At 46.6% G+C, this 72,089-nt stretch overlaps 2 protein-coding genes across 2 annotated transcripts; both read left to right on the forward strand.

The window, feature by feature from the left end:
- The first annotated feature begins 479 nt into the window (after positions 1 to 479).
- On the forward strand, positions 480 to 36,043 carry LOC129828723 (exportin-5-like). The gene is made up of 33 exons (XM_055889885.1): positions 480 to 710; positions 1,361 to 1,482; positions 1,794 to 1,866; positions 2,101 to 2,238; positions 2,456 to 2,638; positions 2,746 to 2,772; positions 2,957 to 3,142; positions 5,187 to 5,263; positions 5,357 to 5,401; positions 5,579 to 5,663; positions 5,982 to 6,065; positions 7,033 to 7,158; positions 7,401 to 7,491; positions 7,643 to 7,771; positions 8,308 to 8,423; positions 8,714 to 8,869; positions 8,955 to 8,996; positions 9,321 to 9,410; positions 9,600 to 9,799; positions 10,302 to 10,398; positions 10,607 to 10,788; positions 18,511 to 18,611; positions 18,885 to 18,981; positions 19,463 to 19,598; positions 20,237 to 20,335; positions 20,646 to 20,692; positions 22,400 to 22,506; positions 27,811 to 27,870; positions 27,977 to 28,077; positions 28,388 to 28,495; positions 32,949 to 33,086; positions 33,173 to 33,340; positions 33,622 to 36,043. The coding sequence occupies exons 1-33, from the start codon at positions 609 to 611 to the stop codon at positions 33,772 to 33,774; spliced, it is 3,666 nt and encodes a 1,221-aa protein (XP_055745860.1). The 5' UTR covers positions 480 to 608; the 3' UTR covers positions 33,775 to 36,043.
- A 98-nt stretch (positions 36,044 to 36,141) lies between these two features.
- LOC129828724 (E3 ubiquitin-protein ligase TRIM35-like) lies at positions 36,142 to 39,888 on the forward strand. Its single transcript, XM_055889886.1, has 7 exons — positions 36,142 to 36,422; positions 36,542 to 36,981; positions 37,525 to 37,620; positions 37,741 to 37,971; positions 38,067 to 38,089; positions 38,175 to 38,293; positions 38,430 to 39,888. The coding sequence occupies exons 2-7, from the start codon at positions 36,568 to 36,570 to the stop codon at positions 38,978 to 38,980; spliced, it is 1,434 nt and encodes a 477-aa protein (XP_055745861.1). The 5' UTR covers positions 36,142 to 36,422; positions 36,542 to 36,567; the 3' UTR covers positions 38,981 to 39,888.
- The last annotated feature ends 32,201 nt before the right edge of the window (positions 39,889 to 72,089 follow it).

Below are 72,089 nucleotides of genomic sequence, written 5' to 3' on the forward strand. Positions count from 1 at the left end.
GCGCACACACCTAATCTCCTGTTTTAGCTGAACATTTAGTAACAAATAACTTTTGCTGCAAGACTCAGAAGGATGACGCCCAGCTCATCAGGACCAATCTGAGAAGACAACAACCTGATCAGGACCAACCAGAAAACCAGATCTACCAGACTCAACCTACTTTCTGTGCTGTATAAAATGTCTATGTTTTTCTGTTATCTGGGCTCTGTCTGCAGGTTCCTTACGAGCTGAATGAACGAGTCCATGCATGCTTGTATCAGATATCTTTACCTCTGAATAAAACTGCTTTTTATTATACGAATATCCACCCTGTCCAGAGTCTCTACTTCGTCTCAGTTCTCCAGTAAACTTGTGACATCAACACATGTGTATTTTTTATCACAGACCGTGACAGTTGTCACTTTGCTCTGGAATCCCACCTTCAGCCAAGAAAACTACAAGTCCCAAAGTTCCACACCTATTTTGTGGAACGTTCATGCGCAGCACGTTGTGCATGTGTACATGCTGTGAATTATCGAAGCGCGTGCAGTTTACCCATTCTGCAGGTGTTTTGCAAAGTGAAGTACCGTTAGCATTCATCTCATTTTCTGAAGACGCTACTCAAAGTCATGGGTGAACCAGTGTCTGAAATGTGTGATCACCTCATCAAAGCTGTTAACGTGATGATGGACGCGGAATCTAGTCAAATATATCGTCTGGAGGCCCTAAAGGTACCTTGATGGCTAGATGCTAGTTAGCTAACGTTAGCTGGTAAGGCGCCAGCTAGCTATCTAGCTTTCCCAGTTGCGATGTGGTTACTTGACTGAGAATGGGCTGTGTTATACAAATGCATAGCTAGCTAGTTATAACTTAGCATTATAGACGCCGATCGTGGCATTTTACTATGTCTATTGCATGGATTAATCAATGGGCGTAGCTTGCTAGCCATTTAGCTAACTAGCTAGCTAACGTCAGATGGCTAACATGCCATTCCCGTCACGTTGCCAGCTGCAGATTTCATTCATTGCACACCGGTAGCAACCTAGATATCTGTGCAAAACCATTACCGATGCCTGATGCACTCAAACTGAATGCAAGATCACTTATGCCAAGAATTTATCCTAGACATATTGATTGCGTTGAATAAACTTGAGTTATTCAGTGTTTTGAGAGCGTCTTGCTAGATTGCCAGCAGCTACTTACTAGTTACAGTAGCAATCTTTGACTTCTCCTAAGTCACTTCTTTGTAAATCTAAATTATATTGGTAACTATGACTGATATCATTGCAAGTTCCCTGTTTTTGATGTTTCAAACGTCAAGGTAGCTAATTGAGTGAGTGCATATTATTAACTTGTCCATCGTGTCTCTTTTTCTCTTCAGTTTTGTGAAGAATTCAAAGAGAAGTGTCCATTCTGTGTTCCATGTGGGCTACAGTTAGCAGATAAAGCCCAAACACCAGTGGTGAGGCACTTTGGTCTACAGATACTGGAGCACGTCATCAAGTGAGTTCATGAGTATATTTGGCTTTATGATTCAGTTCTGTACATTTACATTTGAGTCATTTAGCAGACACTCTTGTCCAGAGCGACTTGCTTAAGTTAAGTGCCTTGCTCAAGGGCACATAAACATATTTTTTTCCTAGTTGACTCAGGCATTCAAACCAGTGCCCTTTCGGTTACTGGCCCAATGCCCTTAACCGCTAGATTACCTGCCGCTCCATCATTGTAATCAAGATATTTCCCTACACATGTGGACTGGACGCGTGCTGCCAATGTGTTCCCCAAAACCTTGTTTTTCTTCATGTTGAGAATAGGTTCAGATGGAACAACATGCCACAGCAGGAGAAAGTCCAGCTGAAGAACTGTGCCATGGGGCTGTTGTCAACTGTAAGTCTGTCTGGGTGAAAAACACCCTGTTTCTCTATTTTTCTAGAAAAGGTATGTGGCAGACAAGATGATGAAGGGAATTAATGGTGGTCTGTCCACCGAATAGCAAATATAGTAAAAAAAAAAAAAAAGTTGAAATAAACCAACAAATTCCGCATTGTTGCGTGATCTGTGTACATGAATTAATATGTTGACACTAGTCCGTTCCCTGACTGGCACACTTCCTCTCTGCAGGGCACCTATCCGATCCTGGAGGAGGAGAGTCACATCAAGGACGTTCTCGCACGGATCATAGTGGAGATGATCAAGAGAGAATGGCCTCAGCACTGGCCTGACATGCTCAAGGAGATGGAGGCACTCACCAGCATAGGGGTGAGTCAGCACTTTCCATTTCAGTGTTTCCCCTAGGTTGTTATGTTGGCGGGTGTCAGCTGCCAATGCCCCCCCCCCCCCCCCCCCCGGAGCAACTTTCAGGGCTCAAAACATCAATTGATTCAATTGGAGAGTACATTACAGTATACAAATAAAGTTGTTGCGATCAGATTGTCAACTCCCTCCTCCCTCCCCCTCACTCATTTCCCCCCCCCAGGAGGCCCAGACAGAGCTGGTGATGATGATCCTGCTGCGGCTGGCGGAGGACGTGATCACCTTCCAGACCCTGCCCGCCCAGCGCCGCAGGGACATCCAGCAGACCCTCACCCAGAACATGGATAGCATCTTTAGCTTCCTGCTCACCATCCTGCAGCTCCACGTCGACGAGTACCGCAAACTGGTAAACAGACAATGGTTACACTTGTCTGTCTCATGGTGTATATTTTTTTGCGGCAATATTTTTCACCTCTTTTATTGATATGCTTTACCTTTTTGTATCTCTTCCAGAAAAAAATACCAGGCCAAGAATTGCAGGTAGGAAGGAGTGTTTTAGATGTACTACAATATATATTCTAATGTATTATATTTACATTTAGACACCCAGCTAAAGAGACTTCTCTGTTCTGCCCCTACCCCCTTTCTCCCATCTCTCCCCTCCCTACTCCTTCCTTCCTCCTCTTCCCTCTCTCTGTTTCCTGCCCCCTCTCCCCCCGGTTAGGCCAAGGCCCACTGTCGTGTAGGCGTGGCTGCTCTGAACACCCTGGCAGGTTACATAGACTGGGTGGCCCTGGCCCACCTCACCAATGACAACTGTCGCCTGCTGGAGATGCTGTGTCTGCTGCTCAGTGAGACAGAGCTGCAGCTGGAGGCTGCCGAGTGCCTGCTCATCGCCATCAGCCGCAAGGTTAGTGCACAGTACTAGACACTCCCCTTACTGCAGACAGGCTCTGTAGGACCTGACAGGTCCCTTTATGTCCAGACACTCCCCTTACTGCAGACAGGCTCTGTAGGACCTGACAGGCCCCTTTATGTCCAGACACTCCCCTTACTGGAGACAGGCTCTGTAGGACCTGACAGGCCCCTTTATGTCCAGTCACTCCCCTTACTGCAGGCTCACCCCTTTCTAGGACAGGACAAGATATTTGTTTACGGCTCCCGAGTCTAAGACACTGCATCTCAATGCTAGAGGCATCACTACAGTCCCTGGTTCAATTCCAGGCTGTATCACATCCGGCTGTGATTGGGAGTCCCATAGGGCGGCGCACAATTGGCCCAGCGTCGTCCGGGTTTAGCTGTGGTAGGCCGTCATTGTAAATAAGAATTTGTTCTTTAAATGACTTGCCTAGTTAAATAAAGAAAAAATATATTTGTTTAAATGTGAAATGGAGGTCTACAGCTACTGAATGGCCAGTACTAGTCAGGTACGTCACAGGGCTGTGAAAACAGCTGTGTCACCTTAACGTCTTAAAGACAGTACTGTGCAGCTTTCTTCATCGACCTGGCCAAGGCTTTTGACTCTGTCAATCACCGCATTCTTATCGGCAGACTCAACAGCCTTGGTTTCTCAAATGACTGCCTCGCTTGGTTCACCAACTACTTTTCAGACAGACTTTAGTGTGTCAAATCGTAGGGCCTATTGTCCGGACCTGTGGCAGTCTCTATGGGGTTACCACAGGGTTCAATTCTTGGGCCAACTCTTTTCTCTGTATATATTAATGATGTCGCTCTAGCTGCGGGTGATTCCCTGATCCACCTCTACGCAGACGACACCATTCTGTATACATCTGGCCCTTCTTTGGACACTGTGTTAACTAATCTCCAAACAAGCTTCAATGGCATACAACACTCCTTCCGTGGCCTCCAACTGCTAGTAAATGCTAGTAAAACCAAATGCATGCTTTTCAACCGTTTGCTTCCCGCCCGACCAGCATCACTACTCTGGACGGTTCTGACTTAGAATATGTGGACAACTACAAATACCTAGGTGTCTGGCTAGAATGTAAACTCTCCTTCCAAATTCATATTAAACAAAATTAAATCTAGAATCGGCTTTCTATTTCACAACAAAGCCTCCTTCACTCACGCCGCCAAACATACCCTCGTAAAACTGACTATCCTACCGATCCTCGACTTCGGCGATGTCATTTACAAAATAGCTTCCAACACTACTCAGAAAATTGGATGCAGTCTATCACAGTGCCATCCGTTATGTCACCAAAGCCCCATACACCACCCGCCACTGCGACCTGTATGCTCTCGTTGGCCCTCGCTTCATACTCATCGCCAGACCCACTGGCTCCAGGTCATCTATAAGTCTATGCTAGGTAAAGCTCCGCCTTATCTCAGCTCACTGGTCACGATAACAACACCCACCCGTAGCACGCGCTCCAGCAGGTGTATCTCACTGGTCATCCCCAAAGCCAACACTTCCTTTGGCCGCCTTTCCTTCCAGTTCTCTGCTGCCAATGACTGGAACGAATTACAAAAATCACTGAAGCTGGAGACTTATATTTCCCTCACTAACTTTAAACATCAGCTATCAGAGCAGCTAACCGATCGCTGCAGCTGTACATAGCCCATCTAATCTACCTACCTCATCTACATATTGTTTTTATTTACTTTTCTGCTCTTTTGCACACCAGTATTTATACTCGCACATCATCATCTGCTCATCTATCACTCCAGTGTTAATCTGCTAAATTGTAATTACTTCGCTACTATGGCCTATGGCCTTACCTCCTCACGCCATTTGCACACACTGTATATACTCTTTTTTTCCTATTGTGTTATTGACTGTACACTTGTTTATTCCATGTGTTACTCTGTGTTGTTTGTATCGCACTGCCTTGCTTTATCTTGTAAATTAGAATTTGTTCTCAACTGGCCTACCTGGTAAAATAAATGTGAAATATCTATATATTTTTAAAATGTGCCTGGTGTCTCCACAGGGGAAGCTGGAGGACAGGAAACCGCTGATGGTGCTGTTTGATGACGTCGCCATGCACTACATCTTGTCCGCAGCACAGTGAGTACCATTCCCCTCGTCACCCATAAGGCTTTACACAGAAGCATTTCTAGCTCGTTCTGGCTTCTCATTCTCATTGGTTTGTGGCTACAGGTCTGCAGATGGAGCAGCAACATGCAACAAATCCTCTCCGACACAGTGAGTAGCCTACACATGTTGGTGTTCAACGTCAGTGCCTGCCTAGCAGTCTTATGTTGTTTTGCTCCAGAACAGGGTTAATATTCAGCATTAGCATTGGAGCTCATATGGCCTGTTCTTTTTCTTTCTTTCTGTGAAGTGTGCTGTGTTTAAATCAAGTTTGATTTGACCCCCCAGGCCAGTGGTGGAGAGACACTACATCTTCCTGAAGAGGCTTTGTCAGGTCCTGTGTTCCCTTGGCAGCCAACTCTGCTTCTTAGTGGTGAGTCTGTCTGCACTGTCTTTGATTACGATCATCTATTTACTGTTAACTCGAAATGACACAACGACAAAGTTCCAGTTTAACAAAGTTTACTATACAATATGAACACACTACAAGTAGCCATCACACTCGAGGCTAGGTCCAACAACGACCAAGACCTCCTGCGCATGCGCACTCTTGACTGAGTGATAGCCCCGTAATAACAGAAATATAGGGATACTTAAAACATGAACTTAACATTTACTATATTGTTTTATGTATGTATTTATTTATAGTACTTGATGATTATTTCCTTTGTCTTATGTGTTTCTAATGCAGGGTTCAGATGTGGAGGTAGATGTACCTGCAAACCTCAGCAAGTACACAGAAGCATTCCTGGCCTTCACCACTCACCCAAGCCAGGTGAGTTACCAACTGTTACAGTAACGTACCAGCCAGGTGAGTTACCAACTGTTACAGTAACGTACCAGCCAGGTGAGTTACCAACTGTTACAGTAACGTACCGGCCAGGTGAGTTACCAACTGTTACAGTAACGTACCGGCCAGGTGAGTTACCAACTGTTACAGTAACGTACCGGCCAGGTGAGTTACCAACTGTTACAGTAACGTACCGGCCAGGTGAGTTACCAACTGTTACAGTAACGTACCGGCCAGGTGAGTTACCAACTGTTACAGTAACGTACCGGCCAGGTGAGTTACCAACTGTTACAGTAACGTACCGGCCAGGTGAGTTACCAACTGTTACAGTAACGTACCGGCCAGGTGAGTTACCAACTGTTACAGTAACGTACCGGCCAGGTGAGTTACCAACTGTTACAGTAACGTACCGGCCAGGTGAGTTACCAACTGTTACAGTAACGTACCGGCCAGGTGAGTTACCAACTGTTACAGTAACGTACCGGCCAGGTGAGTTACCAACTGTTACAGTAACGTACCGGCCAGGTGAGTTACCAACTGTTACAGTAACGTACCGGCCAGGTGAGTTACCAACTGTTACAGTAACGTACCGGCCAGGTGAGTTACCAACTGTTACAGTAACGTACCGGCCAGGTGAGTTACCAACTGTTACAGTAACGTACCGGCCAGGTGAGTTACCAACTGTTACAGTAACGTACCGGCCAGGTGAGTTACCAACTGTTACAGTAACGTACCGGCCAGGTGAGTTACCAACTGTTACAGTAAAGTACCAGCCACAGGCTCATGATTCAAATCCCATACAGCGATCTAACACTACTGTTTCTCCATATCTCCCTTTGTCAATTCTGGGTTTCGAGCACTGAACGTTGACAGGTTTATTCTTTCATTTTTTGATCTGTTCTGATCATCTATTCTACTCTGAACTGAAGTATTTATTTTCTTTCCCCACCAGTTCCTAAGATCTTCCACCCAGATCACATGGGGAACCCTATTCAGACATGAGATTCTCTCCAAGGATCCTGTCATCATCCAGATGATGATCAAGTACTTCAGAGCCACCATGACCAACCTAGTCAAGGTGAGACGGGCTACAACGTACGTGCATCCAAGACTTTGTGCAGGTGCACATTAAAGTATCAAAATGTTCATTAGAAAAATGAGCACGTAAAGGACTCATTGAGTTACACACAAACTATGATAAATAATGACAAGTACACCAAAAGGTTGAGCTTCTCCACTATTTATATTGTTTCTCTACATGCTTTGGGAAGGTGGGTTCTTTAATTCTATGACTTTGTGTTCTCGTGCTCCTCCTGTTAGACTGGTTTCCCTTCCAGGAACGACAGTCCCAGCTGTGAGTACTCCCGTCATGACTTCGACAGTGATGAAGACTTCAACTCCTTCTTCAACTGTAAGCAATGTGACTCCTATTTTATTTGAATAACTTGGATTTATGCAATCTTAATATGTAATATTATTTATTTATTTGCTATCAAAGAATGTTCTCTCCAGTTTGTTCCTACTGATCACGACCCTGATGCTCGTGTTCCGGTGTGTTCCAGCGTTCCGAGCGCAGCAGGGGGAGGCGGTCCGGAACGCGTGTCGTGTCGTCCCCTTGGAGGGCTTCCAGATTGCAGCAGAGTGGCTGCAGTATCAGATCAGTACACCCATTGACATCGGGACCACTGGGTGTACGTCCTACTTCTTGACTGTGGCTCACTGAAGATCTGGGAAGGGGGGGTCTTGTGTGTGATGAGAAATGTGTCAGTATGAAACAGTGTCTTGGAGTCCCTGTGGGATTAACACGCTGTCAGCCACAGCAGTCAGACTACCACAAAGAGTAGGTGGAGGGTTCATTACTGGAGAGGCTGTGGACTAGAGCCATTAGTATGTTTCTAGGTCATCTGAGCTGACTGCTCAAATCAAGAGTTAACCCGTATCAAGAGGAAGTAGAGAGTTGAGGTTCTTATAAAGGAAATGCTTCTTTATATGGATGATATGAATTCTCACTCTAGGTCACCCGTAACACAAATTTAGATGAATTCTCGTAACAACTCTCTGAAAGGGATTGATACTGGTGCCTGTTAACTAATTAGATAATTAGCATTATTAACTATAGACTTTGTCTCTGTCTTCTCACCTTTTTCCCTCGCTCTGTCTTCTCTCTCTCTTCCTCCTCCCTCCCTTCCTCCTCCTCCCTCCTGTCTTCTCTCTTCCTCGTTTCCAGCTAAGATGGCTGAGGGGCTGTGCTCTATCCTGTCTCCGTCAGCGGTCCAGTGGGATGCTATGACCTTCTTCACAGAGAGTGTTGTGGGACAGATCTTCAAGAACGTAGAGGTTGAGGTATGAGGAAGCAAAACAGAATGCTTTTGGATACACACAGCCGAGAGTTAGAGGGGTAGAGAGGGTGATACGCTATCCAAAGAAGGTCAAAGTGTGAAAGCCACCAGTCGGGTTCCCTAGATGGCAACAATGCAACAGCTACTACTTGTAGGTATTGTTGAAAGACAAAACCATTGATTTACACTGTCTTCCCCATGGCTCAAGAACATAAACAAGTGTTATGAATGTAATGAAAGGAAATGATGATGACGAACCCCTAACTCTGTGGTGTTTCTCTGCCCTTTCTGTAGAAGTTGCCAGTAGATCAGGGCATTGAGCTGCTACAGGCAGTGTTGAACTACAACACCCAAGACCCTCTCATCCTGTCCTGTGTCCTCACCAACCTCTCCTCCCTCTTCCCCTTCGTCACACACCGACCTCACTTCCTGCCTCAGGTCCTCTACAAGGTGAACACCCAAACGTGTACACACCAATCTATAATCTCTCCGTCTTCATGTGGATGGTGTTAAACTGTTGATTTTTCTTTCCCAGCTGTTTGCCTCCATCACATTTGAGGTGGTAGAGGAGAGCAAGGTGAGCCGTCTTAAATATTCTTAGGAGGGATGACAGATGTGTGTTCTTTGGGATTGTATAAAAATAATAGGTATCCGAGGCCAAGTATTCGGTCCAATCTGTTATGTTCATGTTTTAAGTATCCCAATATTTCTGTTATTACGGGGCTATCACTCTGTCAAGAGTGCGTCTGCGCGGGAAGTCTTGTTGTTGATGAACCTAGCCTTGAGTGGAATGGCTACCTTGTAGTGTGTTCATACAGTAAACTTTGTTAAACTGTATCCTTGTCGTTGTGTCATCTCGAGTTAACACAATCATCAATCTGATCTGTGATGTCATTTTCAGGCGCCACGGACGCGTGCGGTGAAGAACGTCAGAAGACACGCCTGCTCCTCCATCATCAAGATGTCTCGAGATTACCCATGGTTCATTCTGGTATGTGTCCGCGGTCACGTTTCTCCCAGTCCTAGAGGACTGCTCATCCAGCACTGTGCAGCAGAAAGGAACCAATGCTTTAAATAGTCAACTGTGTTTCATCACTATCACTTCAATCTATTGCTTCTTACAAGTGTGTATGGGGGCGATGTCTGTGTGTTTTCATCATGTACATCTCTCTCTCTGCAGCCATGTTTTGACATACTGTATAATCAGGTGAAGAAGCTGTTCTCCAACGAGGCCCTGTTGACTCAGATGGAGAAGTGTGCTCTGATAGAGGCTCTGGTCCTCATTAGTAACCAGTTCAAAGACTACACCAAGCAGAAGGCCTTCCTGGAGGAGCTCATGGCCACCGTGGCCGCTCGCTGGACCTCCGACGAGATGAGGCAGTATGTACACACACTATACACACTGAACTGTGTATACACACACTCACTGCAGGCACACTTTTATTTATTTTTATTTAACCATTGTTTAACTAGGGAAGTCAGTTAAGAACAAATTCTTATTTACAACAGCCTAGGAACAGAGGCAGAACGACAGATTTTTACCTTGTCAGCTCGGGGATTCGATCTAACAACCTTTCGGTGACTGGCCCAACGCTCTAACCACTAGGCTACCTACCTCCCACATGCGTGTGTACTAGAGTTAAGAACGTAAGCTCACTCCAAAGCTGGCTTGAAATGTCACGGATGGAGCCATCCAATTGGTAACCTTTGGAACGTTGTCAAGGAGTGCGGTCACGTGTGTTAGGAAGTGGTTTTCAATAAGCAAGCAACTTGATTTTCGTAACGCGCAAACAACATGCGCACATACACACTCTATACACACACACACACACACGCACACACAATGTATAATATAAATGGTTGTCCTCTCTGTGTGTATCAGGGTACTGTTGGAACCTGCTCTGTTCCTGGCTTTCGTTGGTGCTGATCAGCTGATGGCTGAAGGCACAGACCACACAACAGGCATCAACAGGTCACGGGTAGGTAGGTGTGTGTGTGTGTGTGTGTGTGTGTGTGTGTGTGTGTGTGTGTTCGCGTGCGTGTGTTCGCGTGCGTGTGTTCATGGCTAAGTGCTAAAACGTTCTATGTGATGTCAGGCTTGCCAGTCCTGCCAAAACATCAACTACTGTATATTGAAAGTGTCCTATTCCCTGTTTCTCTCCCCCACCCTGCCCTCCTTCCCTCCAGTTGAGTTTCTGTGTATACACCATCCTGGGGGTGGTGAAGAGGGCCCGCTGGCCGGCTGACCTGGAGGAGGCTAAGGCGGGGGGCTTCGTGGCGGGCTACACCCCTTCTGGAGCCCCAATCTACAGAAACCCCTGCACCCCCCAGGTCCTGGCCCTGCTGCCCAACCTGCTCGCCCTCATCAGGTAAGGGGATGTGTAGAGGGGGTGGGGGTGTTGGAGATGAAGACAGCGTGTGCATGTGTATGGAATGATGATTATGTTTGATGATGATAGTTTTTGTGATGGTAATCAATCAACTGGAATTATAAAGCCCCTTTTACATTAGCAGATGTCACAATGTGCTTATACAGAAACCCAGCCTAAAACACCAAATAGCAAGCAATGTAGATGTAGAAGCACAGTGGCTAGGAAAAACTCCCCAGAAACGCACAAACTTAGGAAGAAACCTATAGAGCAGGGGTGTCAAACTCATTCCACGGAGGGCCTAGTGTCTGCAGGTTTTTTAGTTTTTCCTTTCAATAAAGCCCTAGACAACCAGGTGTGGGGAGTTCCTAACTAATTAGTGATGTTAATTCATCAATCAAGTATAAGGGAGGAGCGAAAACCCGCAGACACTCGGCCCCCCGTGGAATGAGTTTGACACCTGTGCTATAGAGGAATCAGGCTCTGAGGGGAGGCCAGTCCTTTTCTGGCTGTGTCGGGTGGCGATTTAAGGCCAGATTGTTCAAGATGTTCAAACGTTCATAGATGACCAGCAGGGTCAAACAATAATCAGTGGTTGTAGAGGGTACAGCAGGTCAGCACCTCAAGAGTAAATGTCAGTTAGCTTTTTATAGCAGAGCATTGAGGTTGAGACAGCAAGTGGGATGGAGGGAGCGCGAGAGGATGGAAAACAGTAAGTCTGGGACAAGGTAGCATGTCCGGTGAACAGGTCAGGGTTCCGCAGGAAACTGGAGCATCAGCACTGCCAGGTGGGACGGGGGCAGCCAGAAGTCATCAGACCAGGTGTCCTGAGGCATGGTCCTTGGGCTCAGGGCCTCCGGGAGGGAAGAGCGAAAGAGAAAAGCATAAATAGAGATAAGAATAATCACTAACCTTTGATCTTCATCAATGACACTCATAGGACTTCATGTTATACAATACATGTATGTTTTGTTCGATAAAGTTCATATTTATATCCAAAAATCTCAGTTTACATTGGCGCGTTACGTTCAGTAATGTTTTGCTTCCAAAACATCTGGTGATTTTGCAGAGAGCCACATCAATTTACAGAAATACTCATTATAAATGTTGATGAAAAATACATGTGTTATGCATGGAACTTTAGATAAAATTCTCCTTAATGCAACCGCTGTGTCAGATTTCAAAAAAGCTTTACCGAGAAATCACAATAATCTACACAATAATCTGAGTACAACGCTCAGAGCCCAGCAAGCCAAAGAGATATCCGCCATGTTGTGGAGTCAACAAAGTCAGAAATAGCATTATAAATATTCACTTACCTTTGATGATCTTCATCAGAATACACTCCCAGGTATCCCAGTTCCACAATAAATGTTTGATTTGTTCGATAAAGTCCATCATTTATGTCCAAACACCTCCTTTTCTTCGTGTGTCCAAACTGACGACGCGCTGGCAGGTCAGAAAAGTCATATTACCGTTCGTAGAAACATGTCAAACTAAGTATAGAATCAATCTTTAGGATGTTTTTATCATAAATCTTCAATAATGTTCCAACCGGAGAATTCCTTTGTCTTCAGAAATGCAATGGAACACATTCTACCTCATGTAAATGCGCGTGACCAGCCCTTGGCACTCTGCCAGACCTCAAACCTGACTCAATCCCCTCTTATTCCCCCCTCCTTTATAGTAGAAGCATCAAACACGGTTCTAAAGACTGTTGACATCTAGTGGAAGCCTTTTGAAGTGCAATATGACCCCATTTCCACTGTATCTTGGATAGGCAAAGAGTTGAAACACTACAAACCTCAGATTTCCCACTTCCGGGTTGGATTTTTTCTCGGGTTTTGGCCTGCCATATGAGTTCTGTTATACTCACAGACATCATTCAAACAGTTTTAGAAACTTCAGAGTGTTTTCTATCCAAATATACTAATTACATGGATATTCTAGCTTTTAGGACTGAGTAGCAGGCAGTTTACTCTGGGCACCTTTTTATCCAAGCTACTCAATACTGCCACCCTGTCCCAAAGAAGTTAAGTCACACAAGACACCAGATAAGACAGGAGAATTTCACCAGATAGGACAGACTGATCCTAGCCCGCCGGCACGTAGACTGTTGCAGCATACAGTTGTCGGAAGTTTACATACACCTTAGCCAAATACATTTAAACTCAATTTTCCACAATTCCTGACATTTTATCCTAGTAAAAAATGCTGTCTTAGGTCAGGTAAGATCACCACTTCATTTTAGAATGTGAAATGTCATCTTTCATCACATTCCCAGTGGGTCGGACGTTTACATACACTCAATTAGTATTTGGTAGCATTGTCTTTCAATTGCTTAATTTGGGTCAACTGTTTTTGGTAGCCTTCCACAAGATTCCCACAATAAGTTGGGTGAATTTTGGCCCGTTCCTCCTGACAAAGCTGGTGTAACTGAATCAAGTTTGTAGGCCTCCTTGCTCACAGACACTTGTTCAGTTATGCCCACACATTTTCTATAGGATTGAGGTCAGGGCTTTGTGATGGCCACTCCAATACCTTGACTGTTGTCCTGAAGCCATTTTGCCCCAACTGTGGAAGTATGCTTGGGGTCATTGTCCATTTGGAAGACCCATTTGCGACCAAGCTTTAACTTCCTGACTGATGTCTTGAGATGTTGCTACAATATATCCGCATAATTTTCCTACCTCATGATGCCAACTATTTTGTGAAGTGCACCAGTCACTCCTGCAGCAAAACACCACCCCCGTGCTTCACGGTTGGGATGGTGTTCTTTGGCTTGCAAGCCTTCCCCTTTTTCCTCCAAAACATAACGATGGTCATTATGGCCAAACAGTTCTATTTTTGATTCATCAGACCAGGGGACATGTTTTCAAAAAGTACGATCTTTGTCCCCATGTGCAGTTGCAAACAGTACTCTGGCTTTTTTATGGCGGTTTTGGAGCAGTGGCTTCTTCCTTGCTGAGCGGCCTTTCGGGTTATGTCGATATAGGACTTGTTTTACTGTGGATATAGATACTTTTGAACCTGTTTCCTCCAGCGTCTTCACAAGGTCCTTTACTGTTGTTCTGGGATTGATTTGCACTTTTCGTACCAAAGTATGTTCATCTCTAGGAGACAGAACGCGTCTCCTTCCTGAGTGGTATGACGGCTGCATGGTCCCATGGTGTTTATACTTGCGTACTATTGTTTGTACAGATGAACATGGTACCTTCAGGCGTTTGGAAATTGCTCCCAAGGATGTACCAGACTTGTGGAGGTCTACAATTGTTTTTCTGAGGTCTTGGCTGATTTCTTTTGATTTTCCCATGATGTCAAGCAAAGAGGCACCTAGTTTGAAGGTAGGCCTTGAAATACATCCACAGGTACACCTCCAATTGACTCAAATGATGTCAATTAGCCTATCAGAAGCTTCTAAAGCCATGACATCATTTTCTGGAATTTTCCAAGCTGTTTAAAGGCACAGTCAACTTAGTGTATGTAAACTTCTGACCCACTGGAATTGTGATACAGTGAAATAATCTGTCTGTAAACAATTGTTTGAAAAATTACTTGTCATGCACAAAGTAGATGTCCTAACCGACTTGACAAAACTATAGTTTGTTAACAAGAAACCTAAGTGTATGTAAACTTAATAGATAGATAATGGAGGCTGAGACGGTGGGGGGGGGGGGGGCTGTCCGACGATACCTACGGACAGGACCAACCAGGCAGGATATACAGTTAATTCGGAAAGTATTCAGACCCCTTCCTTTTACAACATTTTGTTACGTTACAGCCTTGTTCTAAAATTGAATAAAAAAATGATTCTCATCAATGTACACACAATTCTCCATAATGACAAAGCGAAAACAGGTTTTTTGAATTTTTTGCAAATTGTATTAAAAAAACGGATACCTTATTTACATAAGTATTCAGACCCTTTGCTATAAGAATCAAAATTGAGTACAGGTGCATCCTGTTTCCATTGATCAACCATGATGTTTCTACAACTTGGAGTCCACCTGTGGTAAATTCAATTGATTGGACATGATTTGGAAAGGCACACACTTGTCTATATAAGGTCCCACAGTTGACAGTGCATGTCAGAGCAAAAACCAAGCCATGAGGTCGAAAGAATTGTCCGTAGAGCTCCGAGACAGGATTGTGTCATGGCACAGATCTGGAGAAGGGTAACAAAAAATGTCTGCAGCATTGACGGTCCCCAAGAACACAGTGGACTTCATCATTCTTAAATGGAAGAAGTTTGGAACCACCGAGACTCTTCCTAGAGCTGGCCGCCCGGCAAACTGAGCAGTCGGGAGAGAAGGGCCTTGGTCAGAGAGGTGACCAAGAGCCCGCTGGTCACTCTGACAGAGCTCCAGAGTTCCTCTGTGGAGATGGGAGAACCTTCCAGAAGGACAACCATCTCTGCAACACTCCAACAATAAGGCTTTTATGGTAGAGTGGCCAGATGGAAGCCACTCCTCAGTAAAAGGCACATGACCGCCCGCTTGGTGTTTACCAAAAGTTTCCTAAAGACTCAGACCATGAGAAACCAGATTCTCTGGTCTGATGAAACCAAGTTTGAACTCTTTGGCCTGAATGCCAAACGTCACATCTGGAGGAAACCTGGCACCGTCCCTATGGTGAAGCGTGGTGGCAGCAAAGCTGTCAAGGCAAAGGGTAGCTACTTTGAAAAAACAAATTTTTATTTGTTTGAAACTTTTTTGGGTTACTACATGATTCCATAGGTGTTATTTTGCAATGCTGTGGTAGCCATGCTGGTTAAGTGTGCCTTGAATTCTAAATAAATCACAGACAGTGTCACTGGCAAGCACCCCCACACCATAACAACACCTCCTCCATGCTTTATGGTGGGAAATACACATACGCAGAGATCATCTGTTCACTCACACGCGTCTCACAAAGACGCGGCGGTTGGAACCAAAAATATCCAATTTGGACCAGACCAAAAAACAGATTTCCACCGGTCTAATGTCCATTGCTTGTGTTTCTTGTCCCAAGCAGGTCTTAGTAGTGGTTTCTTTGCAGCAATTCGACCATGATGGCCTGATTCACGCAGTCTCCTCTGAACAGTTGATGTTGAGATGTGTCTGTTACTTGAACTCTGAAGCATTTATTTGGGCTGCAATTTCTGAGGCTGGTAACTCTAATGAACTTATCCTCTGCAGCAGAGGTAACTCTGGGTCTTCCTTTCCTGTGGCGGTCCTCATGAGAGCCAGTTTCATCATAGCACTTGATGGTTTTTGCGACTGCACTTGAAGAACCTTTCAAAGTTCTTAATTTTCCGTATTGACTGACCTTCAAGTTGCTTATTTGAGCTCTTCTTTTACCAAATAATCTTCTGTATACCCCCCTAACTTGTCACAACACAACTGATTGGCTCAAACGCATTAATTACACAAATTAACTTTTTAAGAATGCACACCTGTTAATTGAAATTCATTCCACGTGACTACCCTTTGAAGCTGGTTGAGAGAATACCAAGAATGTGCAAAGCTGTCATCAAGGCAAATGGTGGCAACTTGAAGAATTTCAAATATACATTTGATTTGTTGAACACTTTTTCAAAACTGAGTTTTGGAGAAATACGCAGAATCAAAGAGTCTTATTTGATTTCTAATGATTATGATCTTTGAATTCATCACTGCTGAAGTGAAGCCCATCCTCACTTGGGGAATGCTGCTTTTTAGTTAGCTTACGACAGTATCAAAGATATATAGGAGAACAATAAAAAATGTCAGGTTGGAAAAGTAGGCTGATCGAGCAGCAGTGAGGGCTCTTCGATATTGCACGGTGCTGTTTTTCCGAGCTATTTGGTAGACAATTTCCGTTTCAATTTCCTGGAAGCTTGCTTCAGGGCTCGGGTATTTTCTGTATACCAGGTAGAGGTCGACCGATTAATCGGCATGGTCGATTTAATTAGGGCCGTTTTTTTTTTTTCCTTTTAAGTTTCATAACAATCGTTAGTCTGCCTTTTTGGACGCCGATTATATTGCATGAGAACTGCGTGGCAGGCTGACCACCTGTTATGTGCAGCGTCAAAAGGACCTTCTGGCTACAAGGAGCAAAGGTAAGTTGCTAGCTAGCATTATACTTATCTTATATACAATCAATCTTCACATAATCACTAGTTAACTACACATGGTTTATATTACTAGGTTAACTAGCTTGTCCTCCGTTGCATATAATCAATACGGTGCCTGCTAATTTATCATCGAATCACAGCCTACTTCAACTTCGCCAAACGGGTGACGATTTAACAAAAGCACATTGCTGCACAAATGTACCTAACCATAAACATCAATACCTTAAAATATTAATCAATACCCTTCTTAAAATATAATCATTTAACCTGCATATTTAGCTAAAAGAAATTCATGTTAACAGGCAATATTAACTAGAGAAATTGTGTCACTTCTCTTGCGTTCAGTGCATGCAGAGTCAGGGTTTATGCAGCAGTTTGGGCCGCCTGGCTCGTTGCGAACTGTGAACTAATTTGCCAGAATTGTACGTAATTATGACATAACATTGAAGGTTTTGCAATGTAACAGCAATATTTAGACGTAGGGTTGCCACCCGTTCGATAAAATACCTAACGGTTCCTGGATTTCACTGAAAGAATAAACGTTTTGTTTCGAAATGATAGTTTCCGGATTTGACCATATTAATGACCAAAGGCTCGTATTTCTGTGTTTATTATATTATAATTAAGTCTATGATTTGATATTTGATAGAGCAGTCTGACTGAGCGGTGGTAGGCAGCATCAGGCTCGTAAGCATTCATTCAAAATGTACTGCGTTTGCCAGCTCTTAGCAATGCTTGAAGCACAGCGCTGTTTGACTTCAAGCCTATCAACTCCCAAGATTAGGCTGGCAATACTGAAGTGCCTACTAGAACATCCAATAGTCAAAGGTATATGAAATACAAATGGTATAGAGAGAAATAGTCGACGCGTCATAATTCTTAACTGGGAATATTGAAGAACTGGGAATATTGAACCATCAACTTTCATATGTTCTCAGGTTCTGAGGAAGGAACTTAAACGTTAGCTTTTTTACATGGCACATATTGCACTTTTACTTTCTTCTCCAACACTGTGTTTTTGTATTATTTAAACCAAATTGAACATGTTTCATTATTTATTTCAGACTAAATAGATTTTATTTATGTATTATATAAAGTTAAAATAAAAGTGTTCATTGTTCATTCAGTATTGTTATAAAAATGGTCCGATTTAATCGGTATCGGCTTTTTTTGGTCCTCCAATAATCGGTATCGGCGTTGAAAAATCATAATCGGTTGACCTCTAATACCAGGGAGCTAACTTGTGGAAAATGTTTTTTGTTTTTAGAGGTGCAACTGCCTCTAGGGTATTACGCAAGGTTAAATTTAGATTCTCGGTCAGGTGGTTAACTGATTTTTGTACTCTGACGTCCTTGGGTAGGTGAAGGGAGTCTGGAAGGACATCTAGGAATCTTTGGGTTGTCTGAGAATTTATAGCACGGCTTTTGCTCATCCTTGGTTGGGGTCTAAACAGATTATTTGTTGCGATTTCAAACCTAATAACATTTAGATCCACAATATTTATATATTTATGCCACGGGACAACTAGATCCAGGGTATGACTGTGGCAATACGTAGGTCCAGAGACATGATGATAGTGTGTGTGTGTGTGTGATGATGATTAAGAGGATGATAATGTCTCTTTGTAGAACCCACAACAATCTGTTCCTGCCGGAGAACATGTGTCGTCTGAGTGAGACGTTCTCCAGGGCCTACGAGGTGATCGAGGTGGAGAGGAAGGTGGTTCTAGGTAAGAGGAACCACACTGATTCACTGGTTCTGCACAGTACTGGTTTAGAAACTCTATACCACAAGGTGTTAACCTGTTATAATTTCACCCCTGAGGGATATACTACATAGCAGGATCAATGAGTTAGCCAGCTAACTTTCCTTAATGTTCGAATTTCAAAAATAAATAAATTATTAGCTTGAGATGGGCATTGCTAACTCATTGATTCTGCTTTTAGTATACACCTATGAAGGCTGATAAACCTCCATGATTATTGTGTGTCTTGACCTGTAGGCCTTACACAGCCAGTCCTGGACATCTATGACTCTCCAGTGTATAAGACTCATCTAGAGCGCATGCAGGGTTTCTTCTGTACCCTCTATGACAACTGGTGAGTTCCTCACTGTGGATAGTCTTCTGCTTCCTCTCCTTCTCCACACATGCACACTACTCCTACACAATCTCACTGTCTCTTGCTTACCAACCCTCTCTCTCTTTCTCAGTTTTGACTAGATGGTTTACAGCTTATGTCGAAATTGATTTTTCGTATCAGGTTAGGAGAATTAACGTATCGGGTTAGGAAAAGGGTTAGGATTAGCTAAAATGTCCCCCCCCCAAAAAAAATATTTGAACGTCAATTTGACATAAGCTGTATGCTCTCTAGACATGACCCCAAAGACAGAAGAGGAAGTGATACATCCCACATTTTTTCTGGTTCAATGGAAGTCAATGAACTAAGCTGCTATTGTATTGGTGTCTATGGGAGAGCCACCCCGTTAAGCAGACCGGAACTGATTATTTTTTCAATGGTAATCAACCTAAGTGAACCATCTTCATTTATCCACCATCTTCGATAACCCTCCTCTCTCTAGTTACCATATCCTGGGGAATGCAGGCCTATCATTGCATCAAGACTTCTACACCATTGATGGATTGGCTGAACAGATCGTTGGTTCCGCCTTAATCTCCCTCGACAACGTGCCTGACCACAGACTCCGCCCCATGCTCCATATCCTTCTGTCCTATTGGCCCATCAGGGCTACCAATCACATAGAAGCTCTTGACTAATCCAATCTAAGTTTTCTTCAGACAAAAAAATAATCTGTCATTGTGAACCAAGTATCCCTCTTGCAGGTTTTTTGGGTGATCAATTACAACCACATTTTCCCCCTATTGAACATAGAGAATGGAGTAAAACAAATTAAATCAAGCACACACTGCAGCATAGTCATGGCCACTGATATTACATTTACATCATTTACATTTAAGTAATTTAGCAGACGCTCTTATCCAGAGCGACTTACAAATTGGTGCATTCACCTTATGACATCCAGTGGAACAACCACTTTACAATATCCACTTTACACTTTACACACTTTACAGTTTACACTTTACAATATCCACATATCCCTACCGGCCAAACCCTCCCTAACCCGGACGACGCTAAGCCAATTGTACGTCGCCCCACGGACCTCCCGGTCGCGGCCGGCTGCGACAGAGCCTGGGCGTGAACCCAGAGACTCTGGTGGCACAGCTAGCACTGCGATGCAGTGCTCTAGACCACTGCGCCACCCAGGAGACTGAGGAGGTATTACATGTCCACTATCTATTCAATCAATCTGTGCTCCTTAATGTGTGTGTGTGTACGGGTGTTCCTGAAGCAGCTGGTGCTGTCGTGTCCTCAGGAGTACTACGACAGTCTGCTCTGCCCCCTACTGGGCCCTCTGTTCGCCTACATGCTTCAGGTCAGAGCTAACACTTCTCTCCTTGCTCCTGTGAAGCAATACACCAAAAAGGAAAGCTTCTTTGCGTATATAAAATACAAATCATGTAAAGTACTCGCATAACATTAAAGGTTAGCTGTGGTACAACTTCCAAATATATAAACCGATCTCTGAGGCTGATCAAGAACTCAGAGCATGCTTATTTTGGATTATCAGTCTTTTTGATCACTGCTGTCATAGTCACTAGAAATCAGTTACCATTGAGATGATGATAATAATAAGTAATAACAGGACGTATCACATGACATTGTCTCTTTGTTTATTTGTACAGAGACTCAACCTCAGGTGGCAGATCATCAACCAGCGGAGTACTGTCAGGTAAGATGTGTTAGAGTGCGTTAGAGCCCTGCACAGCCATTAATTATAAGCCTGAGTCTTAGCCATTCCCGTGACGTTCAGGCCTTAACCTAGCCAAGCCCTTTTGCTTCTGCAAAATTAAAGGCCCTTCCCGAAATGAGAAAAAACTTCCTTCGTTGGTATCCATTAGCTGCTGGTGTCTGTTTTAATGACTCCAACCTAAGTGTATGTAAACTTCCGACTTTAACTACGGTCACTGTGGGGACGACGTCATCGATGAACTTATTGATGAAGTCAATGACTGATGTGGTGTACTCCTCAATGCCATTGGAGGAATCCCGGAACATATTCCAGTCTGTGCTAGCAAAACAGTCCTGTAGCTCAGCATCTGCTTCATTTGACCACTTTTTTATTGATCTAGTCACTGGTGATTCCTGCTTAAATTTTTGCTTGTAAGCAGGAATCAGGAGAATAGAATTATGGTCAAATTTGCCAAATGGAGTGCGAGGGAGAGCTTTGTATGCATCTCTGTGTGTGGAGTAAAGGTGGTCCAGAGTTTCTTTCCCCCTCTGGTTCCAAATTTAACATGCTGATAGAAATTTGGTAAAACGGATTTGTTTCCCTGCGTTAAAGTCCCCAGCTACTAGGAGCACCGCCTCTGGGTGAGCGTTTTCTTGTTTGCAAATGGCTGAATACAGCTCATTCAATGCTGTCTTTGCGCCAGCCTCTGACTGTGTTGGTATGTAAACAGCTACGAAAAATACAGATAAACTCTCTTGGTAGATAGTGTGCTCTAAGGCTTATCATTAGACACTCTACCTCAGGCGAGCAATAGCTTGAGACTTCCTTAGATATCGTGCACCAGCTGTTATTTACAAAATGACGTAGTCCGCCGCCCCTTGTCTTACCAGACGCCGCTGTTCTATCCTGCCGGTACATCGTATAACCAACCAGTTGTATGTTGATAGTGTCGTCATTCAGCCACGACTCTGTGAAGCATAAGATATTATAGTTTTGACTGGCTGCATCACCGCTTGGTATGGCAACTGCTTGTCATCCGACCGCAATGCGCTACAGAGTGTAGTGCGTATGGCCCAGTACATCACTGGAACCGAGCTCCCTGCCATCCAGGACCTCTATACCAGGTGGTGTCATAGGATGGCCCTAAACATTTTCAATGACTCCAGCCACCCAAGTCGTAGACTGTTTTCTCTGCTACCGCACGGCAAGCGGTACCGGAGCGCCAAGTCTGGAACCAACTGGACCTGAACAGCTTCTACCCCCAAGCCATAAGACTATTAAATAGTTAGTCCGTGTAGCTATTGGATAACTATTTAACTATCTGCCTCATCACATACACTGCTGTTACTGTTTATTATGTATCCCGTTGCCTAGTCACTTTGTCCCTAACTATATGTACATATCTACCTCAATTACCTCGTACCTCTGCACACCAACTTAGTACTTGTACCTCGTGTATATAGCCAAGTTATCTTTACTCATTGTGTATTTATTCCTTGTTATTATTTTTCTATAATTTTTTTCTTTCTCTGCATTGCTGAGAATAGCCTTTAAGTAAGCATTTCACTTCGTAAACAACACCTGTTGTTTACAAAGCATGTGACTAATAAAGTTACATTTGATGTGGTCACTTTGAATGCATGGGTTTTCTATTTCTGTGCTGGTGGCGTGTTGACAATCTCCCTCCCTCTCCCTCTGTTTGTGTAGTATGGAGGATGATGAGGACGAGGCGTGTGAGGAGAACCAAGTGACCCAGGAGATGCTGGAGGAACAGCTGGTTCGTCTGGTCACCAGAGAGGTTCTGGACCTGCTCAGTAAGTCCAGACTCTGGGAGAAAGGACAGGTTAATGGGATGTAAGGAGCGACTAAGTAGCACTTTATATGGAGTTTCTATATTGAGCATGTTTTTTTGTCCAGAAGAAACAATCTGGTCCCTTGAAACTGTTCATAGGAATTTAGTTCTGCTGCACATCCAGATTTAATAGGTTTGGGGTATTTGTGGTGGATTAGGTTTGAGGTATGTGGGGTGGATTAGGTTTGAGATATGTGGGGTGGATTAGGTTTGAGGTGTGTGTGGGATGGATTAGGTTTGAGATATGTGTGTGGTGGATTAGGTTTGAGATATGTGTGGGGTGGATTAGGTTTGAGATATATGTGGGGTGGATTAGGTTTGAGATATGTGTGGGGTGGATTAGGTTTGAGATATATGTGGGGTGGATTAGGTTTGAGATATATGTGGGGTGGATTAGGTTTGAGATATGTGTGGGGTGGATTAGGTTTGAGATATGTGTGGGGTGGATTAGGTTTGAGGTGTGTGTGGGGTGGATTAGGTTTGAGATATGTGTGGGATGGATTAGGTTTGAGATATGTGTGGGGTGGATTAGGTTTGAGATATGTGTGGGGTGGATTAGGTTTGAGATATATGTGGGGTGGATTAGGTTTGAGATATGTGTGGGGTGGATTAGGTTTGAGGTGTGTGTGGGGTGGATTAGGTTTGAGGTGTGTGTGGGGTGGATTAGGTTTGAGGTGTGTGTGGTGGATTAGGTTTGAGATATGTGGGGTGGATTAGGTTTGAGTTGTGTGTGGGGTGGATTAGGTTTGAGGTATGTGGGGTGGATTAGGTTTGATGTATGTGGGGTGGATTAGGTTTGAGATATGTGGGGTGGATTAGGTTTGAATATATGTGGGGTGGATTAGGTTTGAGTTGTGTGTGGGGTGGATTAGGTTTGAGGTATGTGGGGTGGATTAGGATTGAGGTATGTGGGGTGGATTAGGTTTGAGGTATGTGGGGTGGATTAGGTTTGAGGTATGTGGGGTGGATTAGGTTTGAGGTATGTGGGGTGGATTAGGTTTGAGGTATGTGGGGTGGATTAGGTTTGAGGTATGTGGGGTGGATTAGGTTTGGGGTGTGTGGGGTGGATTAGGTTTGGGGTATGTGGGGTTTATTAGGTTTGGGGTATGTGGGGTGGATTAGGTTTGGGGTATGTGGGGTTTATTAGGTTTGGGGTATGTGGGGTTTATTAGGTTTGGGGTATGTGGGGTGGATTAGGTTTGGGGTGTGTGGGGTGGATTAGGTTTGGGGTGTGTGGGGTGGATTAGGTTTGGGGTATGTGGGGTTTATTAGGTTTGGGGTATGTGGGGTGGATTAGGTTTGGGGTATGTGGGGTGGATTAGGTTTGGGGTATGTGGGGTGGATTAGGTTTGGGGTATGCGGGGTGGATTAGGTTTGGGGTATGCGGGGTGGATTAGGTTTGGGGTATGCGGGGTGGATTAGGTTTGGGGTATGCGGGGTGGATTAGGTTTGGGGTATGCGGGTAGATTAGGGTTGGTGTATGCGGGGTGGATTAGGGTTGGGGTATGTGGGGTGGATTAGGTTTGAGGTGTGTGTGGGGTGGATTAGGTTTGAGGTGTGTGTGGGGTGGATTAGGTTTGGGGTATGTGGGGTGGATTAGGTTTGGGGTATGTGGGGTGGATTAGGTTTGAGTTGTGTGTGGGGTGGATTAGGTTTGAGTTGTGTGTGGGGTGGATTAGGTTTGAGGTGTGTGTGGGGTGGATTAGGTTTGAGGTGTGTGTGGGGTGGATTAGGTTTGAGGTGTGTGTGGGGTGGATTAGGTTTGGGGTATTTGTGGTGGATTAGGTTTGAGTTGTGTGTGGGGTGGATTAGGTTTGGGGTATTTGTGGTGGATTAGGTTTGGGGTATTTGTGGTGGATTAGGTTTGAGATATGTGGGGTGGATTAGGTTTGAGGTGTGTGTGGGGTGGATTAGGTTTGGGGTATTTGTGGTGGATTAGGTTTGAGTTGTGTGTGGGGTGGATTAGGTTTGAGGTATGTGGGGTGGATTAGGTTTGATGTATGTGGGGTGGATTAGGTTTGAGATATGTGGGGTGGATTAGGTTTGAATATATGTGGGGTGGATTAGGTTTGAATATATGTGGGGTGGATTAGGTTTGAGTTGTGTGTGGGGTGGATTAGGTTTGAGGTATGCGGGGTGGATTAGGTTTGAGGTATGTGGGGTGGATTAGGTTTGAGGTATGTGGGGTGGATTAGGTTTGGGGTGTGTGGGGTGGATTAGGTTTGGGGTATGTAAGGTTTATTAGGTTTGGGGTATATGGGGTTTATTAGGTTTGGGGTATGTGGGGTGGATTAGGTTTGGGGTGTGTGGGGTGGATTAGGTTTGGGGTATGTGGGGTGGATTAGGTTTGGGGTATGGGGGTGGATTAGGTTTGGGGTATGGGGGTGGATTAGGTTTGGGGTATGGGGGTGGATTAGGTTTGGGGTATGTGGGGTGGATTAGGTTTGGGGTATGCGGGGTGGATTAGGTTTGGGGTATGCGGGGTGGATTAGGTTTGGGGTATGCGGGGTGGATTAGTTTTGGGGTATGCGGGGTGGATTAGTTTTGGGGTATGCGGGGTGGATTAGTTTTGGGGTATGCGGGGTGGATTAGGTTTGGGGTATGCGGGTGGATTAGTTTTGCGGTATGCGGGGTGGATTAGGGTTGGGGTATGCGGGGTGGATTAGGGTTGGGGTATGCGGGGTGGATTAGGTTTGAGGTATGTGGGGTGGATTAGGTTTGGGGTATGTGGGGTGGATTAGGGTTGGGTTATGCGGGTGGATTAGTTTTGCGGTATGCAGGGTGGATTAGGGTTGGGGTATGCGGGGTGGATTAGGGTTGGGGTATGCGGGGTGGATTAGGGTTGGGTTATGCGGGGTGGATTAGGGTTGGGTTATGCGGGGTGGATTAGGGTTGGGTTATGCGGGGTGGATTAGGGTTGGGTTATGCGGGGTGGATTAGGGTTGGGTTATGCGGGGTGGATTAGGGTTGGGTTATGCGGGGTGGATTAGGTTTGGGTTATGCGGGGTGGATTAGGGTTGGGTTATGCGGGGTGGATTAGGGTTGGGTTATGCGGGGTGGATTAGGGTTGGTGTATGCGGGGTGGATTAGGGTTGGGGTATGCGGGGTGGATTGGGTGGATTAGGGTTGGGTTATGCGGGGTGGATTAGGGTTGGGGTATGCGGGGTGGATTGGGTGGATTAGGGTTGGGTTATGCGGGGTGGATTAGGGTTGGGTTATGCGGGGTGGATTAGGGTTGGGTTATGCGGGGTGGATTAGGTTTGGGTTATGCGGGGTGGATTAGGGTTGGGTTATGCGGGGTGGATTAGGGTTGGGTTATGCGGGGTGGATTAGGGTTGGGTTATGCGGGGTGGATTAGGGTTGGGTTATGCGGGGTGGATTAGGTTTGGTGTATGTGGGGTGGATTAGGTTTGAGGTGTGTGTGGGGTGGATTAGGTTTGGGGTATTTGTGGTGGATTAGGTTTGAGTTGTGTGTGGGGTGGATTAGGTTTGAGGTATGTGGGGTGGATTAGGTTTGAGGTGTGTGTGGGGTGGATTAGGTTTGGGGTATTTGTGGTGGATTAGGTTTGAGTTGTGTGTGGGGTGGATTAGGTTTGAGGTATGTGGGGTGGATTAGGTTTGATGTATGTGGGGTGGATTAGGTTTGAGATATGTGGGGTGGATTAGGTTTGAATATATGTGGGGTGGATTAGGTTTGAATATATGTGGGGTGGATTAGGTTTGAGTTGTGTGTGGGGTGGATTAGGTTTGAGGTATGTGGGGTGGATTAGGTTTGAGGTATGTGGGGTGGATTAGGTTTGAGGTATGTGGGGTGGATTAGGTTTGGGGTGTGTGGGGTGGATTAGGTTTGGGGTATGTAAGGTTTATTAGGTTTGGGGTATATGGGGTTTATTAGGTTTGGGGTATGTGGGGTGGATTAGGTTTGGGGTGTGTGGGGTGGATTAGGTTTGGGGTATGTGGGGTGGATTAGGTTTGGGGTATGGGGGTGGATTAGGTTTGGGGTATGGGGGTGGATTAGGTTTGGGGTATGGGGGTGGATTAGGTTTGGGGTATGTGGGGTGGATTAGGTTTGGGGTATGCGGGGTGGATTAGGTTTGGGGTATGCGGGGTGGATTAGTTTTGGGGTATGCGGGGTGGATTAGTTTTGGGGTATGCGGGGTGGATTAGTTTTGGGGTATGCGGGGTGGATTAGGTTTGGGGTATGCGGGTGGATTAGTTTTGCGGTATGCGGGGTGGATTAGGGTTGGGGTATGCGGGGTGGATTAGGGTTGGGGTATGTGGGGTGGATTAGGTTTGAGGTATGTGGGGTGGATTAGGTTTGGGGTATGTGGGGTGGATTAGGGTTGGGTTATGCGGGTGGATTAGTTTTGCGGTATGCAGGGTGGATTAGGGTTGGGGTATGCGGGGTGGATTAGGGTTGGGGTATGTGGGGTGGATTAGGGTTGGGTTATGCGGGGTGGATTAGGGTTGGGTTATGCGGGGTGGATTAGGGTTGGGTTATGCGGGGTGGATTAGGGTTGGGTTATGCGGGGTGGATTAGGGTTGGGTTATGCGGGGTGGATTAGGGTTGGGTTATGCGGGGTGGATTAGGTTTGGGTTATGCGGGGTGGATTAGGGTTGGGTTATGCGGGGTGGATTAGGGTTGGGTTATGCGGGGTGGATTAGGGTTGGTGTATGCGGGGTGGATTAGGGTTGGGGTATGCGGGGTGGATTGGGTGGATTAGGGTTGGGTTATGCGGGGTGGATTAGGGTTGGGGTATGCGGGGTGGATTGGGTGGATTAGGGTTGGGTTATGCGGGGTGGATTAGGGTTGGGTTATGCGGGGTGGATTAGGGTTGGGTTATGCGGGGTGGATTAGGTTTGGGTTATGCGGGGTGGATTAGGGTTGGGTTATGCGGGGTGGATTAGGGTTGGGTTATGCGGGGTGGATTAGGGTTGGGTTATGCGGGGTGGATTAGGGTTGGGTTATGCGGGGTGGATTAGGTTTGGTGTATGTGGGGTGGATTAGGGTTGGGGTATGCGGGGTGGATTGGGTGGATTAGGGTTGGGTTATGCGGGGTGGATTAGGGTTGGGGTATGCGGGGTGGATTGGGTGGATTAGGGTTGGGTTATGCGGGGTGGATTAGGGTTGGGGTATGCGGGGTGGATTAGGGTTGGGTTATGCGGGGTGGATTAGGTTTGGGGTATGTGGGGTGGATTAGGGTTGGGGTATGTGGGGTGGATTTCAGTGTGGCCATATTTCCTAACATTGATCCTTTCCCCTCAGCTCACGCCTGCATACTGAAAAAAGTTCCTGAGCCAGCAGGGAATAAGGAGGATGTGGATGGTAAGTGTTCCCTATTCCCTACTTATCTCCATGTTTTCAAGAGAAGAAAAGCATCACAGGGTCCACCCCCTCATTTGTTCTACCTTTTGTGTCCTATTGTTTGTAGAGGATGAGATGATGTCCACTGAGTCCCAGGCAGTCACAGCCTCTCCAGCCCAGCCAACAGGCGAGATGACTGAGCTGGGGAAGTGTCTACTCAAACACGAGGTCGGCACCACACACACACACACACACACTCAGACACAGACACAGACAGACAGACAGACAGACAGCAGGGGTGTTCAACTCATTCCATGTAGGACCTAGTTTCTGCTGGTTTTCGCTCCTCCCTTGTACTTGATGAATGAGTAAAGGTCACTAATTAGTAAGGAACTCCCTTCACATGGTTGTCTAGGTCTTAACTGAAATGAAAATCCAAAAACCCACAGACACTAGGCCCTGTGTGGAATGTGTTTGACACCCCTGATCTACAGTATCGACCCCTGGCAGTGTGACAGAACTCTCTCTTCCTCTGCAGGACATCTATATGACCTTGTTGACGATCTCGTTCACCTCTCTGTCCTGGAAGGACACCAGCAACTGTCACCGCACCGCCTCCATGGTGTGCTGGACCCTGCTGAGACAGGTAGGCTGTTACCCTGCTGCGACGGGTAGGCTGTTACCCTGCTGCGACGGGTAGGCTGTTACCCTGCTGAGACGGGTAGGCTGTTACCCTGCTGAGACGGGTAGGCTGTTACCCTGCTGAGACGGGTAGGCTGTTACCCTGCTGAGACGGGTAGGCTGTTACCCTGCTGAGACGGGTAGGCTGTTACCCTGCTGAGACGGGTAGGCTGTTACCCTGCTGAGACGGGTAGGCTGTTACCCTGCTGAGACGGGTAGGCTGTTACCCTGCTGAGACGGGTAGGCTGTTACCCTGCTGAGACGGGTAGGCTGTTACCCGGCTGCGACGGGTAGGCTGTTACCCGGCTGCGACGGGTAGGCTGTTACCCGGCTGCGGCGGGTAGGCTGTTACCCGGCTGCGGCGGGTAGGCTGTTACCCGGCTGCGGCGGGTAGGCTGTTACCCGGCTGCGGCGGGTAGGCGGTTACCCGGCTGCGGCGGGTAGGCGGTTACCCGGCTGCGGCGGGTAGGCGGTTACCCGGCTGCGGCGGGTAGGCTGTTACCCGGCTGCGGCGGGTAGGCTGTTACCCGGCTGCGGCGGGTAGGCTGTTACCCGGCTGCGGCGGGTAGGCTGTTACCCGGCTGCGGCGGGTAGTCTGTTACCCGGCTGCGGCGGGTAGGCTGTTACCCGGCTGCGGCGGGTAGGCTGTTACCCGGCTGCGGCGGGTAGGCTGTTACCCGGCTGCGGCGGGTAGGCTGTTACCCGGCTGCGGCGGGTAGGCTGTGACCCGGCTGCGGCGGGTAGGCTGTGACCCGGCTGCGGCGGGTAGGCTGTGACCCGGCTGAGGCGGGTAGGCTGTTACCCGGCTGCGGCGGGTAGGCTGTTACCCGGCTGCGGCGGGTAGGCTGTTACCCGGCTGCGGCGGGTAGGCTGTTACCCGGCTGCGGCGGGTAGGCTGTTACCCGGCTGAGGCGGGTAGGCTGTTACCCGGCACAGGCGGGTAGGCTGTTACCCGGCACAGGCGGGTAGGCTGTTACCCGGCACAGGCGGGTAGGCTGTTACCCGGCACAGGCGGGTAGGCTGTTACCCGGCACAGGCGGGTAGGCTGTTACCCGGCACAGGCGGTTACCCGGCTGAGGCGGTTACCCGGCTGAGGCGGGTAGGCGGTTGCCCGGCGGGTAGGCGGTTGCCCGGCGGGTAGGCGGGTACCCGGCGGGTAGGCGGTTACCCGGCGGGTAGGCGGGTACCCGGCGGGTAGGCGGGTACCCGGCGGGTAGGCGGGTACCCGGCGGGTAGGCGGTTACCCGGCGGGTAGGCGGGTACCCGGCGGGTAGGCGGGTACCCGGCGGGTAGGCGGGTACCCGGCGGGTAGGCGGGTACCCGGCGGTTACCCGGCGGGTAGGCGGGTACCCGGCGGTTACCCGGCGGGTAGGCGGGTACCCGGCGGGTAGGCGGTTACCCGGCGGGTAGGCGGTTACCCGGCGGGTAGGCGGGTAGGCGGTTACCCGGCGGGTAGGCGGGTAGGCGGTTACCCGGCGGGTAGGCGGGTAGGCGGTTACCCGGCGGGTAGGCGGGTAGGCGGTTACCCGGCGGGTAGGCGGGTAGGCGGTTACCCGGCGGGTAGGCGGGTAGGCGGTTACCCGGCGGGTAGGCGGGTAGGCTGTTACCCGGCGGGTAGGCGGGTAGGCTGTTACCCGGCTGAGGCGGGTAGGCTGTTACCCGGCTGAGGCGGGTAGGCGGTTACCCGGCTGAGGCGGGTAGGCGGTTACCCGGCTGAGGCGGGTAGGCGGTTACCCGGCTGAGGCGGGTAGGCGGTTACCCGGCTGAGGCGGGTAGGCGGTTACCCGGCTGAGGCGGGTAGGCGGTTACCCGGCTGAGGCGGGTAGGCGGTTACCCGGCTGAGGCGGGTAGGCGGTTACCCGGCTGAGGCGGGTAGGCGGTTACCCGGCTGAGGCGGGTAGGCGGTTACCCGGCTGAGGCGGGTAGGCGGTTACCCGGCTGAGGCGGGTAGGCGGTTACCCGGCTGAGGCGGGTAGGCGGTTACCCGGCTGAGGCGGGTAGGCGGTTACCCGGCTGAGGCGGGTAGGCGGTTACCCGGCTGAGGCGGGTAGGCGGTTACCCGGCTGAGGCGGGTAGGCGGTTACCCGGCTGAGGCGGGTAGGCGGTTACCCGGCTGAGGCGGGTAGGCGGTTACCCGGCTGAGGCGGGTAGGCGGTTACCCGGCACAGGCGGCTGAGGCGGTTACCCGGCACAGGCGGCTGAGGCGGTTACCCGGCTGAGGCGGTTACCCGGCTGAGGCGGGTAGGCGGTTACCCGGCGGGTAGGCGGTTACCCGGCGGGTAGGCGGTTACCCGGCGGGTAGGCGGGTACCCGGCGGGTAGGCGGGTACCCGGCGGGTAGGCGGGTACCCGGCGGGTAGGCGGGTACCCGGCGGGTAGGCGGTTACCCGGCGGGTAGGCGGTTACCCGGCGGGTAGGCGGTTACCCGGCGGGTAGGCGGGTACCCGGCGGGTAGGCTGTTACCCGGCTGAGGCGGGTAGGCTGTTACCCGGCTGAGGCGGGTAGGCTGTTACCCGGCTGAGGCGGGTAGGCTGTTACCCGGCTGAGGCGGGTAGGCTGTTACCCGGCACAGGCGGGTAGGCTGTTACCCGGCACAGGCGGGTAGGCTGTTACCCGGCTGAGGCGGGTAGGCTGTTACCCGGCTGAGGCGGGTAGGCTGTTACCCGGCTGAGGCGGGTAGGCTGTTACCCGGCTGAGGCGGGTAGGCTGTTACCCGGCTGAGGCGGGTAGGCTGTTACCCGGCACAGGCGGGTAGGCTGTTACCCGGCACAGGCGGGTAGGCTGTTACCCGGCACAGGCGGGTACCCGGCAAAGGCGGTTACCCGGCTGAGGCGGGTTACCCGGCTGAGGCGGGTTACCCGGCTGAGGCGGGTTACCCGGCTGAGGCGGGTTACCCGGCTGAGGCGGGTTACCCGGCTGAGGCGGGTAGGCGGTTACCCGGCTGAGGCGGGTTACCCGGCTGAGGCGGGTAGGCGGTTACCCGGCTGAGGCGGGTTACCCGGCTGAGGCGGGTAGGCGGTTACCCGGCTGAGGCGGGTTACCCGGCTGAGGCGGGTAGGCGGTTACCCGGCTGAGGCGGGTTACCCGGCTGAGGCGGGTAGGCGGTTACCCGGCTGAGGCGGGTTACCCGGCTGAGGCGGGTAGGCGGTTACCCGGCTGAGGCGGGTTACCCGGCTGAGGCGGGTAGGCGGTTACCCGGCTGAGGCGGGTTACCCGGCTGAGGCGGGTAGGCTGTTACCCGGCTGAGGCGGGTAGGCTGTTACCCGGCTGAGGCGGGTAGGCTGTTACCCGGCACAGGCGGGTAGGCTGTTACCCGGCACAGGCGGGTAGGCTGTTACCCGGCACAGGCGGTTACCCGGCTGAGGCGGGTAGGCTGTTACCCGGCACAGGCGGTTACCCGGCTGAGGCGGGTAGGCTGTTACCCGGCACAGGCGGTTACCCGGCTGAGGCGGGTAGGCTGTTACCCGGCACAGGCGGTTACCCGGCTGAGGCGGGTAGGCGGTTACCCGGCTGAGGCGGGTAGGCGGTTACCCGGCTGAGGCGGGTAGGCGGTTACCCGGCTGAGGCGGGTAGGCGGTTACCCGGCTGAGGCGGGTAGGCGGTTACCCGGCTGAGGCGGGTAGGCTGTTACCCGGCACAGGCGGGTAGGCTGTTACCCGGCACAGGCGGGTAGGCTGTTACCCGGCACAGGCGGTTACCCGGCTGAGGCGGGTAGGCTGTTACCCGGCACAGGCGGTTACCCGGCTGAGGCGGGTAGGCTGTTACCCGGCACAGGCGGTTACCCGGCTGAGGCGGGTAGGCTGTTACCCGGCACAGGCGGTTACCCGGCTGAGGCGGGTAGGCGGTTACCCGGCTGAGGCGGGTAGGCGGTTACCCGGCTGAGGCGGGTAGGCGGTTACCCGGCTGAGGCGGGTAGGCGGTTACCCGGCTGAGGCGGGTAGGCGGTTACCCGGCCGAGGCGGTTACCCGGCCGAGGCGGGTAGGCGGTTGCCCGGCGGGTAGGCGGTTGCCCGGCGGGTAGGCGGTTGCCCGGCGGGTAGGCGGTTGCCCGGCCGCGGCGGGTAGGCTGTTACCCGGCCGAGGCGGGTAGGCTGTTACCCGGCCGAGGCGGGTAGGCTGTTACCCGGCCGAGGCGGGTAGGCTGTTACCCGGCCGAGGCGGGTAGGCTGTTACCCGGCCGAGGCGGGTAGTCTGTTACCCGGCCGAGGCGGGTAGGCTGTTACCCGGCCGAGGCGGGTAGGCTGTTACCCGGCCGAGGCGGGTAGGCTGTTACCCGGCCGAGGCGGGTAGGCTGTTACCCGGCCGAGGCGGGTAGGCTGTTACCCGGCCGAGGCGGGTAGGCTGTTACCCGGCCGAGGCGGGTAGGCTGTTACCCGGCTGCGACATCCTCTCTCTCTCTGACTCTGTTCTTCTGTTTAGGTCGTAGGGGGGAACCTTCTGCCAGAGGCGGTCACATGGTTCTATGCCAGTGTTCTGAAGGGACTGCAGATGCATGGACAGCACGAGGTCTGTAACTCAGCCCTCACACAACTGGCCCTGATTATATATGACAACCTGGTGAGTAACACACTCACTCGCTCACACTCCCTCCCTTCATCTATCTTCTTCCTCCTAACTCTTTATTTCCTCCCTCTCTGGGTCAGCGGCCACGGTACATTGAGCTAAGGAGTGTGATGACTCAGATCCCCAGCATCAATCTGGAGGCTCTGGACCAGTATGACCAGCGGCTGCTGGAGCCCAGCTCCACCCAGAAGGTGGGAGAGAAGAAGAGGAAGGACCAGTTCAAGAAGCTCATCGCCGGCACCGTGGGGGTAATACCACCTCCCACCATGAGATGGGGGTGTTACTCCTCTTTTATGTTTTTCTGCTGAGAAGACTTAGAATTATTTAATAACAAAATAATGTCCGAAATGCGTCCATTGTGACTGTTCAAATGGATATAATTTATAGGACATAAGTTATACTTTATTGGAGAGTGCTGGCAGTATTTTTCATATAAGTTGAATTAAATAGGTCCTGTACACTCTGCTATAATAAGATAACCATTCAATCTAGACTGATTGTAACTGTATTTGATCTGTCCTCCCCACAGAAAGCTCTGGGCCAGCAGTTTAAAAAGGAGGTACATATCAGAAATCTCCCATCTCTCTTTAAGAAGCCCAAGCTGGAGAAAAGGGACATTGTGGAGCCCAGTGAGACTGGATCTCTAGCAGCTCTCTTCTCCCCAACACAGAACGACATCTAGGAGAACATAACAGCACAGAGAGGCCCTCAGACTGGACTAACACACACACACACTTTCTACCCTCCCCAGTGGAATTTTACTCCTGAAGGATTGGCTCATCAAGGGTACGATGTCTATATCCTATTGGTCAACAGTAGGATGAATGGACTCTACAAACTGTGGACAAAGAGAATCAGAATATTCTTTCATGGACTGGTCATGGACTGGTCATACATATTTCTCCAAATAATGTGTCTGTCTGCCTTGATCAGGAATATGGACCAATATGTATGAAGATGATGGTTATTGTCCTTCAAGAGGACATGGCTGTTGCCGTAAACCCTGCAGGTTGTAAATGGTAACAACACATTGCATTTATACAGCTCATATCCTCACTAGCACAACACATTTAGCTTACATTGTGTTTTGGTATCTCCTCTAACATGGACCATCCACCTGGCTGCTAAACATAGAGATAGATAGAGGACTCATCTTTATATCTGTGTCATTATAGCATCTGACAGCATGGGCAGCACCATTGAGGCTACAACCCATAGTCAAGCAGTCAACTGGGTGGGGATTCCTATTTTAAAATGGTGGATGATGGCAATGCCCAAGTTAAAATGGGTTATACCCATGATGAGTCCTCTATCTATATCTATGGTGCTAAATGACAGCAGCCATTTTGTGCCAGAAGAACCTGAATGGGATCCAGTGAGCATTTCTGAGGTGGGAGACTTCAGAGTATTCTGCTGTATAAGGAGAACTGTCATGAAGCCAAGGTTTTGTAGAGGATCATTCCTCTGTTGATGGGTGAGGTTGTCAAGTAGAACCATCATTGGTGACTTTATGCTTTGCGCTGGTGTTTCTCCCAGCTATGAACGAATGAGAAACCAGCACTACATTCCTCTTAGGTTAAAGGGATAGTTTGCGGCATCAAGTTTTTGTCAGGCGTTATTGTTTGTAAAAACTGACTAGTGGAGAGCTCATATTTTATTGGTCTGCTTTGTAGGCAACATTGGATACATTTTGAAAAGATCTACAGGAAAGGAAAGGGAGGATACCTAGTCAGTTGTACATCTGAATGCATTCAACTGAAATGTGTCTTCCACATTTAACCCTATGAATCAGACCTCAATCCCAGATGAATGAGAATAGAAACTAGGCACCAACTACTGTAACTCAAGTTTATATGGTGTCTGTCAGTTTCCCATTCATTTGGTATTGAGGCCTACAGAATGATTTACACTAAAGACGCCATAATATGGAATCCTCTGTAATATAGACTCCTCTATAGTATAGACTATAATATAGACTCCTCTGTAATATAGACTCCTCTGTAATATAGACTCCTCTGTAATATAGACTCCTCTGTAATATAGACTCCTCTATAGTATAGACTATAATATGGACTCCTCTATAATATGGACTCCTCTGTAATATAGACTCCTCTGTAATATAGACTCCTCTATAGTATAGACTATAATATGGACTCCTCTGTAGTATAGACTCCTCTATAATATAGACTCCTCTATAATATAGACTCCTCTGTAATATAGACTCCTCTGTAATATAGACTCCTCTGTAATATAGACTCCTCTATAGTATAGACTATAATATGGACTCCTCTGTAGTATAGACTCCTCTATAGTATAGACTATAATATAGACTCCTCTGTAATATAGACTCCTCTGTAGTATAGACTCCTCTATAGTATAGACTATAATATAGACTCCTCTGTAATATAGACTCCTCTGTAATATAGACTCCTCTGTAGTATAGACTCCTCTATAGTATAGACTATAATATAGACTCCTCTGTAATATAGACTCCTCTGTAGTATAGACTCCTCTATAGTATAGACTATAATATGGACTCCTCTATAATATAGACTCCTCTGTAATATAGACTCCTCTGTAGTATAGACTCCTCTATAGTATAGACTATAATATGGACTCCTCTATAATATGGACTCCTCTGTAGTATAGACTCCTCTATAATATAGACTCCTCTATAGTATAGACTATAATATGGACTCCTCTGTAGTATAGACTCCTCTATAATATAGACGACTCTGTTACATCAGTGATCAGTTCTGACAAACATTGATTGTTGTGAACTAACCCTATAAATCTCCTCACCCTGTCAATTATTGTTTTGTTCACACGTGTCCTTTTTCCTACTCAACACTAAGGACACAATGATCTGTACTTGTACAGGGGACAGAATATAAAACATTTTAGTGCTGTTTACTGTTTTCTGTTTTTAAATAAAATAGACTTTAAAGTCATTTTAAATGTTTGATGTTATCAATTTCTATGTTATGCCATGGTCTACAAATATAAATATAGTTTTGCAGCTTGTAAAGCTGTGCTGTGCAGGTCAATAATAATGGTTTACAGAGAGAATAAAACATACAGGACAGAAGTGTTCAGTGTGTAAATCCACTGTGATTGGCCCTGTTTGAATACATAGGTGCATGTTAACTATTCTAACAGGAACAGAGACTATTGAAACTCCTCCCCCGAGTCACATGATGACTAAAGTTCACCTCAGTGCTGTAACTTTAATTTCTCTCCAGGACTCATGTCTGTCTGACACACAACACAACACTGGGATTATATTTATATTGTTCTGAAGTATCAGGCTGTTAAACCAACCAACACAAGGTAATATCATTAAAACTGTGAACTTTATGTGCAGCTTTACTTGCTTTGAATAATGTGGCTCTTTAATAGAGAAAGTTGGTAAAAGTAAAAGTGAAAGTAACTTTCAGATCTCATTCCAGGACAGGGAGTGGCATCGTGTGAGAAAATGGCTTCTAGTTCGTCTCTCCCAGAGGAGGATTTCTCCTGTACGGTGTGCCTTGACATCTTTAAGGATCCTGTCATGTTGTCATGCAGCCACAGCTTCTGTCAAGCCTGTCTGAAGGAATTCTGGAAAGTCAAGGAATCTCGGGAATGTCCAGTTTGCAGGAGAAAATCCTCAATGGAGAATCCCCCTATAAACCTGTCTCTAAAGAACCTGTGTGAGGCCTTACGGGAAAGGAGACAGACAGATCTGAAAAGTCCAACCACAGGGTCCAAGGTGCTCTGCAGTCTACACAGTAGCAAACTCAGGCTGTTCTGTCTGGAGGATAAAGAGCCCATCTGTTTGGTGTGTCAGGTCTCAAGGAAACATAAAGATCATGACTGTATCCCTGTAGATGAGGCTGTACAGGATCACAAGGTAGGAGAACGATTCTGATAGAAAATATGTGATACATCAATACTCAAACTATGGAACATGAAGTTTTCAATGTTTTATTAATGAGTCTGACTCATTTAGATAATAAATATATTTTCTACACATTGTATTGACTCAATGGTTGTGAATTTCAGATTGTGATACATTCTAAATCACTGTTTTGTATGAAATTGTAGTATTTGAGATCCTGAGTGAAAACATACCGTGTATCTCTGACCCTGAAACTGAATAGAAATATCTGCTGTGATAGAGAAGTAGTATACACTTACAGGTTTACTTTTTTGTCATTAATCTTTCTTTGAGGTTAGGGTTAGGCATTATAGTTAGCAATGTGGTTAAGGTTAGGTTTAAAATCAGATTTTATGACGTTGTGGCTGTGTCAGCTAGTGACCTCTCTGCAGAGCTGCCTCCAGAACAAGATTCATGACAAAAAATGCAACGTTGCAACGTTCCTGTGAAGTCATGCTCTCTCCTATAAAGAAAGTCCAGAGGTTGTCTTCTCAGTCAGGTTCTGTCTCATTCCAGGAGGAACTCCAGACTGACCTGAAGCCCTTACAGGAGAAGCTGAAGGTCTTTAATAAAGTTAAACAAACCTGTGATCAAACAGCAGTGCACATTAAGGTCAGTATAAATTATGCAAAGTTACAATAGTACAGCATGTATTGTTTCAGTTGTAGCCTACATGTTGGATTTTATTCTGATAATAATTGTAGAATGATGTATTCTTCTCTCTGTCTCCAGACCCAGGCCCAGCACACAGAGAAGCAGATTAAGGAGGAGTTTGAGAAACTTCACCAGTTTCTACGAGAGGAAGAGGAGGCCAGGATAGCTGCTCTGAAAGAGGAAGAGAAGCAGAAGAGTCAGAAGATGAAGGAGAAGATAGAGCAGATGAACAGAGAGATATCATCACTTTCAGACACAATCAGAGCCATAGAGAGGGAGCTGAAAGATGAAGACATCTCATTCCTGCAGGTAAGAACTGCTCTCTCTCAGACATACATTATACATTAACTCAAAGATGTATAGATGAATAAATGATATTGATGACTATATACTCTACTTTCCAGAACTTCAAGACCATGAAGGAAAGGTAAGTGATCTGTTTCTCGTCTCTCTCTTCTCTGTGGTTGTGAACCCAACCCCACAGAAGTTCTGACTCCTGAATGTTATTCCAGAGCCCAGTGCACAATGCCAGATCCACAGCTGGTGTCAGGGGGGCTGATAGACGTGGCCAAACACCTGGGCAACCTGAAGTTCAGAGTCTGGGAGAAGATGCAGGGGATCATCAAACACAGTGAGTACTGGATAGGAGAGGACATGATGGAGAATAATGTAAGATAGATTTAAGTAGTCTATTTTAAGTAGTATTCTTAGTGTATATGAAAAGAGACTACATGGTATAATGTGTGGAATATCTCTTTGTTCTGAAGCTCCTGTGATTCTGGACCCCAACACTGCATCCTCCTGGCTCTCTCTGTCTGATGATCTGACCAGTGTGAGTCAGACTGGCCCAAAGCAGCAGCTCCCTGACAACCCTGAGAGATTCATTAAGTATGCAGCTATTCTGGGCTCTAAGGGGTTCAGCTCAGGTAAACACAGCTGGGAGGTGGAGGTGGGGGATCATCCTGACTGGAACCTGGGCGTGGCTAAAGAGTCAACTGACAGGAAGGGGGTGCGGTATGCATCACCAGAGTATGGAATCTGGGCTATACGGCAGAGGAGTGGTAAGTATACTAATGGAATGGGAGAGACCCTCCTCCTGAAGAAGATACCCCAGAGGATCAGAGTTCAGCTGGACTACGACCAGGGGGGGGTGTCCTTCTACGACTCCAAAGACATGGCACTCATCTCCACTCTTAAAGACACATTCACTGAGACTCTCTACCCATACTTCTCTATTGGATCAGCTGGTGATGCCAAAAGCACTGGTGTACAGATCTGCCAATCAGAGGTGTCTCTGACAGTGATGTCATCCCAATGAGGTTGTGTGTGTGTGGATGTGTGTGTTTATCTGTGTGTTTCTACTGCCCAGAGGCTCTAACCTCCACGGGCCCTGACCTCCAGGGGCTCTGACCTCCAGGGGCCCTGACCTCCAGGGCACCTGACCTCCAGGGCACCTGACCTTCAGGGCACCTGACCTCCAGGGGCTCTGACCTCCAGGGGCCCTGACCTCCAGGGGCTCTGACCTCCAGGGGCCCTGACCTCCAGGGGCCCTGACCTCCAGGGGCCCTGACCTCCAGGGGCCCTGACCTCCAGGGGCCCTGACCTCCAGGGGCCCTGACCTCCAGGGGCTCTGACCTCCAGGGGCCCTGACCTCCAGGGCACCTGACCTCCAGGGCACCTGACCTCCAGGGCACCTGACCTCCAGGGGCTCTGACCTCCAGGGGCTCTGACCTCCAGGGGCCCTGACCTCCAGGGGCCCTGACCTCCAGGGGCCCTGACCTCCAGGGGCTCTGACCTCCAGGGGCCCTGACCTCCAGGGGCCCTGACCTCCAGGGGCCCTGACCTCCAGGGGCCATGACCTCCAGGGGCCCTGACCTCCAGGGGCTCTGACCTCCAGGGGCTGTGACCTCCAGGGGCCCTGACCTCCAGGGGGCCCCAATTGCTTTTGTTACTCACTTTCACTTATATATCATATTAACATGGCAAAAATCACAGCAAAATGTTTAGAATTGCAGGAAAGTAGAATTAAAACTACAAAATAATTGTTCTATGAAGCAAACTCATATGTTTACCTTTTGTTAATAAAATTCTTATTCTGCTAACAGATCCCTCTGTACATATTAAATTATAGTTTTCCATCCCGAGTTAGTGTGAGATAATATGTAGTGGCTAATTGTATTGCTACCAAGCTGTGTGTTTGTAGATAGACTGGGGTGAATAAAGCTACAGCAACCAAGGTGATAATGGCTGGGGTCTTTTGAACTAGTTTTTTCTGGTCTCCAATTAGAATTTTGTAGTTTTTAAATTGTATAGAAATGCAGTAAATGAGCTAAAACAAGTCAATGAGACCCCGCCCCCCTCCCCCTCCTTCCTTCCCTGACCTACAGGAGAACCCCATTGATACTGTTAGTCATTCTCCCAGAAATATCATTATTAACGTGGCATAAGTCATGGCAAAATGTGTAGAATTACAGACAATTTGCTGTAAAACTGCTCAAACAACATGTGTACATTAACTGATAGGGCAGCAGTAGACTAGGGACTCCAGGACTCAGACACACATTGGACAGAGAGGAGAAAGAGAACATCAGCTTAGATGGCTAAGTACTATACACCTCTCTATAGATAACCCTGTGTGTAGAGGGGTCAGTATTATACACCTCTCTATAGATAACCCTGTGTGTAGAGGGGTCAGTACTATACACCTCTCTATAGATAACCCTGTGTGTTGAGGGGTCAGTACTATACACCTCTCTATAGATAACCCTGTGTGTTGAGGGGTCAGTACTATACACCTCTCTATAGATAACCCTGTGTGTAGAGGGGTCAGTACTATACACCACTACACCTCTCCATAGATAACCCTGTGTGTAGAGGGGTCAGTACTATACACCACTACACCTCTCCGTAGATAACCCTGTGTGTAGAGGGGTCAGTACTATACACCACTACACCTCTCCATAGATAACCCTGTGTGTAGAGGGGTCAGTACTATACACCTCTCTATAGATAACCCTGTGTGTAGAGGGGTCAGTACTATACACCACTACACCTCTCCATAGATAACCCTGTGTGTAGAGGGGTCAGTACTATACACCACTACACCTCTCCGTAGATAACCCTGTGTGTAGAGGGGTCAGTACTATACACCACTACACCTCTCCATAGATAACCCTGTGTGTAGAGGGGTCAGTACTATACACCTCTCCATAGATAACCCTGTGTGTAGAGGGGTCAGTACTATACACCACTACACCTCTCCATAGATAACCCTGTGTGTAGAGGGGTCAGTACTATACACCTCTCTATAGATAACCCTGTGTGTAGAGGGGTCAGTACTATACACCACTACACCTCTCCATAGATAACCCTGTGTGTTGAGGGGTCAGTACTATACACCTCTCCATAGATAACCCTGTGTGTAGAGGGGTCAGTACTATACACCACTACACCTCTCCATAGATAACCCTGTGTGTTGAGGGGTCAGCACTATACACCTCTCTATAGATAACCCTGTGTGTTGAGGGGTCAGCACTATACACCTCTCTATAGATAACCCTGTGTGTTGAGGGGTCAGCACTATACACCTCTCTATAGATAACCCTGTGTGGTGAGGGGTCAGTACTATACACCTCTCTATAGATAACCCTGTGTGTAGAGGGGTCAGTACTATACACCTCTCTATAGATAACCCTGTGTGTAGAGGGGTCAGTACTATACACCTCTCTATAGATAACCCTGTGTGTAGAGGGGTCAGTACTATACACCTCTCTATAGATAACCCTGTGTGTTGAGGGGTCAGTACTATACACCTCTCTATAGATAACCCTGTGTGTTGAGGGGTCAGTACTATACACCTCTCTATAGATAACCCTGTGTGTAGAGGGGTCAGTACTATACACCACTACACCTCTCCATAGATAACCCTGTGTGTAGAGGGGTCAGTACTATACACCACTACACCTCTCCGTAGATAACCCTGTGTGTAGAGGGGTCAGTACTATACACCACTACACCTCTCCATAGATAACCCTGTGTGTAGAGGGGTCAGTACTATACACCTCTCTATAGATAACCCTGTGTGTAGAGGGGTCAGTACTATACACCACTACACCTCTCCATAGATAACCCTGTGTGTAGAGGGGTCAGTACTATACACCACTACACCTCTCCGTAGATAACCCTGTGTGTAGAGGGGTCAGTACTATACACCACTACACCTCTCCATAGATAACCCTGTGTGTAGAGGGGTCAGTACTATACACCTCTCCATAGATAACCCTGTGTGTAGAGGGGTCAGTACTATACACCACTACACCTCTCCATAGATAACCCTGTGTGTAGAGGGGTCAGTACTATACACCTCTCTATAGATAACCCTGTGTGTAGAGGGGTCAGTACTATACACCACTACACCTCTCCATAGATAACCCTGTGTGTTGAGGGGTCAGTACTATACACCTCTCCATAGATAACCCTGTGTGTAGAGGGGTCAGTACTATACACCACTACACCTCTCCATAGATAACCCTGTGTGTTGAGGGGTCAGCACTATACACCTCTCTATAGATAACCCTGTGTGTTGAGGGGTCAGCACTATACACCTCTCTATAGATAACCCTGTGTGTTGAGGGGTCAGCACTATACACCTCTCTATAGATAACCCTGTGTGGTGAGGGGTCAGTACTATACACCTCTCTATAGATAACCCTGTGTGTAGAGGGGTCAGTACTATACACCTCTCTATAGATAACCCTGTGTGTAGAGGGGTCAGTACTATACACCTCTCTATAGATAACCCTGTGTGTTGAGGGGTCAGCACTATGCACCTCTCTATAGATAACCCTGTGTGTTGAGGGGTCAGTACTATACACCTCTCTATAGATAACCCTGTGTGTAGAGGGGTCAGTACTATACACCTCTCTATAGATAACCCTGTGTGTTGAGGGGTCAGCACTATGCACCTCTCTATAGATAACCCTGTGTGTTGAGGGGTCAGTACTATACACCTCTCTATAGATAACCCTGTGTGTTGATGGGTCAGTACTATACACCTCTCTATAGATAACCCTGTGTGTTGAGGGGTCAGTACTATACACCACTACACCTCTCCATAGATAACCCTGTGTGTTGAGGGGTCAGTACTATACACCACTACACCTCTCCATAGATAACCCTGTGTGTTGAGGGGTCAGCACTATACACCTCTCTATAGATAACCCTGTGTGTTGAGGGGTCAGCACTATACACCTCTCTATAGATAACCCTGTGTGTTGAGGGGTCAGTACTATACACCTCTCTATAGATAACCCTGTGTGTTGAGGGGTCAGCACTATACACCTCTCTATAGATAACCCTGTGTGGTGAGGGGTCAGTACTATACACCTCTCTATAGATAACCCTGTGTGTAGAGGGGTCAGTACTATACACCTCTCTATAGATAACCCTGTGTGTAGAGGGGTCAGTACTATACACCTCTCTATAGATAACCCTGTGTGTTGAGGGGTCAGCACTATGCACCTCTCTATAGATAACCCTGTGTGTTGAGGGGTCAGTACTATACACCTCTCTATAGATAACCCTGTGTGTAGAGGGGTCAGTACTATACACCTCTCTATAGATAACCCTGTGTGTTGAGGGGTCAGCACTATGCACCTCTCTATAGATAACCCTGTGTGTTGAGGGGTCAGTACTATACACCTCTCTATAGATAACCCTGTGTGTTGATGGTTCAGTACTATACACCTCTCTATAGATAACCCTGTGTGTTGAGGGGTCAGTACTATACACCACTACACCTCTCCATAGATAACCCTGTGTGTCGAGGGGTCAGTACTATACACCACTACACCTCTCCATAGATACCCCTGTGTGTTGAGGGGTCAGCACTATACACCTCTCTATAGATAACCCTGTGTGTTGAGGGGTCAGCACTATGCACCTCTCTATAGATAACCCTGTGTGGTGAGGGGTCAGTACTATACACCTCTCTATAGATAACCCTGTGTGTTGAGGGGTCAGTACTATACACCACTACACCTCTCCATAGATAACCCTGTGTGTTGAGGGGTCAGTATTATACACCTCTCTATAGATAACCCTGTGTGTAGAGGGGTCAGTACTATACACCTCTCTATAGATAACCCTGTGTGTAGAGGGGTCAGTACTATACACCTCTCCATAGATAACCCTGTGTGTAGAGGGGTCAGTACTATACACCTCTCTATAGATAACCCTGTGTGTAGAGGGGTCAGTATTATACACCACTGTACCTCTCCATAGATAACCCTGTGTGTAGACGGGTCAGTACTATACACCTCTCCATGGATAACCCTGTGTGTAGAGGGGTCAGTACCATACACCACTACACCTCTCCATAGATAACCCTGTGTGTAGAGGGGTCAGTACTATACACCTCTCCATAGATAACCCTGTGTGTAGAGGGGTCAGTACTATACACCACTACACCTCTCCATAGATAACCCTGTGTGTAGACGGGTCAGTACTATACACCTCTCCATAGATAACCCTGTGTGTAGAGGGGTCAGTACTATACACCACTACACCTCTCCATAGATAACCCTGTGTGTAGAGGGGTCAGTACTATACACCTCTCCATAGATAACCCTGTGTGTTGAGGGGTCAGTACTATACACCTCTCTATAGATAACAATGTGTGTTGAGGGGTCAGTATTATACACCACTACACCTCTCCATAGATAACCCTGTGTGTAGAGGGGTCAGTACTATACACCTCTCTATAGATTACACTGTGTGTTGAGGGGTCAGTACTATACACCTCTCTATAGATAACCCTGTGTGTAGAGGGGTCAGTACTATACACCACTACACCTCTCCATAGATAACCCTGTGTGTAGAGGGGTAAGTACTATACACCACTACAACTCTCCATGGATAACCCTGTGTGTTGAGGGGTCAGTATTATACACCTCTCTATAGATAACCCTGTGTGTTGAGGGGTCAGTACTATACACCTCTCTATAGATAACCCTGTGTGTTGAGGGGTCAGTACTATACACCTCTCTATAGATAACCCTTTGTGTTGAGGGGTCAGTACTATACACCTCTCTATAGATAACCCTGTGTGTTGAGGGGTCAGTACTATACACCTCTCTATAGATAACCCTGTGTGTTGAGGGGTCAGTACTATACACCTCTCTATAGATAACCCTGTGTGTTGAGGGGTCAGTACTATACACCTCTCTATAGATAACCCTGTGTGTTGAGGGGTCAGTACTATACACCTCTCTATAGATAACCCTGTGTGTTGAGGGGTCAGTACTATACACCTCTCTATAAATAACCCTGTGTGTTGAGGGGGTCAGTACTATACACCTCTCTATAGATAACCCTGTGTGTTGAGGGGTCAGTACTATACACCTCTCTATAGATAACCCTGTGTGTTGAGGGGTCAGTACTATACACCTCTCTATAGATAACCCTGTGTGTTAATGGGGTCAGTACTATACACCACTACACCTCTCCATAGATAACCCTGTGTGTAGAGGGGTCAGTATTATACACCACTACACCTCTCCATAGATAACCCTGTGTGTTGAGGGGTCAGTACTATACACCTCTCTATAGATAACCCTGTGTGTAGAGGGGTCAGTACTATACACCTCTCTATAGATAACCCTGTGTGTTGAGGGGTCAGTACTATACACCACTAAACCTCTCCATAGATAACCCTGTGTGTTGAGGGGTCAGTACTATACACCTCTCTATAGATAACCCTGTGTGTTGAGGGGTCAGTACTATACACCACTACAACTCTCCATAGATAACCCTGTGTGTTGAGGGGTCAGTACTATACACCTCTCTATAGATTACCCTGTGTGTTGAGGGGTCAGTACTATACACCACTAAACCTCTCCATAGATAACCCTGTGTGTAGAGGGGTCAGTACTATACACCTCTCTATAGATAACCCTGTGTGTTGAGGGGGTCAGTATTATACACCTCTCTATAGATAACCCTGTGTGTAGAGGGGTCAGTACTATTCACCTCTCTATAGATAACCCTGTGTGTAGAGGGGTCAGTACTATACACCTCTCTATAGATAACCCTGTGTGTTGAGGGGTCAGTATTATACACCTCTCTATAGATAACCCTGTGTGTTGAGGGGTCAGTACTATACACCTCTCTATAGATAACCCTGTGTGTTGAGGGGTCAGTACTATACACCTCTCTATAGATAACCCTAAGTGTTGAGGGGTCAGTATTATACACCTCTCAATAGATAACCCTGTGTGTTGAGGGGTCAGTACTATACACCTCTCTATAGATAACCCTGTGTGTAGAGGGGTCAGTACTATACACCACTACACCTCTCTATAGATAACCCTGTGTGTAGAGGGGTCAGCACTATACACCACTACACCTTTCCATAGATAACCCTGTGTGTAGAGGGGTCAGTACTATACACCGCTCTATAGATAACCCTGTGTGTTGAGGGGTCAGTACTATACACCTCTCTATAGATAACCCTGTGTGTTGAGGGGTCAGTACTATACACCTCTCTATAGATAACCCTGTGTGTTGAGGGGTCAGTACTATACACCACTACAGCTCTCCATAGATAACCCTGTGTGTAGAGGTGTCAGTACTATACACCTCTCTATAGATAACCCTGTGTGTTGAGGGGTCAGTACTATACACCTCTCTATAGACAACCCTGTGTGTTGAGGGGTCAGTACTATACACCTCTCTATAGATAACCCTGTGTGTAGAGGGGTCAGTACTATACACCACTACACCTCTCTATAGATAACCCTGTGTGTAGAGGGGTCAGCACTATACACCACTACCCCTCTCCATAGATAACCCTGTGTGTTGAGGGGTCAGTACTATACACCTCTCTATAGATAACCCTGTGTGTAGAGGGGTCAGTACTATACACCTCTCTATAGATAACCCTGTGTGTTGAGGGGTCAGTATTATACACCTCTCTATAGATAACCCTGTGTGTTGAGGGGTCAGTATTATACACCTCTCCATAGATAACCCTGTGTGTAGAGGGGTCAGTACTATACACCTCTCTATAGATTACACTGTGTGTTGAGGGGTCAGTACTATACACCTCTCTATAGATAACCCTGTGTGTTGAGGGGTCAGTATTATACACCTCTCTATAGATAACCCTGTGTGTAGAGGGGTCAGCACTATACACCACTACCCCTCTCCATAGATAACCCTGTGTGTTGAGGGGTCAGTACTATACACCTCTCTATAGATAACCCTGTGTGTAGAGGGGTCAGTACTATACACCTCTCTATAGATAACCCTGTGTGTTGAGGGGTCAGTATTATACACCTCTCTATAGATAACCCTGTGTGTTGAGGGGTCAGTATTATACACCTCTCTATAGATAACCCTGTGTGTAGAGGGGTCAGTACTATACACCACTACACCTCTCCATAGATAACCCTGTGTGTAGAGGGGTAAGTACTATACACCACTACAACTCTCCATAGATAACCCTGTGTGTTGAGGGGTCAGAACTATACACCTCTCTATAGATAACCATGTTTGTTGAGGGGTCAGTATTATACACCTCTCTATAGATAACCCTGTGTGTTGAGGGGTCAGTATTATACACCTCTCTATAGATAACCCTGTGTGTTGAGGGGTCAGTACTATACACCTCTCTATAGATAACCCTGTGAGTAGATTGGTCAGTACTATACACCTCTCTATAGATAACCCTGTGAGTAGATTGGTCAGTACTATACACCTCTCTATAGATAACCCTGTGTGTTGAGGGGTCAGTACTATACACCTCTCTATAGATAACCCTGTGTGTTGAGGGGTCAGTACTATACACCTCTCTATAGATAACCCTGTGTGTAGAGGGGTCAGTAGTATACACCTCTCTATAGATAACCCTGTGTGTTGAGGGGTCAGTATTATACACCTCTCTATAGATAACCCTGTGTGTTGAGGGGTCAGTACTATACACCTCTCTATAGATAACCCTGCGTGTTGAGGGGTCAGTACTATACACCTCTCTATAGATAACCCTGTGTGTTGAGGGGTCAGTACTATACACCTCTCTATAGATAACCCTGTGTGTTGAGGGGTCAGTACTATACACCTCTCTATAGATAACCCTGTGTGTTGAGGGGTCAGTACTATACACCTCTCTATAGATAACCCTGTGTGTTGAGGGGTCAGTATTATACACCTCTCTATAGATAACCCTGTGTGTTGAGGGGTCAGTACTATACACCTCTCTATAGATAACCCTGTGTGTTGAGGGGTCAGTACTATACACCTCTCTATAGATAACCCTGTGTGTTGAGGGGTCAGTACTATACCTCTCTCTATAGATAACCCTGTGTGTTGAGGGGTCAGTACTATACACCTCTCTATAGATAACCCTGTGTGTTGAGGGGTCAGTACTATACACCTCTCTATAGATAACCCTGTGTGTTGAGGGGTCAGTACTATACACATCTCTATAGATAACCCTGTGTGTTGAGGGGTCAGTATTATACACCTCTCTATAGATAACCCTGTGTGTTGAGGGGTCAGTACTATACACCTCTCTATAGATAACCCTGTGTGTTGAGGGGTCAGTACTACACACCTCTCTATAGATTACCCTGTGTGTTGAGGGGTCAGTACTATGCACCTCTCTATAAATAACCCTGTGTGTTGAGGGGGTCAGTACTATACACCTCTCTATAGATAACCCTGTGTGTTGAGGGGTCAGTACTATACACCTCTCTATAGAGAACCTGTGTGTTGAGGGGTCAGTACTATACACCTCTCTATAGATAACCCTGTGTGTAGAGGGGTCAGTACTATACACCACTACACCTCTCCATAGATAACCCTGTGTGTAGAGGGGTCAGCACTACACACCACTACACCTCTCCATAGATAACCCTGTGTGTTGAGGGGTCAGTACTATACACCTCTCTATAGATAACCCTGTGTGGTGAGGGGTCAGTACTATTCACCACTAAACCTCTCCATAGATAACCCTGTGTGTAGAGGGGTCAGCACTATACACCACTAAACCTCTCCATAGATAACCCTGTGTGTTGAGGGGTCAGTTCTATACACCTCTCTATAGATAACCCTGTGTGTAGAGGGGTCAGTACTATACACCTCTCTATAGATAACCCTGTGTGTAGAGGGGTCAGTACTATACACCTCTCTATAGATAACCCTGTGTGTAGAGGGGTCAGTATTATACACACCTCTCTATAGATAAAACTGTGTGTTGAGGGGTCTGTACTATACACCTCTCTATAGATAACCCTGTGTGTTGAGGGGTCAGTACTATACACCACTACACCTCTCCATAGATAACCCTGTGTGTAGAGGGGTCAGCACTATACACCACTACACCTCTCCATAGATAACCCTGTGTGTTGAGGGGTCAGTACTATACACCTCTCTATAGATAACCCTGTGTGTAGAGGGGTCAGTACTATACACCTCTCTATAGATAACCCTGTGTGTTGAGGGGTCAGTATTATACACCTCTCTATAGATAACCCTGTGTGTTGAGGGGTCAGTACTATACACCTCTCCATAGATAACCCTGTGTGTAGAGGGGTCAGTATTATACACCACTACACCTCTCCATAGATAACCCTGTGTGTTGAGGGGTCAGTACTATACACCTCTCTATAGATAACCCTGTGTGTAGAGGGGTCAGTACTATACACCTCTCTATAGATAACCCTGTGTGTTGAGGGGTCAGTATTATACACCTCTCTATAGATAACCCTGTGTGTTGAGGGGTCAGTACTATACACCTCTCTATAGATAACCCTGTGTGTTGAGGGGTCAGTACTATACACCTCTCTATAGATAACCCTGTGTGTTGAGGGGTCAGTACTATACACCTCTCTATAAATAACCCTGTGTGTTGAGGGGGTCAGTACTATACACCTCTCTATAGATAACCCTGTGTGTTGAGGGGTCAGTACTATACACCTCTCTATAGATAACCCTGTGTGTTGAGGGGTCAGTACTATACACCTCTCTATAGATAACCCTGTGTGTAGAGGGGTCACTACTATACACCACTACACCTCTCCATAGATAACCCTGTGTGTAGAGGGGTCAGCACTACACACCACTACACCTCTCCATAGATAACCCTGTGTGTTGAGTCTCAGTACTATACACCTCTCTATAGATAACCCTGTGTGTTGAGGGGTCAGTACTATTCAAAACTAAACCTCTCCATAGATAACCCTGTGTGTAGAGGGGTCAGCACTATACACCACTAAACCTCTCCATAGATAACCCTGTGTGTTGAGGGGTCAGTACTATACACCTCTCTATAGATAACCCTGTGTGTAGAGGGGTCAGTACTATACACCTCTCTATAGATAACCCTGTGTGTAGAGGGGTCAGTACTATACACCTCTCTATAGATAACCCTGTGTGTAGAGGGGTCAGTATTATACACCTCTCTATAGATAAAACTGTGTGTTGAGGGGTCAGTACTATACACCTCTCTATAGATAACCCTGTGTGTTGAGGGGTCAGTACTATACAACACTACACCTCTCCATAGATAACCCTGTGTGTAGAGGGGTCAGCACTATACACCACTACACCTCTCCATAGATAACCCTGTGTGTTGAGGGGTCAGTACTATACACCTCTCTATAGATAACCCTGTGTGTAGAGGGGTCAGTACTATACACCTCTCTATAGATAACCCTGTGTGTTGAGGGGTCAGTATTATACACCTCTCTATAGATAACCCTGTGTGTTGAGGGGTCAGTACTATACACCTCTCTATAGATAACCCTGTGTGTTGAGGGGTCAGTACTATACACCACTACACCTCTCCATAGATAACCCTGTGTGTAGAGGGTCAGTATTATACACCACTACACCTCTCCATAGATAACCCTGTGTGTTGAGGGGTCAGTACTATACACCTCTCTATAGATAACCCTGTGTGTTGAGGGGTCAGTACTATACACCTCTCTATAGATAACCCTGTGTGTTGAGGGGTCAGTACTATACACCTCTCTATAGATTACCCTGTGTGTTGAGGGGTCAGTACTATGCACCTCTCTATAAATAACCCTGTGTGTTGAGGGGGTCAGTACTATACACCTCTCTATAGATAACCCTGTGTGTTGAGGGGTCAGTACTATACACCTCTCTATAGAGAACCTGTGTGTTGAGGGGTCAGTACTATACACCTCTCTATAGATAACCCTGTGTGTAGAGGGGTCAGTACTATGCACCACTACACCTCTCCATAGATAACCCTGTGTGTAGAGGGGTCAGCACTACACACCACTACACCTCTCCATAGATAACCCTGTGTGTTGAGGGGTCAGTACTATACACCTCTCTATAGATAACCCTGTGTGTTGAGGGGTCAGTACTATTCACCACTAAACCTCTCCATAGATAACCCTGTGTGTAGAGGGGTCAGCACTATACACCACTAAACCTCTCCATAGATAACCCTGTGTGTTGAGGGGTCAGTACTATACACCTCTCTATAGATAACCCTGTGTGTAGAGGGGTCAGTACTATACACCTCTCTATAGATAACCCTGTGTGTAGAGGGGTCAGTACTATACACCTCTCTATAGATAACCCTGTGTGTTGAGGGGTCAGTACTATACACCTCTCTATAGATAACCCTGTGTGTTGAGGGGTCAGTACTATACACATCTCTATAGATAACCCTGTGTGTTGAGGGGTCAGTATTATACACCTCTCTATAGATAACCCTGTGTGTTGAGGGGTCAGTACTATACACCTCTCTATAGATAACCCTGTGTGTTGAGGGGTCAGTACTATACACCTCTCTATAGATTACCCTGTGTGTTGAGGGGTCAGTACTATGCACCTCTCTATAAATAACCCTGTGTGTTGAGGGGGTCAGTACTATACACCTCTCTATAGATAACCCTGTGTGTTGAGGGGTCAGTACTATACACCTCTCTATAGAGAACCTGTGTGTTGAGGGGTCAGTACTATACACCTCTCTATAGATAACCCTGTGTGTAGAGGGGTCAGTACTATACACCACTACACCTCTCCATAGATAACCCTGTGTGTAGAGGGGTCAGCACTACACACCACTACACCTCTCCATAGATAACCCTGTGTGTTGAGGGGTCAGTACTATACACCTCTCTATAGATAACCCTGTGTGTTGAGGGGTCAGTACTATTCACCACTAAACCTCTCCATAGATAACCCTGTGTGTAGAGGGGTCAGCACTATAAACCACTAAACCTCTCCATAGATAACCCTGTGTGTTGAGGGGTCAGTACTATACACCTCTCTATAGATAACCCTGTGTGTAGAGGGGTCAGTACTATACACCTCTCTATAGATAACCCTGTGTGTAGAGGGGTCAGTACTATACACCTCTCTATAGATAACCCTGTGTGTTGAGGGGTCAGTACTATACACCTCTCTATAGATAACCCTGTGTGTAGAGGGGTCAGTACTATACACCACTACACCTCTCCATAGATAACCCTGTGTGTAGAGGGGTCAGCACTACACACCACTACACCTCTCCATAGATAACCCTGTGTGTTGAGTCTCAGTACTATACACCTCTCTATAGATAACCCTGTGTGTTGAGGGGTCAGTACTATTCAAAACTAAACCTCTCCATAGATAACCCTGTGTGTAGAGGGGTCAGCACTATACACCACTAAACCTCTCCATAGATAACCCTGTGTGTTGAGGGGTCAGTACTATACACCTCTCTATAGATAACCCTGTGTGTAGAGGGGTCAGTACTATACACCTCTCTATAGATAACCCTGTGTGTAGAGGGGTCAGTACTATACACCTCTCTATAGATAACCCTGTGTGTAGAGGGGTCAGTATTATACACCTCTCTATAGATAAAACTGTGTGTTGAGGGGTCAGTACTATACACCTCTCTATAGATAACCCTGTGTGTTGAGGGGTCAGTACTATACAACACTACACCTCTCCATAGATAACCCTGTGTGTAGAGGGGTCAGCACTATACACCACTACACACCACTACACCTCTCCATAGATAACCCTGTGTGTTGAGGGGTCAGTACTATACACCTCTCTATAGATAACCCTGTGTGTAGAGGGGTCAGTACTATACACCTCTCTATAGATAACCCTGTGTGTTGAGGGGTCAGTATTATACACCTCTCTATAGATAACCCTGTGTGTTGAGGGGTCAGTACTATACACCTCTCTATAGATAACCCTGTGTGTTGAGGGGTCAGTACTATACACCACTACACCTCTCCATAGATAACCCTGTGTGTAGAGGGTCAGTATTATACACCACTACACCTCTCCATAGATAACCCTGTGTGTTGAGGGGTCAGTACTATACACCTCTCTATAGATAACCCTGTGTGTAGAGGGGTCAGTACTATACACCTCTCTATAGATAACCCTGTGTGTTGAGGGGTCAGTACTATACACCACTAAACCTCTCCATAGATAACCCTGTGTGTTGAGGGGTCAGTACTATACACCTCTCTATAGATAACCCTGTGTGTTGAGGGGTCAGTACTATACACCACTACAACTCTCCATAGATAACCCTGTGTGTTGAGGGGTCAGTACTATACACCACTAAACCTCTCCATAGATAACCCTGTGTGTAGATGGGTCAGTACTATACACCTCTCTATAGATAACCCTGTGTGTTGAGGGGGTCAGTATTATACACCTCTCTATAGATAACCCTGTGTGTTGAGGGGGTCAGTATTATACACCTCTCTATAGATAACCCTGTGTGTTGAGGGGTCAGTATTATACACCTCTCTATAGATAACCCTGTGTGTTGAGGGGTCAGTACTATACACCTCTCTATAGATAACCCTGTGTGTTGAGGGGTCAGTACTATACACCTCTCTATAGATAACCCTGTGTGTAGAGGGGTCAGTACTATACACCACTACACCTCTCCATAGATAACCCTGTGTGTAGAGGGGTCAGCACTACACACCACTACACCTCTCCATAGATAACCCTGTGTGTTGAGTCTCAGTACTATACACCTCTCTATAGATAACCCTGTGTGTTGAGGGGTCAGTACTATTCAAAACTAAACCTCTCCATAGATAACCCTGTGTGTAGAGGGGTCAGCACTATACACCACTAAACCTCTCCATAGATAACCCTGTGTGTTGAGGGGTCAGTACTATACACCTCTCTATAGATAACCCTGTGTGTAGAGGGGTCAGTACTATACACCTCTCTATAGATAACCCTGTGTGTAGAGGGGTCAGTACTATACACCTCTCTATAGATAACCCTGTGTGTAGAGGGGTCAGTATTATACACCTCTCTATAGATAAAACTGTGTGTTGAGGGGTCAGTACTATACACCTCTCTATAGATAACCCTGTGTGTTGAGGGGTCAGTACTATACAACACTACACCTCTCCATAGATAACCCTGTGTGTAGAGGGGTCAGCACTATACACCACTACACCTCTCCATAGATAACCCTGTGTGTTGAGGGGTCAGTACTATACACCTCTCTATAGATAACCCTGTGTGTAGAGGGGTCAGTACTATACACCTCTCTATAGATAACCCTGTGTGTTGAGGGGTCAGTATTATACACCTCTCTATAGATAACCCTGTGTGTTGAGGGGTCAGTACTATACACCTCTCTATAGATAACCCTGTGTGTTGAGGGGTCAGTACTATACACCACTACACCTCTCCATAGATAACCCTGTGTGTAGAGGGTCAGTATTATACACCACTACACCTCTCCATAGATAACCCTGTGTGTTGAGGGGTCAGTACTATACACCTCTCTATAGATAACCCTGTGTGTAGAGGGGTCAGTACTATACACCTCTCTATAGATAACCCTGTGTGTTGAGGGGTCAGTACTATACACCACTAAACCTCTCCATAGATAACCCTGTGTGTTGAGGGGTCAGTACTATACACCTCTCTATAGATAACCCTGTGTGTTGAGGGGTCAGTACTATACACCACTACAACTCTCCATAGATAACCCTGTGTGTTGAGGGGTCAGTACTATACACCACTAAACCTCTCCATAGATAACCCTGTGTGTAGATGGGTCAGTACTATACACCTCTCTATAGATAACCCTGTGTGTTGAGGGGGTCAGTATTATACACCTCTCTATAGATAACCCTGTGTGTTGAGGGGGTCAGTATTATACACCTCTCTATAGATAACCCTGTGTGTTGAGGGGTCAGTATTATACACCTCTCTATAGATAACCCTGTGTGTTGAGGGGTCAGTACTATACACCTCTCTATAGATAACCCTGTGTGTTGAGGGGTCAGTACTATACACCTCTCTATAGATAACCCTAAGTGTTGAGGGGTCAGTATTATACACCTCTCTATAGATAACCCTGTGTGTAGAGGGGTCAGTACTATACACCACTACACCTCTCTATAGATAACCCTGTGTGTAGAGGGGTCAGCACTATACACCACTACACCTTTCCATAGATAACCCTGTGTGTAGAGGGGTCAGTACTATACACCTCTCTATAGATAACCCTGTGTGTTGAGGGGTCAGTACTATACACCTCTCTATAGATAACCCTGTGTGTTGAGGGGTCAGTACTATACACCTCTCTATAGATAACCCTGTGTGTTGAGGGGTCAGTACTATACACCACTACAGCTCTCCATAGATAACCCTGTGTGTAGAGGGGTCAGTACTATACACCTCTCTATAGATAACCCTGTGTGTTGAGGGGTCAGTACTATACACCTCTCTATAGATAACCCTGTGTGTAGAGGGGTCAGTACTATACACCTCTCTATAGATAACCCTGTGTGTTGAGGGGTCAGTATTATACACCTCTCTATAGATAACCCTGTGTGTTGAGGGGTCAGTACTATACACCTCTCTATAGATAACCCTGTGTGTTGAGGGGTCAGTACTATACACCACTACACCTCTCCATAGATAACCCTGTGTGTAGAGGGTCAGTATTATACACCACTACACCTCTCCATAGATAACCCTGTGTGTTGAGGGGTCAGTACTATACACCTCTCTATAGATAACCCTGTGTGTAGAGGGGTCAGTACTATACACCACTACAGCTCTCCATAGATAACCCTGTGTGTAGAGGGGTCAGTACTATACACCTCTCTATAGATAACCCTGTGTGTTGAGGGGTCAGTACTATACACCTCTCTATAGATAACCCTGTGTGTAGAGGGGTCAGTACTATACACCACTACACCTCTGTTACGCACGCCTCTGAAAAGAGGGAACGCAACTCCCTGCTACAACTCAACTCTCTGAAGTGCAAGAGGTATGGACCGTAGGTGCGAGTAAGGATGACACAAAAGCAGATTTTACCGTTTACTTGGATTTATTTTCTTACACAGTAATATGGGGAAAAGGGGCTGGACGGAACCAAAGCAAAGAAAGTAAATATCAAAGTTCCCCCTCTCCTATCTAACCTGCCTACCCACTTAACTTACCTAACTTAGCACCGTCTGGTGCCCTAACCAAAATACAGGGGGTGGTCCGCCCAGGTCTTACCTAGTGTGCCTAGACAGTAAATATACTACGGGTATATGTATGCCCGTGGGCCTCTTGCCTAAGCACTCCCAAAGTGCCTTCTCCTTCCCCCCTGGGAACAAATGAAACAGAGTAATTATTAATGATTTCACAAACACTCACAAACACAGGACATAGAAAAACTGCTACCAACAACAACAGTACATACCACACTTTCTGATACACAACCCACACTATATCACAATCTAATTTTTCTCTCTCAATCTCCAAATCTCTACTCCAAATCTCATCTCCTCTCTCTATCTTCTCTCTCTCAAATCTCATCTCCTCTCTCTACTCTCAATCTTTTCTTGGGCAGAACACTGGCTTTTATCTTCAGGTGGCAATGGTGATTAGAGTCAGCTGCTTCTTGACGAGGGGGCGGGGTCAGCTCCAATCACCAATTAGCCTGGGGTTGACCAATCAGCTGGTTGGGGAGTACTTCAGGAAGCCATCTCCTGAAACACACACTCAAATACAAAACAGAACACAGAAACTGGGGAACGTAACACGCCCACCACAAAAATTGCAAACATACAGTTTGTAATAACAAAAACCAACGCTTCCCCAGTTAGTAAACCCGTGATAGAGCGTCAGCAACCACATTCGCTGAGCCCTTCACATAGGCTATCTGTACATTATATCCTTGTACAATCAGAGCCCACCGCATAAGGCGGCGGTTCTGATTGTACATTTGCTTTAAGAACACTAAAGGATTATGGTCCGTGAAGACCATTACAGGAAAGGCACTGGATCCCACATATACCTCAAAGAACTGTAAGGCTAGCAATAAAGCTAGCGTCTCTTGTTCAATTGTGGAGTACCTTGACTGACACGAGTTGAACTTACGGGAGAAGAAACTGACGGGCCGATCCACTCCGTCTTCATCTTCCTGTAAGAGAACCGCACCCACCCCCACTATACTAGCGTCAACCTCCAACTTAAAAGGTTTGTCAAAGTTGGGGGCGGCAAGCACTGGGGCACTACAAAGTAGCGCTTTAGCGGACTCAAAAGCATGGTTACAGTCCTTGGACCACCTAAATGGTACCTTGGGACTAAGCAGAGATGAAAGGGGAGCTACTACCGTCGAGAAATTCTTACAGAATGTACGATAGTACCCTACCATCCCTAGGAATCTGCGCAACTGGCGTCGAGTCGTGGGAGCAGGAAAAGCAACAATTGCCTCCACCTTGCCAGTTACTGGGCGCACTTGACCTCGTCCCACTTGTTTCCCTAAGTAAGTCACCGTAGCCTTCCCAAACTCACACTTGGCCAAATTGAGGGTTAAAGAAGCATTCTCCAACCGCTGAAACACACTTTTCAAAGTGGAGAGATGATCAGACCAAGTAGACGAATGTATCACCACATCATCAAGGTATGCAGTACAATTTGGCACATCTGCAAACACAATGTTAACTAGACGCTGAAAAGTAGCAGGTGCATTACACATGCCAAAGGGCATCACAGTGTATTGTACAAAGTTATCAGGCGTAACAAAAGCCGATATGTCAGAAGCTCGAGAGGTCAGAGGCACCTGCCAATAACCTTTTAACAAATCTAACTTACTAACGTAAGCAGCAGAGCCAATTCTATCAATGCAGTCATCTAATCGAGGTAGAGGAAAAGAATCAGACTTTGTAACTGCATTTACTCGACGATAGTCCGTGCATAAGCGGGACGTACCGTCAGGCTTAGGAACAAGAATACATGGGGAACTCCAGGAGCTGTTACTGGGTTTTGCCATGTCATTCTGTAATAAATAAGCTACCTCACTTTTCATTACCTCCCTTTTCTTTGCATTAACCCGGTACGGATGCTGACGTATAGGAGCAGCGTTGCCCACATCCACGTCATGTTCCAAGATGGACGTGCGACTTGGAACGTCCTGAAACACACTGAGAAAACTGTTTATCAATAGGATAAGGTCCTTAGTTTGATCGCTATCCAAATGTTCCATTTGAGAGGGTAACTTCTTCAGCATCTCTGAATTACATAGGCGTTCACACTGCTGTAACGTATGGCGTAACTCCAACCCATCCTCCTTATCCTCCTCTAGGTCCCAGCCAGGCTTCAGCACCACCGCAGCCACACTGGAGACGGCGGGCTGGACCGGCTTACTTGAGGAGCTGTCTGGAGAGTCACGTACATAATATTCTTTTAGCATGTTAACATGACACACACGGGAAGAACGCCTCCGATCTGGGGTCTTTATCACATAGTTGGTGTCACTGAGTTTCTTTTCCACCAGATATGGTCCAGAAAAACGTGCTGACAGAGATGAGCCAGGAATTGGCAACAAAACTAAAACTTGATCCCCTGGTGCAAAAGAACGGCCAACAGCCTTTTTGTCATAATGCACCTTCATGCGTTTTTGCGAAGAGGAAAGAGACTTTTGGGCTAACGCACATGCGGCGTGCAGTCTCTCCCGCATTTTACTGACATAATCCAACACATTTTTAGGGGCGCTACTGGGTGTAGGAGATAAGATATGCTCCTTCAACACTTTCAGCGGACCCCTTGGGGTATGTCCAAACACAAGGTCAGCAGGGCTGAACCCTAAGGACTCTTGTATCGTTTCCCTAATAGCAAATAGAACAAAGGGCACCCCCTCATCCCAATCGGTACTGGTATCCATACAATACTTGCGTAGCATTGCCTTCAGCGTCTGATGCCAGCGTTCGAGAGCCCCTTGACTCTCTGGATGATACGGACTTGAGACCTGATGGGAAATACACAATGTCTTTAACACATTTGAAAACATTTTGGACATGAAGTTGGATCCCTGATCAGTTTGGATTACTTTAGGGAGTCCAAACGTAGAGAAGAACTTCACCAGTGCCTTCACCACAGTCTTAGCCGTAATAGTACGGAGAGGAATAGCCTCTGGGTATCGAGTAGCACTGCACATTATTGTTAATAGGAACTGGTTACCTGACCTGGTTTTCGGCAACGGACCTACACAATCAACTATCACTCTTTCAAACGGTTCCCCCACCACAGGAATCGGGTAGAGCGGTGCTCTAGGAACTGTTTGATTCGCTTTCCCAGTGAGTTGACATACGTGACATGTTTTACAAAATTGGACCACATCAGACTTCAAACCTGGCCAAAAAAAATGACGAAGGACCCGGTTATAAGTCTTTGTGATCCCCAAATGTCCAGACCACGCCTGGTCATGGGCGAGTGACAGCACCTGCTGTCGGAACGGTGTAGGAACAACCACTTGACACACTTCACTCCAGTCATTAATGGTGTCATGAGCTGCCCATTTACGCATCAAAACTCCTGCTTCCATAAAGTAGGCAGTCTCTCTAGTTTTAGCTTCTTCAATGGAAATTACCGAAGCAAAACACTTACGAAGACTGGTGTCTCCTTTTTGACATTCAATCACCTTCTCAGGGGTGACAGACAAAAGAATGTCATGTAATTGGGGTGCGATTTCGCAGTCCCCTTCCTTAGTTTTTACAGGAGTAAAAACTGTCGGACTTGCAGAAGGAATACTCGGTGCATTGTCTTCTACTTCAATATTCTCAAAAATGGAACTAGCCAAATCCACCACATCTCCAAGCTTGCGAGATTGTGCCCTCGTTAAGACACAAGCAGGAAAAACATGTGGAAATGCTTGAACCAATTTCTCATCTGCAATTTTGATTTCTGGGTTGTCTACTACCTCTAACACAGGAGTAACGTTACCACCAGCAATATCATTCCCTAATAGCAATGTGACTCCTTTTACTGGCAGTGTAGACACTACACCAACACGGAAACGTCCTGATACCAAATCTGACACTAAGTGGACCCAGTGTAATGGTACAGGTACTGTTTTTGTCTCTATGCCCTGTAATATAACATGTGAGCCACAATACGTTTCAGGAGACCAGGGTAAAGCATCAGTAATGATTACTGACTGCGCCGCCCCGGTGTCTCGTAAGATTTTAATTGGCTTTTGATCAGCTTGTTCTCCAGTTAAGGAAACACAACCGGCAGAAATAAACGGAGCATAAACAGGATCCGGTTTCTCAAATGCTGAATCAATACCTCGGACCAACGGACGAGCCAAAGACTTGACTAAACCCAAACTTTTCCTTTTTGGGGATGGTGACTGGGACTGTTTAGGTTTATTTTTCAAAACTAGGCAGTCCGCAATCACGTGACCCTTTTGGTGACAGTAAAAACATTCTCGGATCTCATGAAAAGGCTTGTCAGAGGAAAAGCGACCTGAATGAGGCACTGATGACGTAATCAGTCTACCTTCAAAACGAGGTGCACCAAAGACAGTCTTGTGTGTCAAAGCGTACTCATCTGCCAACACTGCTGCCTGGGCCAATGTCACCACTTTCTGTTCATTTAAATGAACTACAAGTCTATCAGGGAGGTTGTTTTTAAAATCCTCCAACAGCATCAACTCCCGAATATCAGCAAAGGTGTTAGCTTTGCTGGCTGAACACCATCGATTAAACAGAGACTCTTTGTCCCTAGCAAACTCAACAAAAGTACGGTGAGAGGGTTTCTTGTGGTTCCTGAAGCGCTGTCTATAAGCTTCAGGCACCAGCTCATAAGCCCGCAACACGGTATTTTTAACTGTTTCGTAATGTAAACTGTCTTCCAGAGAGAGAGCAGCTACTACTTCCTGGGCTTTCCCAGACAATTTACATTGCAACAGGAGCGGCCAAACCTCGAGTGGCCAATGCAGCGCAGAGGCCACACGCTCAAACGCAGAGAAATAGGAATCAACTTCCGACTCTCGGAATGGTGGGACTAAAGCGATATTTTTACTTACATCAAAGTGGGCTTGATGATGAGCAGCTTTTGGAGTCGTACCGGAGCCAGCATCTAGCTCTAGCTGTCGGATCCTCACCTCCTTGTCGGCTTCTATTTTCCTAATTTCAAGATCAAAATGCATTTGTCTCTCTTTATCTTTTTGCTCCATTTCTAACCGGGCCAGCCTCACCTTTAGCCTAGCGGTCGCGTCTGAACGACCTGAAGCAGAAGATAAAGGATCGAATCGAGGCAATGTAACGGGGGTACGAGCAACCCCTTCCTCCGCCCTGTCCTCCGACTTGGCATCAGAAGGTCTACCCGTCTCCTCTCCTTGCAATGAGAGAATTCTTTCTCTCACTAAACCCTCCCTGACTAGCACCAAAAGCTCAGCCTTTAGGGCTTTCTCAGGGATAACAAATCCATAATGGTCAGCTATAGCTATAAGGTCTACTTTTCGAACCTCACCAAACAATCAATAGAGGGCGCTTCTATGAACTTGGAGATGGCTGAGGCAGCCATCTTGTACACAACAATCTACTGAAAACACAAACTAAACAAGTCATCCAAACTCACAACCTACCATCACACCTCAATCACTAACCACAGAGAGCTCAGTGCAGCAGGGTCCGGTGGGTTTAATGGAATCCCGGATGAGCCCCCATTATGTTACGCACGCCTCTGAAAAGAGGGAACGCAACTCCCTGCTACAACTCAACTCTCTGAAGTGCAAGAGGTATGGACTGTAGGTGCGAGTAAGGATGACACAAAAGCAGATTTTACCGTTTACTTGGATTTATTTTCTTACACAGTAATATGGGGAAAAGGGGCTGGACGGAACCAAAGCAAAGAAAGTAAATATCAAAGTTCCCCCTCTCCTATCTAACCTGCCTACCCACTTAACTTACCTAACTTAGCACCGTCTGGTGCCCTAACCAAAATACAGGGGGTGGTCCGCCCAGGTCTTACCTAGTGTGCCTAGACAGTAAATATACTACGGGTATATGTATGCCCGTGGGCCTCTTGCCTAAGCACTCCCAAAGTGCCTTCTCCTTCCCCCCTGGGAACAAATGAAACAGAGTAATTATTAATGATTTCACAAACACTCACAAACACAGGACATAGAAAAACTGCTACCAACAACAACAGTACATACCACACTTTCTGATACACAACCCACACTATATCACAATCTAATTTTTCTCTCTCAATCTCCAAATCTCTACTCCAAATCTCATCTCCTCTCTCTATCTTCTCTCTCTCAAATCTCATCTCCTCTCTCTACTCTCAATCTTTTCTTGGGCAGAACACTGGCTTTTATCTTCAGGTGGCAATGGTGATTAGAGTCAGCTGCTTCTTGACGAGGGGGCGGGGTCAGCTCCAATCACCAATTAGCCTGGGGTTGACCAATCAGCTGGTTGGGGAGTACTTCAGGAAGCCATCTCCTGAAACACACACTCAAATACAAAACAGAACACAGAAACTGGGGAACGTAACAACATCTCTATAGATAACCCTGTGTGTAGAGGGGTCAGCACTATACACCACTACACCTCTCCATAGATAACCCTGTGTGTTGAGGGGTCAGTACTATACATCTCTCTATAGATAACCCTGTGTGTAGAGGGGTCAGTACTATACACCTCTCTATAGATAACCCTGTGTGTTGAGGGGTCAGTATTATACACCTCTCTATAGATAACCCTGTGTGTTGAGGGGTCAGTACTATACACCTCTCTATAGATAACCCTGTGTGTTGAGGGGTCAGTACTGTACACCACTACACCTCTCCATAGATAACCCTGTGTGTAGAGGGGTCAGTATTATACACCACTACACCTCTCCATAGATAACCCTGTGTGTAGAGGGGTCAGTACTATACACCTCTCTATAGATAACCCTGTGTGTAGAGGGGTCAGTACTATACACCACTACACCTCTCCATAGATAACCCTGTGTGTAGAGGGGTAAGTACTATACACCACTACAACTCTCCATAGATAACCCTGTGTGTTGAGGGGTCAGAACTATACACCTCTCTATAGATAACCCTGTGTGTTGAGGGGTCAGTATTATACACCTCTCTATAGATAACCCTGTGTGTTGAGGGGTCAGAACTATACACCTCTCCATATATAACCCTGTGTGTTGAGGGGTCAGTACTATACCCCTCTCTATAGATAACCCTGTGAGTAGATTGGTCAGTACTTTACACCTCTCTATAGATAACCCTGTGTGTTGAGGGGTCAGTACTATACACCTCTCTATAGATAACCCTGTGTGTTGAGGGGTCAGTACTATACACCTCTCTATAGATAACCCTGTGTGTAGAGGGGTCAGTAGTATACACCTCTCTATAGATAACCCTGTGTGTTGAGGGGTCAGTATTATACACCTCTCTATAGATAACCCTGTGTTTTGAGGGGTCAGTACTATACACCTCTCTATAGATAACCCTGTGTGTTGAGGGGGCAGTACTATACACCTCTCTATAGATAACCCTGTGTGTTGAGGGGTCAGTACTATACACCTCTCTATAGATAACCCTGTGTGTTGAGGGGTCAGTACTATACACCTCTCTATAGATAACCCTGTGTGTTGAGGGGTCAGTACTATACACCTCTCTATAGATAACCCTGTGTGTTGAGGGGTCAGTATTATACACCTCTCTATAGATAACCCTGTGTGTTGAGGGGTCAGTATTATACACCTCTCTATAGATAACCCTGTGTGTTGAGGGGTCAGTACTATACACCTCTCTATAGATAACCCTGTGTGTTGAGGGGTCAGTACTATACACCTCTCTATAGATAACCCTGTGTGTTGAGGGGTCAGTACTATACACCTCTCTATAGATAACCCTGTGTGTTGAGGGGTCAGTATTATACACCACTACACCTCTCCATAGATAACCCTGTGTGTAGAGGGGTCAGCACTATACACCACTAAACCTCTCCATAGATAACCCTGTGTGTTGAGGGGTCAGTACTGTACACCTCTCTATAGATAACCCTGTGTGTAGAGGGGTCAGTACTATACACCTCTCTATAGATAACCCTGTGTGTAGAGGGGTCAGTACTATACACCTCTCTATAGATAACCCTGTGTGTAGAGGGGTCAGTATTATACACCTCTCTATAGATAAAACTGTGTGTTGAGGGGTCAGTACTATACACCTCTCTATAGATAACCCTGTGTGTTGAGGGGTCAGTACTATACAACACTACACCTCTCCATAGATAACCCTGTGTGTAGAGGGGTCAGCACTATACACCACTACACCTCTCCATAGATAACCCTGTGTGTTGAGGGGTCAGTACTTTACACCTCTCTATAGATAACCCTGTGTGTAGAGGGGTCAGTACTATACACCTCTCTATAGATAACCCTGTGTGTTGAGGGGTCAGTATTATACACCTCTCTATAGATAACCCTGTGTGTTGAGGGGTCAGTACTATACACCTCTCTATAGATAACCCTGTGTGTTGAGGGGTCAGTACTATACACCACTACACCTCTCCATAGATAACCCTGTGTGTAGAGGGTCAGTATTATACACCACTACACCTCTCCATAGATAACCCTGTGTGTTGAGGGGTCAGTACTATACACCTCTCTATAGATAACCCTGTGTGTAGAGGGGTCAGTACTATACACCTCTCTATAGATAACCCTGTGTGTTGAGGGGTCAGTACTATACACCACTAAACCTCTCCATAGATAACCCTGTGTGTTGAGGGGTCAGTACTATACACCTCTCTATAGATAACCCTGTGTGTTGAGGGGTCAGTACTATACACCACTACAACTCTCCATAGATAACCCTGTGTGTTGAGGGGTCAGTACTATACACCACTAAACCTCTCCATAGATAACCCTGTGTGTAGATGGGTCAGTACTATACACCTCTCTATAGATAACCCTGTGTGTTGAGGGGGTCAGTATTATACACCTCTCTATAGATAACCCTGTGTGTTGAGGGGGTCAGTATTATACACCTCTCTATAGATAACCCTGTGTGTTGAGGGGTCAGTATTATACACCTCTCTATAGATAACCCTGTGTGTTGAGGGGTCAGTACTATACACCTCTCTATAGATAACCCTGTGTGTTGAGGGGTCAGTACTATACACCTCTCTATAGATAACCCTAAGTGTTGAGGGGTCAGTATTATACACCTCTCAATAGATAACCCTGTGTGTTGAGGGGTCAGTACTATACACCTCTCTATAGATAACCCTGTGTGTAGAGGGGTCAGTACTATACACCACTACACCTCTCTATAGATAACCCTGTGTGTAGAGGGGTCAGCACTATACACCACTACACCTTTCCATAGATAACCCTGTGTGTAGAGGGGTCAGTACTATACACCTCTCTATAGATAACCCTGTGTGTTGAGGGGTCAGTACTATACACCTCTCTATAGATAACCCTGTGTGTTGAGGGGTCAGTACTATACACCTCTCTATAGATAACCCTGTGTGTTGAGGGGTCAGTACTATACACCACTACAGCTCTCCATAGATAACCCTGTGTGTAGAGGGGTCAGTACTATACACCTCTCTATAGATAACCCTGTGTGTTGAGGGGTCAGTACTATACACCTCTCTATAGATAACCCTGTGTGTTGAGGGGTCAGTACTATACACCTCTCTATAGATAACCCTGTGTGTAGAGGGGTCAGTACTATACACCACTACACCTCTCTATAGATAACCCTGTGTGTAGAGGGGTCAGCACTATACACCACTACACCTCTCCATAGATAACCCTGTGTGTTGAGGGGTCAGTACTATACACCTCTCTATAGATAACCCTGTGTGTAGAGGGGTCAGTACTATACACCTCTCTATAGATAACCCTGTGTGTTGAGGGGTCAGTATTATACACCTCTCTATAGATAACCCTGTGTGTTGAGGGGTCAGTACTATACACCTCTCTATAGATAACCCTGTGTGTTGAGGGGTCAGTACTATACACCACTACACCTCTCCATAGATAACCCTGTGTGTAGAGGGGTAAGTACTATACACCACTACAACTCTCCATAGATAACCCTGTGTGTTGAGGGGTCAGAACTATACACCTCTCTATAGATAACCCTGTGTGTTGAGGGGTCAGTATTATACACCTCTCTATAGATAACCCTGTGTGTTGAGGGGTCAGTACTATACACCTCTCTATAGATAACCCTGTGTGTAGAGGGGTCAGTACTATACACCTCTCTATAGATAACCCTGTGTGTTGAGGGGTCAGTATTATACACCTCTCTATAGATAACCCTGTGTGTTGAGGGGTCAGTACTATACACCTCTCTATAGATAACCCTGTGTGTAGAGGGGTCAGTACTATACACCACTACACCTCTCCATAGATAACCCTGTGTGTAGAGGGGTAAGTACTATACACCACTACAACTCTCCATAGATAACCCTGTGTGTTGAGGGGTCAGAACTATACACCTCTCTATAGATAACCCTGTGTGTTGAGGGGTCAGTATTATACACCTCTCTATAGATAACCCTGTGTGTTGAGGGGTCAGAACTATACACCTCTCCATATATAACCCTGTGTGTTGAGGGGTCAGTACTATACACCTCTCTATAGATAACCCTGTGAGTAGATTGGTCAGTACTTTACACCTCTCTATAGATAACCCTGTGTGTTGAGGGGTCAGTACTATACACCTCTCTATAGATAACCCTGTGTGTTGAGGGGTCAGTACTATACACCTCTCTATAGATAACCCTGTGTGTAGAGGGGTCAGTAGTATACACCTCTCTATAGATAACCCTGTGTGTTGAGGGGTCAGTATTATACACCTCTCTATAGATAACCCTGTGTGTTGAGGGGTCAGTACTATACACCTCTCTATAGATAACCCTGTGTGTTGAGGGGGCAGTACTATACACCTCTCTATAGATAACCCTGTGTGTTGAGGGGTCAGTACTATACACCTCTCTATAGATAACCCTGTGTGTTGAGGGGTCAGTACTATACACCTCTCTATAGATAACCCTGTGTGTTGAGGGGTCAGTACTATACACCTCTCTATAGATAACCCTGTGTGTTGAGGGGTCAGTATTATACACCTCTCTATAGATAACCCTGTGTGTTGAGGGGTCAGTATTATACACCTCTCTATAGATAACCCTGTGTGTTGAGGGGTCAGTACTATACACCTCTCTATAGATAACCCTGTGTGTTGAGGGGTCAGTACTATACACCTCTCTATAGATAACCCTGTGTGTTGAGGGGTCAGTACTATACACCTCTCTATAGATAACCCTGTGTGTTGAGGGGTCAGTACTATACACCTCTCTATAGATAACCCTGTGTGTTGAGGGGTCAGTACTATACACCTCTCTATAGATAACCCTGTGTGTTGAGGGGTCAGTACTATACACCTCTCTATAGATAACCCTATGTGTTGAGGGGTCAGTATTATACACCACTACACCTCTCCATAGATAACCCTGTATGTAGAGGGGTCAGCACTACACACCACTACACCTCTCCATAGATAACCCTGTGTGTTGAGGGGTCAGTACTATACACCTCTCTATAGATAACCCTGTGTGTTGAGGGGTCAGTACTATTCACCACTAAACCTCTCCATAGATAACCCTGTGTGTAGAGGGGTCAGCACTATACACCACTACACCTCTCCATAGATAACCCTGTGTGTTGAGGGGTCAGTACTATACACCTCTCTATAGATAACCCTGTGTGTAGAGGGGTCAGTACTATACACCTCTCTATAGATAACCCTGTGTGTTGAGGGGTCAGTATTATACACCTCTCTATAGATAACCCTGTGTGTTGAGGGGTCAGTACTATACACCTCTCTATAGATAACCCTGTGTGTTGAGGGGTCAGTACTATACACCACTACATCTCTCCATAGATAACCCTGTGTGTAGAGGGGTCAGTATTATACACCACTACACCTCTCCATAGATAACCCTGTGTGTTGAGGGGTCAGTACTATACACCTCTCTATAGATAACCCTGTGTGTTGAGGGGTCAGTACTATACACCTCTCTATAGATAACCCTGTGTGTTGAGGGGTCAGTATTATACACCTCTCTATAGATAACCCTGTGTGTTGAGGGGTCAGTATTATACACCTCTCTATAGATAACCCTGTGTGTTGAGGGGTCAGTACTATACACCTCTCTATAGATAACCCTGTGTGTTGAGGGGTCAGTACTATACACCTCTCTATAGATAACCCTGTGTGTTGAGGGGTCAGTACTATACACCTCTCTATAGATAACCCTGTGTGTTGAGGGATCAGTACTATACACCTCTCTATAGATAACCCTGTGTGTTGAAGGGTCAGTACTATACACCTCTCTATAGATAACCCTGTGTGTTGAGGGGTCAGTACTATACACCTCTCTATAGATAACCCTGTGTGTTGAGGTGTCAGTACTATACACCTCTCTATAGATAACCCTGTGTGTTGAGGGGTCAGTACTATACACCTCTCTATAGATAACCCTGTGTGTTGAGGGGTCAGTACTATACACCTCTCTATAGATAACCCTGTGTGTTGAGGGGTCAGTACTATACACCTCTCTATAGATAACCCTATGTGTTGAGGGGTCAGTATTATACACCACTACACCTCTCCATAGATAACCCTGTGTGTAGAGGGGTCAGCACTACACACCACTACACCTCTCCATAGATAACCCTGTGTGTTGAGGGGTCAGTACTATACACCTCTCTATAGATAACCCTGTGTGTTGAGGGGTCAGTACTATTCACCACTAAACCTCTCCATAGATAACCCTGTGTGTAGAGGGGTCAGCACTATACACCACTACACCTCTCCATAGATAACCCTGTGTGTTGAGGGGTCAGTACTATACACCTCTCTATAGATAACCCTGTGTGTAGAGGGGTCAGTACTATACACCTCTCTATAGATAACCCTGTGTGTTGAGGGGTCAGTATTATACACCTCTCTATAGATAACCCTGTGTGTTGAGGGGTCAGTACTATACACCTCTCTATAGATAACCCTGTGTGTTGAGGGGTCAGTACTATACACCACTACATCTCTCCATAGATAACCCTGTGTGTAGAGGGGTCAGTATTATACACCACTACACCTCTCCATAGATAACCCTGTGTGTTGAGGGGTCAGTACTATACACCTCTCTATAGATAACCCTGTGTGTAGAGGGGTCAGTACTATACACCTCTCTATAGATAACCCTGTGTGTTGAGGGGTCAGTACTATACACCACTCTATAGATAACCCTGTGTGTTGAGGGGTCAGTACTATACACCACTACACCTCTCTATAGATAACCCTGTGTGTTGAGGGGTCAGTACTATACACCTCTCTATAGATAACCCTGTGTGTTGAGGGGTCAGTACTATACACCACTACACCTCTCCATAGATAACCCTGTGTGTTGAGGGGTCAGTACTATACACCTCTCCATAGATAACCCTGTGTGTAGAGGGGTCAGTACTATACATCTCTCTATAGATAACCCTGTGTGTTGAGGATGTCAGGATTATACACCTCTCTATAGATAACCCTGTGTGTAGAGGGGTCAGTACTATTCACCTCTCTATAGATAACCCTGTGTGTAGAGGGGTCAGTACTATACACCTCTCTATAGATAACCCTAAGTGTTGAGGGGTCAGTATTATACACCTCTCAATAGATAACCCTGTGTGTTGAGGGGTCAGTACTATACACCTCTCTATAGATAACCCTGTGTGTTGAGGGGTCAGTACTATACACCTCTCTATAGATAACCCTGTGTGTTGAGGGGTCAGTACTATACACCTCTCTATAGATAACCCTGTGTGTTGAGGTGTCAGTACTATACACCTCTCTATAGATAACCCTGTGTGTTGAGGGGTCAGTACTATACACCTCTCTATAGATAACCCTGTGTGTTGAGGGGTCAGTACTATACACCTCTCTATAGATAACCCTGTGTGTTGAGGGGTCAGTACTATACACCTCTCTATAGATAACCCTATGTGTTGAGGGGTCAGTATTATACACCACTACACCTCTCCATAGATAACCCTGTGTGTAGAGGGGTCAGCACTACACACCACTACACCTCTCCATAGATAACCCTGTGTGTTGAGGGGTCAGTACTATACACCTCTCTATAGATAACCCTGTGTGTTGAGGGGTCAGTACTATTCACCACTAAACCTCTCCATAGATAACCCTGTGTGTAGAGGGGTCAGCACTATACACCACTACACCTCTCCATAGATAACCCTGTGTGTTGAGGGGTCAGTACTATACACCTCTCTATAGATAACCCTGTGTGTAGAGGGGTCAGTACTATACACCTCTCTATAGATAACCCTGTGTGTTGAGGGGTCAGTATTATACACCTCTCTATAGATAACCCTGTGTGTTGAGGGGTCAGTACTATACACCTCTCTATAGATAACCCTGTGTGTTGAGGGGTCAGTACTATACACCACTACATCTCTCCATAGATAACCCTGTGTGTAGAGGGGTCAGTATTATACACCACTACACCTCTCCATAGATAACCCTGTGTGTTGAGGGGTCAGTACTATACACCTCTCTATAGATAACCCTGTGTGTAGAGGGGTCAGTACTATACACCTCTCTATAGATAACCCTGTGTGTTGAGGGGTCAGTACTATACACCACTCTATAGATAACCCTGTGTGTTGAGGGGTCAGTACTATACACCACTACACCTCTCTATAGATAACCCTGTGTGTTGAGGGGTCAGTACTATACACCTCTCTATAGATAACCCTGTGTGTTGAGGGGTCAGTACTATACACCACTACACCTCTCCATAGATAACCCTGTGTGTTGAGGGGTCAGTACTATACACCTCTCCATAGATAACCCTGTGTGTAGAGGGGTCAGTACTATACATCTCTCTATAGATAACCCTGTGTGTTGAGGATGTCAGGATTATACACCTCTCTATAGATAACCCTGTGTGTAGAGGGGTCAGTACTATTCACCTCTCTATAGATAACCCTGTGTGTAGAGGGGTCAGTACTATACACCTCTCTATAGATAACCCTGTGTGTTGAGGGGTCAGTATTATACACCTCTCTATAGATAACCCTGTGTGTTGAGGGGTCAGTACTATACACCTCTCTATAGATAACCCTGTGTGTTGAGGGGTCAGTACTATACACCTCTCTATAGATAACCCTAAGTGTTGAGGGGTCAGTATTATACACCTCTCAATACATAACCCTGTGTGTTGAGGGGTCAGTACCGTACACCTCTCTATAGATAACCCTAAGTGTTGAGGGGTCAGTATTATACACCTCTCAATAGATAACCCTGTGTGTTGAGGGGTCAGTACTATACACCTCTCTATAGATAACCCTGTGTGTTGAGGGGTCAGTACTGTACACCACTACACCTCTCCATAGATAACCCTGTGTGTAGAGGGGTCAGTACTATACACCAATACACCTTTCCATAGATAACCCTGTGTGTAGAGGGGTCAGTACTATACACCTCTCTATAGATAACCCTGTGTGTTGAGGGGTCAGTACTATACACCTCTCTATAGATAACCCTGTGTGTTGAGGGGTCAGTACTATACACCTCTCTATAGATAACCCTGTGTGTTGAGGGGTCAGTACTATACACCACTACAGCTCTCCATAGATAACCCTGTGTGTAGAGGGGTCAGCACTATACACCACTACACCTCTCCATAGATAACCCTGTGTGTTGAGGGGTCAGTACTATACACCTCTCTATAGATAACCCTAAGTGTTGAGGGGTCAGTATTATACACCTCTCAATAGATAACCCTGTGTGTTGAGGGGTCAGTACTATACACCTCTCTATAGATAACCCTGTGTGTAGAGGGGTCAGTACTATACACCACTACACCTCTCTATAGATAACCCTGTGTGTAGAGGGGTCAGCACTATACACCACTACACCTTTCCATAGATAACCCTGTGTGTAGAGGGGTCAGTACTATACACCTCTCTATAGATAACCCTGTGTGTAGAGGGGTCAGCACTATACACCACTACACCTTTCCATAGATAACCCTGTGTGTAGAGGGGTCAGCACTATACACCACTACACC

The sequence above is a fragment of the Salvelinus fontinalis genome, chromosome 30 (assembly GCF_029448725.1).
Source record: "Salvelinus fontinalis isolate EN_2023a chromosome 30, ASM2944872v1, whole genome shotgun sequence".
NCBI classification, from domain to species: Eukaryota; Metazoa; Chordata; class Actinopteri; order Salmoniformes; family Salmonidae; genus Salvelinus; species Salvelinus fontinalis.

Bases quoted from the DNA above. Each gene is read 5' to 3' on its own strand.
- LOC129828724 (XM_055889886.1), top strand. From the start codon at position 36,568: ATGGCTTCTAGTTCGTCTCTCCCAGAGGAGGATTTCTCCTGTACGGTG. The intron at 36,982-37,524 runs GTAGGAGAACGA...GTCTCATTCCAG, and splicing joins AGGCTGTACAGGATCACAAG to GAGGAACTCCAGACTGACCT. The intron at 37,621-37,740 runs GTCAGTATAAAT...CTCTGTCTCCAG, and splicing joins AAACAGCAGTGCACATTAAG to ACCCAGGCCCAGCACACAGA.
- LOC129828723 (XM_055889885.1), top strand. From the start codon at position 609: ATGGGTGAACCAGTGTCTGAAATGTGTGATCACCTCATCAAAGCTGTT. The intron at 7,159-7,400 runs GTGAGACGGGCT...TCCTCCTGTTAG, and splicing joins CCATGACCAACCTAGTCAAG to ACTGGTTTCCCTTCCAGGAA. The intron at 33,087-33,172 runs GTGAGTAACACA...TCTCTGGGTCAG, and splicing joins TGATTATATATGACAACCTG to CGGCCACGGTACATTGAGCT.